Source organism: Tiliqua scincoides, chromosome 1 (genome assembly GCF_035046505.1).
Source record: "Tiliqua scincoides isolate rTilSci1 chromosome 1, rTilSci1.hap2, whole genome shotgun sequence".
Taxonomy (NCBI): Eukaryota; Metazoa; Chordata; class Lepidosauria; order Squamata; family Scincidae; genus Tiliqua; species Tiliqua scincoides.
Window position 1 is genome coordinate 75,661,091 of NC_089821.1, and position 72,089 is coordinate 75,733,179.

A 72,089-nucleotide genomic window follows, 5' to 3' on the forward strand; every position below is an offset into this window, starting at 1 on the left:
AGTGATGATGGTGATGGCAGTTTGCTGAGAGGGCTTTAAAAAAGATTTCAACAAGTTGAGGATAGACCTATTAACAGTGATTCATAATGTGAGCTAAATGGAATCTCCATGCATGACCTAGGGGGGTGGGGAAAGGGGGCCCAGAAGGGGGACCCAGGAGTCAAAGGAGGAGGCCCCGAAACTTCCTGGGATCTTACATTTTCCTATGTCACCCAAACTCACTGCCTGCCATGATGATGGGGGCACAACCACAGACATGCAGTGGTAACTGCAGCTGCAAGCCGTACGCACCGGACCCAGAAATTCATCCATGACCCTCCATAACACAGTGTCAAATCTGGGAGGAAACTGGTCTGCTACCATAGTTCTTTGGCTTGTGGATCTGTTGCAAGGTGCAAAAACCAAGATGTTACAAGGGATCCTAGATGTTACAAGAGATCTCAGATGTTGCACTGTAATCCCAGGTACCAAAGCAAACTCAGTAGACAGTGGTGATCAAATCTAGGCCTTTATTGTAAATCCATCAGCAAAAGGTGGTAAATCCATCCATGTCTCCAAAGGAGACTGCGTGCATCAGAAATGGGAAGAAGAGAAGCGTGTAACGCCCCCTTCAGCTGACTTTTATTACAATCTGGAGTTCCCTCCTTGAGACACATACATTTCTCTTTGGAAACAATTCATTGGTGGGTTCAAAACATCCATTGTTTTATAATAGGCCATCTCATACATCCATCAAATTTGTGCAGGCCGTCGATGGGTACTGCACTTGCAATCCTGCTCAAAATGAACTCACCCCTAACTCGTATGATTTACTGTGGCCTTCGTAAGGCAACATACTTGCTATTGACATCACGGTGTGTGTGTTCATCTAAAAATTGCTGCGAAATGATTTTCTGTGGGAATCTGACCTATGAACCTGGAAGTGATTTTGTGTGGACCGGAACTAGCTTTAAATGCTGTTAGACTACCACTACAACTAACGTAAAATAATATGTTATATTGTTAGTTACACCTGTGTGTGCCAAACTGGTTTTGGTGTATAATACTGTTCCAGCGTGTGTGTGTACAGCCTGTTGCTCTAATAATATTATATAGCTAACTACATATGCCTATATATACAATCTCTGAGCTTAAAGCAATATTAAAACTTCAAGCCGAATTTCAAACCGCATTTTTAAAAGTACCAAGGAAAAAAAAAAATTTCTGTGCTCTGAAAACAAAGGAACATTCACTGTGCTGGCATTCAAAAGTATCAACATTGTTCTAAGAGAACATCTTGTGGCAGGCCCAATCCCAGCCCAATCCCAGCCAAATGCTTGTGAGACTCAAGCTGAACATTCAGAGAGAGAAATCAAAAACCATGCTGTTTACATTTCAGGTAAGCATCCCTGCTAAACTTCTACTGATAACACCTTGTATCAGATCCAATAAACATACAGGAGCTCAGGGACACAGCTGTGGGGCTACAGCTGCTGCAGAAGTAGGTTTTGGTGTACACAGGACACTGTCCATTCTAGTGTGAACCTAAATGCGATGATTCTAATTTTCTGCAATGGATTTTCTATATTTCAAAGATTTTAGAGAGCTGTCAGTGCTGCATGGTTAGGTAGACCTGGGCTCAACATCAAGAAGCCTGGTAGACCTGGGTTCCAAAGACTATTCTGGCTGTCAGCACCCTCCCACCTATTTTGCCCCCTGTTCTGCCTGCCCCATTGCCCCCTCCCCCTTTGGGAAGGGGCCCAAAAGAAACTTTGTGCCCCCTGATAAAATTCCTCTCAGAGGCCCTGCCTCCATGTACAAAGGCAATATATCTCTGAATACCAGATAGTTGGGACGAACAACATCACCTTTTAAAATATTGTGTGTGCAAATGTGTGTGTGTGTATTATTAGTGTGTGCATGTGTGTGTACTTATATGTACATGCGTGCACATACATAGGCTAATAAATACATTTAGAAATGACACGTGATTGGATATTGACTTAAGCTTGCCAATGACATAAGTGCAACAGATCTTTCCCTCCCTTTCCTTCCCACTGCAGCCCCCAAGCCCTCCCTATTTACTCCTCAGAGTTCCTGGGGGGCAGAATGGATGTTGCATGCCTGGGGCGGGAGGGGGTGCAGGGGTTAACAGAATCCTTGGGAGCAAGCACTTCTCCACTCATATATGGTACTTGCACCCAGTTTCTGGGCATTCCTCCCACCTTCTTCAGCAACCCATGCCATTTCCCACACAGCTCCTGAGGGTTCCCTAACCCTAACCCAGTCCCCTAAACTGGCTGTGGGGGTGGAGGCTGCAGTGGAAAAGGAAGAGGCAGGGAAGATCCCTTGTGTTCACACTGTGCTGAACATAGTCCTGGATCTGACCCATTTTAATACGCAACGTACATAAAGGGCAGCTCTGTCTGAAATATCCAATTTTAAACTGTTTTGAAAAGCCGAATCATGTTTGTTTAAAGGGTGGCCTACACTTCCTGTGTGACATTTCCTCTAGGCATAGTTTGATTCCAAAATTGTATTTATACACGAGTCTAATACCTTAAAAAAGTTTCTGCTGTCTGACCTTTTCCTTCTCAAAGATGCTCATTACAGGGAAGTTTGTTCATGAGCATTAGGATCCTTCCTCCCCCCCCCCCATTTCCAAATCACTGCAGTAGTCTCACAGTCATCCATGTTTTTGCCAGCAAGATTTGAACTGCTCATGCTATTCATAAGAACATAAGAACAGCCCCACTGGATCAGGCCATAGGCCCATCTAGTCCAGCTTCCTGTATCTCACAGCGGCCCACCAAATGCCCCAGGGAGCACACCAGATAACAAGAGACCTCATCCTGGAGCCCTCCCTTGCATCTGGCATTCTGACATAACCCATTTCTAAAATCAGGAGGTTGCACATACACATCATGGCTTGTACCCCGTAATGGATTTTTCCTCCAGAAACTTGTCCAATCCCCTTTTAAAGGCGTCCAGGCCAGACGCCATCACCACATCCTGTGGCAAGGAGTTCCACAGACCAACCACACGCTGAGTAAAGAATTATTTTCTTTTGTCTCTTCTAACTCACCCAACACTCAATTTTAGTGGATGTCCCCTGGTTCTGGTGTTATGCGAGAGTGTAAAGAGCATCTCCCTATCCACTTTGTCCATCCCCTGCATAATTTTGTATGTCTCAATCATGTCCCCCCTCAGGCGCCTCTTTTCTAGGCTGAAGAGGCCCAAACGCCGTAGCCTTTCCTCATAAGGAAGGTGCCCTGTATGTATTCATCATACATTTGCCCTGCTTTTCCACCAAGAACGTTCACAAAACAGTTTACACAGAAAAAAGAAATGGAGAGATGGGTCCCTGCCCCAAGGACATAACCATCTTTTGTGAAGAAAAGCCACCAGCAAAGAGCCACTGAAAAAGATGCTATGCTGGGGTGAGGAGGGAAGTTGGTTCCATGGTTCCTTGTGCTACCACCTTTTCCAACCTGCTGAGCTTCCAAGGACTGGCTTGCCCTTAGGAAGAGGCTACTGCACGTGAACTGATCTTTGGTCTGATGTCCTGAAGCGGCTGCATACATTCTTACTGTGTGTATATTTCATGGACTAGAACCAGCCACACGGAAGATGCTTCCAGTGAAAGAGTTACAATTGATCAATCATTTCATACCATAGGGAATTTAAGACTGAAGAAGATGGGTGTGTTACAAGCTACTCCAAGGACTTTTCAGGCAGGGAAATAACAAGGCGCATCAAATAGCTGAAATGTAATGGAGAGCAAGAGTTGTCCCTTGCAAATGAGGCTACATTTGCAAATGAGGCTACAATAAAAGACTTGCAGCACTTCCTGGCTAGAGATAGCCACCACCAAATCATTGACTAGTCTATGCATTGTACAATGCGGGCTTCTATAACTTTCTAGTCAGCATGAGTATAGGTCTGCACTCTAAACCAACAGCTTTACAGAAGAAGTTGATTTCAATGAAGGATTTTAAGGGGAGGATACTGTGTAGGTGTTCTGGAAGGATGTTCCAGGCAAAAAGGAAAGCACACTGATTTATGTGGTGATCTGATACTTAAGAGCACTACATTTAAAGTATATACATTTGTAAATAGAACCAATATACTGTACTAATTGCAGAAGAGAGAGAAAAATACTCAGCTGGAGCAACTGTGCTTTCTGCTTTCTCCATTTATCTCATCGCCTCTCCTCCTTGATGCCCTAGGAAAATTTCACGCATATATTTGTGGGACAATTTATTCCACAAGCTCCATTTATTTACATTCTAACAAATTCTGTCTCATCAGTCTGCTTGCTGCATTCGTTTGCTTTCCCCAAAAGAGGGTTGCATTAACTCATGACAAATGGCATTTAAGCCTCTGACATTCATCACTTCAATTAGTCTTAAGTGGATCTGAGTAAATATGTGATTAAATTAAAGCAAATCCTGGGTAAAAGCTTGTTTCCCTGTTCTATATTTTACTCTGTAATTAGGTAAGATAGCAAGGCATTCATCATGCCTGCACCAACCCTTCCTAAGAGCTGCCATAAGAACTACCGGAGTAGAAGAAGGTAGAAATAGTCTAGAATTAGCCCTCTCATTCAAACAGGTCCATATATTCTATGCTTATATAGATCTAGGAATCAATGCAAAGTACACAGGTAGTAGATGCTATTGAAGCTATGTAGATACATAATGATCTTGTAGTATTCATCCTTAGGACAAGCCGCCTAGCAGATAAGAACATAAGAAGTGCTTTGTTGGATCAAACCAAATGCTTGTCTAGCCCAGCACCTTGCTTCTCAGTGGCCTGACAGCTGCTTCTGGGAAGCCCACAAGCAAGCAAGCAAGCAAGGAACACTTCTCTCTTCCCATTCTCCTCTATGGAGATCTCCTCTATGGAGAACTTGTGCAAGGAAAGCGCCCTACAGGTAGACCACAGCTGCGATACAAGGACATCTGCAAGAGGGATCTGAAGGTCTTAGGAGTGGACCTCAACAAGTGGGAAACCCTGGCCTCTGAGCACCCTGCTTGGAGGCAGGCTGTGCAGCATGGCCTTTCCCAGTTTGAAGAGACACTTGGCCAACAGTCTGAGGCATAGAGGCAAAGAAGGAAGGCCCATAGCCAGGGAGACAGACCAGGAACAGACTGCACTTGCTCCCAGTGTGGAAGGGATTGTCACTCCCAAATTGGCCTTTTCAGCCACACTAGATGCTGTTCCAGAACCACCATTCAGAGCGTGATACCATAGTCTTTCGAGACTGAAGGTTGCCTACTACTCTCTTCCCATTGCTCCCTTTGCAGCTGGTGTTTGGAAGTGTCCTATTGCTGGACCCAGCAGCTGACCTAGTGCTAGGCAACCAGGGCAAATGCCCCAGGCACTGACCCCACAAGCCTCACTGAGGCTCCCAATGGGATCAGAAACTGTACTTCTGATTTTCCAGAAGTACAGTCTGAGACTGCGGGGAAGCCTCAGAAGGCTTCCTCAGTCAGTCTTAACATTGTGCGAGACTCCATCATGCTCGAAAGGTAGGGGGCGGCTTTGCATGGGGGGGGCAGCATTTTGTGGGAGTGGCACCACGGGCCTTTGCCCTGGGAGCAGGGAGGGATAAGTCCGCCACTGGCTGAACTTGGAGGTAACACATAGTTCTCATGACTAGTAGCCACTGATAGATATGTCCTTGGTGAATTATAAGTTCACTCATTGACCATTTTATTTGGTTAATGGTTGGCAACCTTCTGTCTCGAAAGACTATGGTATAAGCCTACAGCACCCAGTATTCCCAGGTGGTCTCCCATCCAAGTCCTAACCAGGCCTGACCCTGCTTAGCTTCTGAGAGCAGATGAGATCAGGCATGTGCAAGGTAACAGTTGCTGCCTATTTTATTTATTTATTTGAAAAATTTATATCCCACTTTCCCATGCTGAAGCAAATGCCCAAGATGGCTTACAAAGCTCCATAATAAATGCATAATGTAACATGACAAGTAAAAAGAAGAACGGCGAACACAGCATTAAAACCTTCTAACATGAAACATTAAAACAAAGTGAAACAAAAGCAAAATTCAACACATATTATTGAGCCACTGGGGCAAAAAAAAAGTAGTCCAGGGAAGCCATCATGCCACAGCAGTAGAGGTGCAAAGGGCAACTATCCACCCATCAAACCAAATGCCAGACAAAACAGATATATTTTGGGCCTCTCTGAAAAGTCATGAGGGAGGGAGTAGTTCTCAATTCCCCTAGAAGAGAATTCCATGCCCACGTGCAAAAGGAGGAAGAGGGCTGGGTGCTGGTGGCTTAAGAGCCCTCTGAGACTGCCCGGCTCCAGCCCTTCTCCACTCCCCCCACAGGGAGGAGACTCTCGTGCTCCAGACTGGGCCAAACAAACCTCGATCCCTCTGCTTACATTGAGTAATCAGCATAGTTGTAGCCCCACTACAGAGAAGGCTTACCCTGAGCTGCCAGCCCTCACTTGGGACAGAAGCGGCACTTGTAGAAGAGCCCCCTCAGATAATACTATGAAGTCTTACCATGAAGGATGTGTATAGTTATGCATATAAGTGAGCAGTGAGCCCACCGCGGAAGCACAGCACTCTCTTTGGGACTCACGTACAACTTCTCTCCAAGATCAACCAAAGTTGAAACATGTTCTCTTGGTTCTCAGCAGGAGCTGGGTTTGCAAAGATTGGTTGGCCCTTGTGTCAATCACAAAACCCACCTCTCCCACCTTTTTGGAGCCATTTTACAACACAATCAAAACAGTGTACAACTTTGTTTTTTTTAAGTGCCAAATGAACATACGAATGGTTAAATCTTGAATGGGCCTGGAAGCAAAGTGAGCAGTCCACCTAAAGCATGGGGAAGGGAGGAACAGGAAGAGGCACTTGGAATGCCATTCAGAGGCTAAGGTAGAGTGGGAAAACCAAAGCCTATTCTGCAGCAGAAAAGCTGGCACCTGCTCCTGTTTCTTCCTTTGTCTGACTGCACTGTAAGGGCCCAATCCTATCCAACTTTCCAGCATGAATGCAGCTACAAGGTAAGGGAACAAGTGATCACCTACCTTGAGGAGGCCTCCGTGACCGTTCCAGGATGCAGCACATGTCCCGTTGCCACAGCTGCATTGGTGCTGGAAAGTTGGCTAGGATTGGGCCCTAAAATGCTGTTAGTCCCTTCAGGCTGGCAGCTGTGCACATGAGGTGGTCTGCAGCTTTTAGCTTGGCCATTGGAATCAGAGGATATTTTCCATCAGGTAAGAACCACTTATCTGCAGCCTAGCAATTCATCTAATGTCTCTTTGTGGGCTGATGACAGTGAGTGAGTAGGAATGCTTTCCCCAAACTTTGTCCCAGCAGGTTGGCTGAAATATTTCAAATCAGATACTCAAGTGTGTGTTTCTTACTGAAAAAAAATGTAGGTTGGCACAGAATTTGCTTTGGTATATGCAGAAATGGGCACCCGGTCCCATGCAAAGGGGTGTATTATTGTCCCTTTGCTGTATACAGAATGCACTTTATATACAGTAAAGTCATCAGCGATGCCATTCAAAGGCAACAAAAAGAAAAAAAAACATTTAGCATTTGGAATGCAACAAGCTACTACAGGAAGATGGCAAAGAGGGTGAAAGTTTGATGGAATGACCTCAACTTTAGTTGTTGGAAACTAAACGGGGAACATGAGTGTTGTCAAAATCTCTCTCTTATCCATGTTGGAAGAGGGCTTAGTAACGATAAAGGCACTTTGACGTTAACATTAGTAAGCTCAGTTCTTCAGCATCGTATCAATGGAAATGCCATTCAGCTTCCTGGAAGTGGAACAAAACCTGGCACAATGATAGCTGCAAAAGTTTTCTCCTCTCTGTGAATTACATTCTTTTCAGGACTTGCTCCGTCTACCGAACAGAACACCAAGCGCTCCGCTGAGGTAACATTTTTAATGACAGGAAGTGATTTTCCTCCCATGTGTCACTAAGTAGCTTTGATAACACGGGGTGCTTTGAGATGTACAAGATATCATAGAGGGTGGATTTAGAAGCTACAGTGTGTTGGTTTCGTAAAATAAAGGATCTCATTAAAACATGGATGAGTTGCTTTCCATACCCAGGCAGTCTCTATTGTCCTCAGGAATGAATTCTCACTGATAAATCTAATGGCTGCAAAGAAAGTCAAGCCTTTTGAAATTATTTGCGTATACCTTCCTGAAATACAATATTCCAGGAACGGCAGATACAGGAGAGCTCAGCTTCACAATCCAAAAGCATGGCTAAACAAGTATGTTCTAAGCATCTTTTAGAAAGCAGAGACAAAAGGGCATTATGCTGCAGTCACAGACACATACGTTTACAGTTCAATTCTATTTGAGCCTCGTGCTGCTGGAACTTCTGTTCTGGTAGTGCTAGGACCTTTGTTGCGGTGTGAAAACGCACTGTCACACACTTCCAGGCTGCTGCTGCAAATGGCCAGAGGTACAGTCCATGTGCCAGTCACTCAGGGATGAGTTCTCAGGCACCACCTTCCGGAAATGGCATTCCAGGTAAGAGGCAATACAGTGTCCCCAATACAGGAAGCTAGATCGGGATCTATCCGTCTAGATTCTAGAAGGATACCTAGTGTGACAATGGCATAGTGCTGAGAAGGAACATGTTCCCTTCTGGGAAATCTGGCACTTCACCCCACCCTGAGCTCATGTCAAAACAGCAAAAACAGCCATGCCCTGGCTGTATCTATGGAGTAGATTCACTGCCACTGGAAACTCAGGATAAAGGTCACATTTCTACACCCAGCTGGGGATCTGTCTGCTAACCAAAAGCACTCATACTGCGTTCCCTGAGGAGGAGGAGGAAGGACTATGTGGAGCATCCTGACTGGCCTCCGTGCTTCAATTCTCACCTCTCTCAGTCACACATTCCCATACAATCACACACGTACTCAAGCCTTCTCTGGATAGTGATGACAGCTGAGCAAGGTGTCAGAGAGAGGAGGCCAATTGCTCTGGGTGTAAGCACTAGGCGGGTGTTTTTGTTTTTTAATCAAATCAAAGAAAAAAAGAAATCAAGAGAAAAGGCAATCAAATTCAAGAGGCAAAATTCCAAAATAAAGTAAAATCAGAGTCTCATTAAGACTTCCCTGGCTTACAGCATCCCCTAACAATGAGGCATTCTCCTGACACCAGTAGCAAAGGTCTTCCTGGAAGTTAACTCTTTCCTAACCAGATAGCATCATGGCTTACATCTTGGGGTAGCTGGCATCTTACAAAGCCCACCTGCTACACATCTTGCTCTCTTTTACCCGATTTTTGGGAGCTTAGCCCCCCTCCCTACATACCTGGCTCAAGTACCTGAATCAAGAAGAGTATATAGTTCCACAACTAAGGCTGTGGAAGTGCCAAATCAGCGCCAAGAACATAAGAACAGCCCCACTGGATCAGGCCATAGGCCCATCTAGTCCAGCTTCCTGTATCTCACAGCGGCCCACCAAATGCCCCAGGGAGCACACCAGATAACAAGAGACCTCATCCTGGTGCCCTCCCTTGCATCTGGCATTCTGACATAACCCATTTCTAAAATCAGGAGGTTGCGCATACACATCATGGCTTGTACCCCATAATGGATTTTTCCTCCATAAACTTGTCCAATCCCATTTTAAAGGCGTCTAGGCTAGACACCAGCACCACATCCTGTGGCAAGGAGTTCCACAGACTGACCACACGCTGAATAAAGAAATATTTTCTTTTGTCTGTCCTAACCCGCCCAACACTCAATTTTAGTGGATGTCCCCTGGTTCTGGTATTATGTGAGAGTGTAAAGAGCATCTCCCTATCCACTCTGACCATCCCCTGCATAATTTTGTATGTCTCAATCATGTCCCCCCTCAAGCGTCTCTTTTCTAGGCTGAAGAGGCCCAATCGCCATAGCCTTTCCTCATAAGGAAGGTGCCCCAGCCCCGTAATCATCTTAGTCGCTCTCTTTTGCACCTTTTCCATTTCCACTATGTCTTTTTTGAGATGCGGTGACCAGAACTGGACACAATACTCCAGGTGTGGCCTTACCATAGATTTGTACAACGGCATTATAATACTAGCCGTTTTGTTCTCAATACCCTTCCTAATGATCCCAAGCATAGAATTGGCCTTCTTCACTGCCGCCGCACATTGGGTCAACACTTTCATCGACCTGTCCACCACCACCCCAAGATCTCTCTCCTGATCTGTCACAGACAGCTCAGAACCCATCAGCCTATATCTAAAGTTTTGATTTTTTGCCCCAATGTGCATGACTTTACACTTACTGACATTGAAGTGCATCTGCCATTTTGCTGCCCATTCTGCCAGTCTGGAGAGATCCTTCTGGAGTTCCTCACAATCACTTCTGGTCTTCACCACTCGGAAAAGTTTGGTGTCGTCTGCAAACTTAGCCACTTCACTGCTCAACCCTGTCTCCAGGTCATTTATGAAGAGGTTGAAAAGCACCGGTCCCAGGACAGATCCTTGGGGCACACCGCTTTTCACCTCTCTCCATTGTGAAAATTGCCCATTGACACCCACTCTCTGCTTCCTGACCTCCAACCAGTTCTCAATCCACGAGAGGACCTGTCCTCTAATTCCCTGACTGTGGAGTTTTTTCAGTAGCCTTTGGTGAGGGACCGTGTCAAACGCCTTCTGAAAGTCCAGATATATAATGTCCACGGGTTCTCCCAAATCCACATGCCTATTGACCTTTTCAAAGAATTCTATAAGGTTTGTAAGGCAAGACTTACCCTTACAGAAGCCATGCTGACTCTCCCTCAGCAAGGCCTGTTCATCTATGTGTTTTGAGATCCTATCTTTGATGAGGCATTCCACCATATTACCCGGTATGGATGTTAGGCTGATCGGCCTATAGTTTCCCGGGTCCCCCCTCTTTCCCTTTTTAAAAATAGGTGTGACATTTGCTATCCGCCAATCTTCTGGCACTGTGGCCATTTTGAGGGACAAGTTGCATACCTTAGTCAAGAGATCAGCAACTTCATTCTTCAATTCCTTAATAACTCTAGGGTGGATGCCATCAGGGCCCGGTGACTTATTGATCTTTAATTTATCAATGAGGTCTGAAACATCTTCTCTTTTAACCTCTATCTGACTTAACTCCTCAGTCAGGAGGGGCCGTTCAGGCAGGGGTATCTGCCCGAGGTCTTCTACTGTGAAGACAGATGCAAAGAACTCATTTAATTTCTCTGCCATCTCTGAGTCTCCTTTTATCTCCCCTTTCCCTCCCTCACCATCCAGAGGGCCAACCGCTTCTCTGGCGGGTTTCCTGCTTCTAACATATTTGAAGAAGCTTTTATTATTCCCCTTAATGTTGCTGGCCATGTGTTCCTCATAGTCTCGCTTGGCCTCCCGTATCACCTTCTTACATTTCTTTTGCCACAGTTTATGTTCCTTTTTATTTTCCTCATTAGGGCAAGACTTCCATTTACAGAAGGAAGCTTCCTTGCCCTTCACAGCCTCTCTAACTTGGCTGGTTAGCCATGCGGGCACTCTCCTGGATTTAGTGGAACCCTTCTTTCTTTGTGGTATACACCTCTGCTGGGCCTCTATTACTGTTGTTTTAAGCAGCCTCCATGCACTCTGGAGAGATTGGACTCTTTTTACCCTTCCTTTCAACCTCCTTCTAACCAGCCTCCTCATTTGGGGGAAGTCTGCCCGTCGGAAGTCAAGCGTTTTTGTTAGAGATCTGCCTGGTATTCTTTCCCCAATGTGCATGTCAAAACAGATGGCAGCATGATCACTGTTCCCCAATGGCTCAGTAACATTTACATCTCTAACCAGGTCCTGCATACCGCACAATATTAAATCCAGAGTCACCTGTCCTCTGGTGGGCTCCGTGACTAGCTGCTCTAAGCCACAGTCATTTAGCACGTCAAGAAATCCGGTTTCCTTATCGTGACCAGAACACAAATTGACCCAGTCAATATGAGGATAATTGAAGTAATTAAGATAATTGAAGATCAGTAATGGAATGAGTGAGAATCAATAAAACGAAGCTCAGTCCAGACATGAGGAGAGGGTGGTTAGTCTGATCTAGGAGATGGTACCTATTGAGTCTGTTCCGGCTGCTGTCGTCCTTTATCTGAGAGATCAAGTTCAAAGTTTGGTAATGCCACTTGATCTAATGCCAAAGTTATTATCTAGCATGGAGGCCCAAGTGGCATCTGTGGCACAGAATGTTTTTTACCAGTTTTCGATGCAGCTGTGCCCCTTCCCAGAAACAGAGAGTCTGCCGCAGTTATCCATGTACCAGTCAGCTCTGGATTAGGTTACCGTATACATGGGGCCGCCTTGGAAGAGGATTTCTTCCAAATCTGAGTTCATTCAGCATGTATCTGCCAATGTGCTAACTGGGCTTGGTTTCAGGGAACATATTTCACCAGTTTAAAGACAGCTGCTGCTACTGCACTTCTGAGCATGGTCCCCTGTCCATGACATGTGTTCTCCACTGCTGTTGTGCAGGAGAAAAGTATTGTGTGTATTGGCTCTTCGGTCTGAAGCAAACTGCTTCAGGGATTGCTCATAAGAGCATCCTACTGAAAACCAGTTAGTGTGGCAATATCTTATTGTCATTACTCACTCAACTAACATTCAAAATATTAGATATAAACTTGTAAAGTCATATCAAACTCATCTTGGCCACAGGTGTTCAAAGCACCAATCAATGTAGGAAGGTGATGGTATATGTGCATACCGACACTGATTCCATAAAGTCGAATTTTTTTTTTCTTTTCTTTTCAAGCTGCAGGAAGATTTAAACAGGGATGCTGTTAATTGGATTATAAACCATCTGGCCTTATGGAAGAAATCAAGTTATTCAATTCTCCAGATACAAGAGAGCAAAAAAAAAAAAAAGCAAGGAAATATAAACTGAATTAGCTGGTAAGGCACCTTGCCATCTGAAGTGCCAGTTGAGTAATATGTGGACCCTTGTAAATTAGTAAGAAGTTGGAGAAGTACCAGAACTCCACTTTTTTCACCACTGACATAACAGCAAATGAGATGTTTAAAAAGGGCATGTGTTGAAATAATCACACAGTTACTATTACTTCAGTGTGTACTATGTGTGTGTCCCCCAGTGTGACCACCTACCTATGCCAGCTCTGTTGTTGGCATAGCATTTTTCTGGCATTGGGGGGTGCCTGTCCTTAGGATCTAGTGTGTATTGAATCCCCCTTATCTCTCCTCTGTCCCTCCCATGTCACACCGTATCTTTTCCCCATTTTGGCCTCTCCACTGACACCCGTAGTATGTCCGTCAGCTTCTATGCCAATGGGGCTATCATTGTGCTTGTGTACAGGGCAGTATGCTGGCATAACTCGAGATAACATCAGACCTTTTGTGTGACTAGAACTATTGGCCCATGAGGAAGGTACCTCATGCCCTCTCAGAATTTTTGAATTACTTTGAGGCATCTTGTATTCAAAGAGCATTCTCTTTTTGCACTCAACTGAAACCATTTTTGAGATATTCCTCTGATCTGATAACCTTGGATGTGCTTTCCTTTTAGGAACGGAATGACAGCAACAAAAATGTAGCAAGTTTTAAGTTTTAAAAGGCCAAATGTTTTTGTTTGTTTCAGGCTTTGCTTCTAAAAGTTGCTGCCCTTGACAAATAGTCAATTCTTCATAGAAGCTTTGAGAATTTATGACATACACTTTTTAAAAAAATTCCATTAAAAAAAATAAAACACACACACACACACACACACACACACACACACACACACGTTTATACATACATACAAGTTTATACAAACTTGATATACAAACTTGTATGTATGTATAATCTTGTATATAAAAATTTTTTAAAATTTATGTATATATAAACTTGTATGGTTCAGGTTCCTATGTCTGCCTTTCCCAGGACTGCAGGTTATAAATATACATAGAAAATCTAGATGGAATATGCTAATAAAAAGTCAGATCATGACTCCTCTACTTAGTACATGAAAGTAGGGAAAAACATCCTAATATATATGGAAATTTCTGTATTAGGCTGGAAAATGTTATTTATTGATTTGTTGATAGAAGCCTTATGATTAGTACAAGAGTGAGGAAACACAAATATAGTATTAAGTCCAAAACGCTCTTTTAAAAAAGAAGTTAAGGATCAGGTAGAATGCAACACAAGTGATGAGTCTGAAAAATGGCCTAAGAGGGAGGAAGGGGGAAAACTCACAGCCCAATCCTACAGCAGACCGTCGCAGGTGTGTCTTATGGCACATTTGCAACAGTGTGAGCAACATTGGATCGGACCCCAAATCTCTAAAATGTTCATCTAGATAAAATTAAAAATCCTATTTCCCATTGAAATCAATACAACATAAGAGTACAGTATGTTCTTGCATCTCATTTATTTCACTGGGACTGACATAATGACTATATTACTGTCAACTTTCTCCTTCATTAATGTGAAATCTAATATTCTTGTTCTGCCTAGTTTTGGTCCTTGTTCTGCCTAGGTTCAGCTTTGTGGTTTCCTCCTTCCTAGGCCCCCCAAGCACAGTCAACTCACATCAGGGACAGAAATGTGGCACTATATGTAGATATCTGGGAAGAGCCATTGAGGCTGTCATGCAGGCTAGTAGGGCATGACTGACCTTTTTGGTCTCAAGTGTTGTAGGCCTGGCTGGATGGCCTGTAACATCCCCAATGCTATAGTATGTGCACACTGGGATCAGGGATGCCATTGCAAATTAGGGAAAGCGTTATGCTGTAAGGAGTCCTCACCTTCCTTTTCATGAGCAGAAAGAGTAGTTTTGCAGTCTAATAACCAGGGATGGGAAATCCAGGCATGGTTTAACTCAAGTTGAGTCTAGAGTTAATGCCCTCCCCCCGCAACTTGACTCCAAAATGAGTCATAATGGGGCCACTTTCCCAGTCCTCAAGTCACCCTTTTGCAACTCTAAAGGACTCGAGTTGAGTCACCCCTTTAAAAAGTCAGCTGTGGAAAAAAAACCCAGGCTGCTGCCAGGGTGTGTATGTGTGGGAGTTCTCTTTAAACACTGCTCTGCTTTCCCACCCATCTGTAAACAGGGCAGGAGGGGATGAGAGGGATTGCATGAGAGCCAGGAGAGACAAGCAAGAGGGAGGAGAGTCACGTGCAGCTGCTGCAAGGTTTACCAGGCCGAACCTTGGCAGCTCTACTCAGAAATAGTCCCATCTGCACTGGTCCTCCTCCCAAGCAACAATGAGTGTTCCTCACCCCAAGCAACCATACAGCTCAGAGCAGCAATGCCATACAGTGGAAAGCGTGATCGCTATGAACTACCTCCCCCCTGCTTCTCTGTCTCCTCCCCCTCCCTGGGCTTCTCCAGTGAATCAAAAGGCAAGAACCCCCTTGGCTCCTCCTTCTGACCTACCTCAGCCAAAGAAAACATCAGAATGCCCATCCTAGGGGGCAGGGCCAGAGGGAACTGAATGACTGTGTTTTTCTGAGTACTTGGGAAAGCATGCTATTTCCTCCCAAAAAAACCGTGGGTCTGAGGAGATCCGAGGATCTGTGATCAGGAGAGATTTGATCCTACAGACGATGAGTTTTGGAGAAGAAGGGTACAACCAGGGGCTGTTTTTCTCCAAGGGAACCCAGCCATCAATGTTGGTGTTAGTGAGGATTCATCCTGAAACTAAGCTGAAGGCCCCAGGCAGGGAAAGACTGGAAGAACTAAGTGAGTGTTATTCTGCTGTGTGTGTCTGGCATTGATTGATTAATTGACTGCCTCATTAAGCTTTTGCCCAAGGGAAGAAGAAGGAGAGGCAGTTTTTCCCCCTCTGGGAAGAAGAAAGAGGGGGAAGGCTTTCTCCATTCACTTGTTTGCTTGTGTGAGAAGAAGCTTTAGAGGAGATTTGCCAAGTTCGTTATGGAAATATGAGAGCATAACTCTAACTTTAAAAATCTAAAACTCGTTGGATTACAAATGAATCATTTTGGAATATAAACTCTGCTTTGGAAAGCTCAGTTTCATTTTCCTTTGGAGATCTTGGAGTGCCTGTGGAGAGGGCTGGAGATTTGCATTTCTTTGTTTTGCAAAAGTGGTTTATTGTTTTGAATTCCTCTCACTATCTCCTGGTATGTGGTTGATATAGCAACAAACGTAAGCAATAGAACCAAGATAACAGAATAAGAAGAATAGAACATTGGGGACATCTAGTGGATTTAAAAAGACATTGCAAGGACAAGAACAGGATTTGTCAAGTGAAGTAAGGAGGTTGATACGCTGAGGACATCTAGTGGTGTTAAAAATATTGCAAGGCAAAGGTTTATTTGACTAAAAATTTCCTTGTGTTGGTTTTTATGGGTGAACAGTTGATTTCTTGATGATGTGATATATGGATAACTGATAGTGATATATGTGATATTTGAGTTTTACAGGAAATAAGACATAAGAAGGAAGAAAAAGGATGACAGGAAAAGGGGCGGAAGTTAGGGACTCTCCCGCCCTGGAGTCAAGCTTGGGAAAACTAATACAAGAGGAACTGAAAGGGAAAGATTGGAAGCAGACAAAAGAAGACAATATAGAAAAATTAGTAGCAATGGGACAGCAGCACACAAATCAATTTCTGCAAGTTCAAGCTAGTCTGGATGTTTTAACTACACAACTAAATGATCTCAGTGTGCAACTGAAAGCTGTTAAAGGCCAAGCAGATGAGAATACACAAAAGATTAGAAAATTAGAAGAAAAGACAACAAAAGATCAATCTAGAATACTGGAGATAGAACAGAAGGCACCTGGAAAAGACAGCATCCCTGCTGAAGTCCTAAAATGCTGCAAAGAGATCATCGTCACTGAGCTGCATGAAATCCTCTGTCTCTGCTGGAGAGAAGGTGGAGTACCTCAAGACATGAGGGATGCAAACATCATCACGCTGTACAAGAACAAAGGTGACAGGGGTGACTGCAACAACTACCGCGGCATCTCTCTCCTTAGCGTTGTAGGAAAGCTGTTTGCCCGAGTTGTACTAAAGAGGCTCCAGGTACTTGCAGAGAGCGTCTATCCAGAATCGCAGTGTGGATTCCGAGCCAACAGGTCCACCACTGATATGGTATTCTCCCTTAGACAACTGCAGGAGAAATGCAGGGAACAACGACAGCCACTCTTTATAGCCTTCATAGATCTCACAAAGGCTTTCGACCTGGTCAGCAGAGACGGCCTCTTCAAGATTCTCCCCAAGATTGGATGTCCACCCAGGCTCCTCAGCATCATCAGATCCTTCCACAAGGACATGAAGGGCACTGTTGTCTTCGATGGCTCCACATCAGACCCTTTTGACATCCGAAGCGGAGTGAAGCAGGGCTGTGTTCTTGCACCAACCTTGTTTGGGATTTTCTTCGCTGTCCTGCTGAAGCAGGCCTTTGGAACTGCAACAGAAGGCATCTATCTCCGGACCAGATCAGACGGAAAGCTCTTCAACCTCTCCAGACTGAGAGCAAAATCCAAAGTCCAGCTGAAATGTCTGCGTGACTTCCTCTTTGCCGACGATGCAGCTGTCACTACCCACTCTGCCAAAGATCTCCAGCAGCTCATGGATCGTTTTAGCAAGGCCTGCCAAGATTTTGGACTGACAATCAGCCTGAAGAAAACACAGGTCATGGTTCAGGATGTGGACTCACCTCCCTGCATTACAATCTCTGAGCATGAACTGGAGGTTGTCCATGACTTTGTGTACCTTGGCTCAACGATCTCCGACACTCATTCTCTCGATGCCGAGCTAAACAGGCGCATCGGTAAAGCAGCTACCACGTTTTCCAGACTCACAAAGAGAGTCTGGTCCAACAAGAAGCTGACGGAACATACCAAGATCCAGGTCTACAGAGCTTGCGTCCTGAGTACACTTCTGTACTGCAGCGAGTCATGGACTCTTCGCCCACAACAGGAGAGGAAACTGAGCGCTTTCCACATGCGCTGCCTCCGACGCATCCTCGGCATCACCTGGCAGGACAAAGTTCCAAACAACACAGTCCTGGAACGTGCTGGAATCCCTAGCATGTATTCACTGCTGAAACAGAGACGCCTGCGTTGGCTTGGTCATGTCGTGAGAATGGATGATGGCCGGATCCCAAAGGATCTCCTCTATGGAGAACTCGTGCAAGGAAAGCGCCCTACAGGTAGACCACAGCTGCGATACAAGGACATCTGCAAGAGGGATCTGAAGGCCTTAGGGATGGACCTCAACAAGTGGGAAACCCTGGCCTCTGAGCGGCCCGCTTGGAGGCAGGCTGTGCAGCATGGCCTTTCCCAGTTTGAAGAGACACTTTGCCAACAGTCTGAGGCTAAGAGGCAAAGAAGGAAGGCCCATAGCCAGGGAGACAGACCAGGGACAGACTGCACTTGCTCCTGGTGTGGAAGGGATTGTCACTCCCGGATTGGCCTTTTCAGCCACACTAGACGCTGTGCCAGAACCACCTTTCAGAGCGCGATACCATAGTCTTTCGAGACTGAAGGTTGCCAATACAATAATTAATTCAATTTTTAATGTTGGTATCCAATAGTGTCTTTTTTTTTTTTCCTGATCAGTTGGAAAAGAAACATCCTTTGTTTTTTGTTTTTTGTTTTTGGGGGGGGGGGGCGGGACTCCAGCTGATATTGAGCATTGCTCTCCAAACTGTGGAAGAATTTATTTTTATTATTATTATTTACAGTCTGCATGGTTGAATTATCTTGGACAGTTCCAAAGCAGAAACATTGATTAACAAAGATACAAATCATCAGAGCTAGAATATGTTTCAAAACGAATTATTTATTTCACTTTCCTTGCCTGGAAGACACCTGAGTAACAAGTAATAAAGACTTCCCACTCCTTCCTTTGCCTCCCTCGCTTCCTCTCCTAATGCCCGCATCCCTTGTGTTTCACCGACAATTAAAGTAACTCACATAGAAACGCTTTTACAACTGGGTTTTATCTTTCAGCTTTGAAACCCACAAAAGAGTTGAAAGAGATATGAAGGTGTTTTAGACTTCCTCGTGCAAATGTATCTCCTTTTGTACAAGACCCTCCTTCCTCATACTGGGTGTTTATGGGAATAAAAATGCATGTGCAAAATAATGGTTTTAAAAAGGCTAAATTAGTCTTTTTTTCCCCTGGCTGCGTCTGAATGAATGACCCACAGAGATTTAAGGAAACTCAAGTGCCTGAGGCTAGGGTAGATAAATGAGCCTAGCATTTTGCCTATCATAATATGTTTGCCTGTGAGACTAATGGCAGAATGTATTTTCAGACGGATTACGCCTGAGCAACTCCATGCGGGAACTCTACCGCCTGCGCATCGTGTAACAGAACTATGTGGAGATGCTCATGAACTATAGGGGAAAACAGTATGCTGTGCACAAGACTGCGGCTGCCACCACCCTTCATTAACATAAAACACAGACATGAATGGAGAGGTAGGGTCTTTATTTGTGCTCCGGCTCTGGTACTGCAAGTCAGCTCTCCTCAAGCTGCAGCGAGGGACTGCTCAGACTGCCTGTCCTAAAGCTTCTGATTGCTTTCCCAGTTGCATTGCCTCTCTCGATCCCAAGGCTCTCCACATAGTTTTGTTACTCATGATACAGCCTGAGCTATGTGCAGCAAATCAAGTGATAAAATCCAGAGCTAGAGTGGACTGCACCGTTTCTGATTGGAAGAGGAGACATGTCCTGCCATGTTTTAAAAAATAAAATAAAAGATTATGTTGGTTTCTAACTGCAGGGATGCGTATTTTATGTAGGAACCACTGAAAAACATGGTCTCCACCAGTGGTCTGAAGTGGTATTGTCTATTCTGTCTCTTGGGTTGCAAACCTATACACTTACTTGAGAGTAAATCCTATAAACTCAATGTGGCTTATTTCTGAGTAGATATGCATAGGATTGCATTAAAATAACTTTGGCTATGCCACTTGGACTGAATCTCAACATTCAGTTAAATCCATGTTAAATCTCCTCATTTTGCTGCATGTTGAGATTCAGTCCAAGTGGCATAACTGAAGTTATTCTTTACTGATGAAGAAAAGAAAAGTGGTACCTGTGGATGTAATGGTAAGAACATAAGAAGCCCTGCTGGACCAGGTCAAGGACCTATCTTATTCAGCTTCCTGTATCCCACCAGGTGCCTCAAGGAACTCACAAGACAAGCTACCTGCATCTTACTGGCACTCCCTTGCACCTCACATTCTAAGGTAGCCTACCTCTAAACAAGGAGGTTTGTTTGCTTGTTTATATCCCACTTTTCCCTTGCCAGAGTAAATGCCCAAGGTGGCTTACAAAGATTGCACATACCCATTATGGCTTGTAATCCGTGATGGACTTTGCTTCTAGAAGTCTGCCCAATCCCCATTTAAAGGCATATAGGCCAGACACCATCACTACATCCTGTGGCAAACTGTCCTGGGGTAAATGATCCTCTTTGTTTGAAGGTGAGAGGAAGCAGTGTGATCCAAACCCAGATGCAGTCAGAGACACAACAGTACAGGTTGAATCTTGTTATTCACAAGGGTTCCATTCCCAGAACTCACATGGATGGCAAAAATCACATGAAAGCAAATCCATTTAAAAAAACAATGTCCCTTTGTTGGCAATTTAAAAACAGCCTTGCTGACCTTTGTGATGTAAGACAGAGGCATCAGGTAGACAATCCATTAATCGGTGTCTCTCCAGGTGCTTAGAAAGGCTTCATTCCAAGCCACTGACCTCTCCGTTCACCCAGAGCACTGGCTGCCCTCTCTCAACAAGGCTATTGTTAAATGACTTTTTTCCTTTAATTTAAAGGGCTATTATCATCATCTCATCTGTTGCGATAAAATTGCAGGTGAAAAATCAGTGGATAATTAGGTTATACCTATAATTCAGTAGTCACACACAACAGAGTTGTCACTGGACAGTCTTGACTGCCCCCTTGCGTGTGGACCTTAGACATCCACAATAGTGGTGTTGGGAGAACAGAACCCTTTGCCTGAAATGTAACTGAAAAGTCAAACTACGTGTTGCAAAGTCAAACTTGGCACATGGTTTCGATATACTGATTGTGGCGTTTTTCCCCCTCAAATGATCCTTTAGGGTCATGGAGAACGTTGATGAGTACTGGAATTTCCATCATGTTCACGTGTGAGGAATGTATAGGAAATTTAAAAGGCAGGTGGAGATGATTTTAACAATATCTAATATTAGTTGGTGTTCTTCACTGCTGTATATCACACTTATCATGAGATTCCACTCTTTAATTGGTTTTAAAATGGCATGCAATTTTTTTTAGCATACTGTTGACAGTGCATTTCATTCACACTAAATATTGAAATAGATCTTCCACACACTGCAACGACCTTATAAGGGGTGATTAAACATAGCATGTACATCGCTAAGGTTGTGATCCTATGCACACTTATCTGGAAGTAAGCCCCAATGAACTTACTAGGGCTTATTTCTAAGTAGATATGCCTAGGCTTGCACTGTAAAGCCTCCTTTAATTGCTGATAGTCCATAGAAGAACAATCTCTTGTTGAATGCTTCACGCAGCTTTTTACACTGTAAAAAAACTGCGTTTCAAAGCCAAAGTTTTCTTTTAAATTCTCAAAGGAATTCCTATCCAATTTCATGCATGTTATCACTCCCAGCTACAAAGCATTATATAAACTCAGATTCATATATTAAACTAACAATGAAAGAGAATGGCAAGAGATTTTTGCTTTTGAAACCATTATCAGTAGATGCACATATTTACCCCTAAACTTTATCTCTTACAAGCTAATGGAGTATCACAGTGTGCCTTTATAAATGCACATTTTAAATACTGGCATTTGCCAGAAAAAATGAGAACCACTTTGCTATGGATATAATACTATACAAGCATTAGACCTGATTAGGCAATTAAGTAGAAAGCTTAGGCCACAAGCATGGTGACAATATCCTACACTTCTACAGAATGTTGACACCAGGCACAAAACTGCCTCATGAAGCTGCCTCATCAAACCACTGATTCATCAAGCTCAGTACTAACTGGTAGCAGCTATCTAATAAGAAGAGCCCCTTAAGGTCAAAGGTTCATCTAGTTTGGCTTCCTGTATCTCACTGTGACCCACCAGATGCCTCAAGGAGCACACAAGACAAAATAAATGTATCATGTTACCACTCCCTTGCATTTGGCTTTCAGAGATAGCCTACTTCTATAGTCAGGAGGATGAATGTACCCATCTTGGCTTGTAACCTGTGATTGTCTGTTTCAGGTGGGTCCTGGATTTTCTTCCCAGCCCCACTTGGAGATGTCAAGGATTGAATCTGGAACTTTCTGCAAGCAAAGTGCATGGTCTACAACCAAGTGTTGCCCCTTCATAGCTGCTTGCTGCGCTGGCACAAGCAAGGTGGTGGCTGGGATAGGTTGTGGGCAGCTGCAGGGAGAACTGAGGAAGGTTCGGAGGTGTGAGAGAGAGGATCTCAGAGGCAGCAGTGCTTGTTGAATCTTATCCCCCTTTCCTGGCCAGTCCTGCCCCCTGATTCTCCTTGCACTTATGCTAGCAAAAGAGGTGGCAAAATGTTGGATGAAGTGAGCTGAGGTAAGACAATGGAAGACTAGAGGGAAGAAGCTTGCAGTGGTTAAGATCTCTACAAATCAAATATTTTTTAAATTAAAAGTTATTTCATGCAAGAGAGCATGTTTGCATTAAGACAGGATGAGAGAATATTCCTTTAATACAAGAACAGCATGAGGTCAGGGCTTACTTTTTGTACGCATTTTGTTGTTTTAAACATGGGGTCCTGTGATATGATTGGAGATGCCGGAGACTGAAGCCCAGATTTTCTATGGACTCTGCAGCTCAGCTATTGCCTCTCTTATATGAGAAGTGCATTGAATCTCTGCTTTAATATGTCCAGCTCTGAGTAATCATGGATGGGTCATTATAATTCAATTGGAAATGGTGATTGAAAATGGAAGGTCAGCACTCAGCTTGGAGGCACAGGTGAATATGGGTGAAACGCTCCCATACATCACTAGGGTTAATCTCTTTTTCAAATAGACTCACTGGAGTTTATCAATCACAAACAAAGCCCTTCAAATTACATAGGAATTAAATGAAACTATTGGCACCCAGACATACATCAATATGGCTTTTCCCAAATTATTTCATTGGCTCATCAATCCCCCCCCCCCAAAAAAAAACACCCTATTGATCTCTTGAGGTTATTTACTGTTTTATACCAGGATGGAATTTTTGTTGCTGCTGCAATGCCTAGAATGTTATGGTAAATACTCCAAACACTGGTGGAATAATGGTGAAATCTGTATTCTGAGTCCCCAAAAGTAGAGTGATTGTGGCTCAGTCAACCTGCATTAAATTATGTGAATATATATCAGGGGTTTCCATACTTGCTGTTGTTGAACTCTTGTGATTGTTGTTCAGAGTAAATGCTGAGAAATGATAGGGAGGTCTCTCTAATCCGCAACTCTCCTTACATTTTAGCATTGCATGATTATTTTGTTATGCTTGGATCCTGCTCTATGATTCAAATGTGGACATTTCCAACTAGGAAGAGATTCAAAGCTATGCTCAGAAGTTTGATCTTGGATGTATTCAGGATTAAATTTTTAAAAGTCTTTTAAATAATATATTTTGGTGTTATTTTCTTTTTTGTACTTCATAATAACTGTAGCACTGTCTTCAGTATGACTCAAATACTGATCAAATAGGTTCCCTTTGGGGGAAAGCAAAGTAATCCACATATTTAATATATGCCCACAACCTAATTTCATGGATCTCCTCACCATAGCATGCAGTGGTGCCAAATGAGCTGTGCTGCATGCTGTGATGGTGGTGGTGGTGGGGGGGGGGGGCAATCAGAAGCATGGGAAAATATTTTCCCTTTCCTCCTCATAAGCCACTTGACTGCCAACAGATCTTTCAGATCTCTACTGGCTCTTTAGCTGGCACAAAGAGTCAAAGGGGAGACATGAGGAGACAAAGGGAGCATGTCAGTTCACTCTGAACAGGATAGCACCTGGTCCAAGTCACCTGCGCCAGGTGCCACCATCTCCTGCCACCAAGATGCCCCACATCTTCCCCTATTATGCCCACTTCCACTCCTTTACATCTACTCCGCCAACTTGCTGAAGTCAGCAAGCCTTCTTTGCCCCTGTGGGGCCTGTACAGCATCTTTTCTGGCAGTCCAGAAGCACACAGTTCTGCACACTTCTAGAACACATTTTATGACACCGTAAAGCATGTCCACCACTGGAACGCTAGTTCCAGCAGCAAATTGCAGGGATGCAATTGGGCCACTAGTGTACTGTTCACTTTGAGTGCCATTGTTCAGAGTCTGGAATGACCTTAGAAACTTGGTATCTCCTGCGAGCATTCATCCCCTTGCTCCAGGCACATCACCTACTCTTTTAGCTCTGAAAGTGGCATCAAAAAGTGGGTGGGAGGGAGTTGACCGATACCTGTTTCATCTTCTGCCTGTGACTACTGAGCTGGCTTGCTTGGGTAGGGAATCCCTCTAATGTATACTGGGCCAAGCGCCCCATGAAATCATTCATTGTGCCAAATGAATGGTTATTTTCACAATACATTAGAGGTCTCCAAACTCCAGCCTGGGGGCCAGATGCAACCTGTGGTGAGCCTCTATTCAGCCCGCGGCCAGCCTCTAGTCTGGCCCACTTGGCCAAACACAATCAGAGCTGTGCTCCAGTCATGTCCTGAGGGTGTTCCGAGGGCTGGGGAGTCAGTAAATATACTCCTGTACATTTAAGTAAGCTGTTTGTGGGATAGGGGAATGGGAGTCCATTTAAGTGTGTGCTTTAATTCTGTTGTGTGTGTTAGTGCTTGGAGTAATCCTGGAAATTTGAGCCCATTCATTCATTTATTCACCCATCTAAGTTACATCTCCAATGTATTTATTTAAATTTTATATTTCAAATTTTTTTTTTTCTGGCCCTCAGCACCATACCAGATACTTGATGCGGCCCTCTGGCCAAAACATTTTGAGTCCCCTGCAATGCATGATAATGTAAACTGTAGTATTGTGTACAAAAACATTCATAGTGTGGAATGTTTGACCACAAATGTAGACACTTCTGAGAAAGAAAGAAAAAATCACACATCACCTGATGAGGGCTGCTTTCCTTAAAAAAGGAGACTTTTTTTAAAGACACTTTCTCCGAGAAGGACAGCATTCCATACATATAGATCAACCAGCCCCCTGTCACTTTGCAACAGAATGTTTGATGATTCATCAAACCAGCCAGTATGAACTGTCTCCATTGCAGAGTATTGTGGGGTTGCATAAAATTATCTCCTTGGTGATTCATCAGTGATAGCAGCTTGACTGCCAGTCACACTCATCAAGAGATGGACATGTATGTGTGAGACAGCTCTTAGACAGTGGCTTCCCAGCCACGTGTTGACAGCATCAGATGCTATTATCTGGAGCAGAGTCTGAGATTTTAAAAAAGAAAACAAATTGTGAAATGGCACATCGAAGCTGAAGCGCTCCCACCTGACCAATCCATGTCTCAAATCTGTATCGTACACACCTGTGATTCAAAAATGCTTTCTGAATTGCTGTGCTGTCTCCCAGATTAATTTTGCTTTCTCTGAGTGTTTGAAAGTAGATCACTTTCATAACAGAAAGGATATAACATTTTTATGAGAAAACCATGACTGGATCTTGCAAATTTTTCTTTTTCTAATCAAATTTTTGCCACAGGAACTGCCAATTTAATTGGAACAGTGGAGCTGAGGTTGACCCCATGCCGTTTATCCAATCAACACTTCCCTCCCAGGTTATTGTTTGCCCTCTGAGAGAAAAATAGACATTTGCCTTTTTCTTCTCATGGGACAAATGTAATCATCCAGTATGATGCACATAATATATTGTTGATCCCTAGAAGCTTGTTCTTGCTATGTGTGGACTTGCTTTAGCACTAAACCCATTTAATGACATTCTTCTGTGTCTGTGATTGGGTGGACAGATAGAGAGAGAAAGATTTTCATTTCATGTTTCATTGTTGTCTTTGAACCATTTGTTAGTGTTGAATTTTATTCTAGTTGAGCTCATGCTCATCATGAATCTGTTTCATTCATTTTTATGACAGGGAGCTGGGGGGGGGGGCTGAGCCTGTAGAATGGAAGGGTGAGGGCATCTCTCTTTGCTTTAATCTTCTGTATAACCAAAAAAAAAAAAAGGAGCATCAAAGCTCCTACCAGGGACTGCGCCTTCCATCTTTTTTTCTGTATAACACCTGGACAGGATGTTATATGCAGGACAGGACACCTGCATACTGGTAACATGATGCAGATATTTTGTTGTCTTGTGTGTTCCCAAAGTCATCTGGTGGACCACTGTGTGATACAAGAAACTGGATAAGATGGGTCTTTGACCTGATCCAGCAGAGCTCTTCTTATGTTCTTAAGAAGAACATAACAGCCCCACTGGATCAGGCCATAGGCCCATCTAGTCCAGCTTCCTGTATCTCACAGCGGTCCACCAAATGCCCCAGGGAGCACACTAGATAACAAGAGCCCTGAATCCTAGTGCCCAACCTTGCACCTTCTTGTGTACTGACCCAGGGCATTGTGGGAAACGTCGTCACCACCACCATTGGTAGTACCAATGGTTTTTGCCTGCAGCACCTTGGTCTGATGTAATACCTGCCATATTACAAAGCAAACCACTCTCCCATTGCCATGAGAACAGCTTAGGCACAAATGACCCATATGCCTGTGGTCCATTTAGACTCTGTGGGCATTTGTTTTGCGGTTCATGAAAACACAACCAAATGAGCCAAATTTGGTTAATTTCTCATATGTCACAAAACAAACGCACAATCCTAGTTTGTGGTAACCTTGATGACAATAATAGCTCACATAATATTAAATAGTAACTGTAGTAGTTTTTAAGTACAACTGGACGTATAAGAGATCATTATTGCTATCATGAAGAAAGTGGAAAGGAGAGGTTGATTATCAATTATCTGAGGGTGTGTGGCTTCAGCTCTTCTTCTGGGGTATTTGCATTTTCTTTGCTAAGGAAAAGAATTAATTCTTTTAACAACTTTGGTAAGCTCTCTTGCTATTCAACCCATTCCTTGGATTTTAAGAAGAGATTAATCATATCAAGGAAAATGCGACACAAAGGCGCAATTTACCTCTAATTGCTTTGGTTCAGAACAATGTGCTCTTGCCAGAAAAATTAAATGAACCACATTTGCAAAGCTGTTTATGCCATGTGTAAATTATTTAGGATAGGTTTCATTATAGCTGTTAATATGCATGGCGCTGCCTCATGGTACAAAACCCATCACATTTGGAATGGGGAATCTCTGCTTGTTTTTGGGGGGACGACGATGTTGCATTGCTTTAAAAAAAAAAGAATATATACCCTTAATCAAATTCCCATGTTTTTTTTCATGAACTAAAGGCCCAATTCTATCCTCGAGATACAACAGCATATCTCCATGTACACCAGACACAATGATAGGCCTGCAGCATAGGTCTACCCACCAATGCATGTGCCAACAGACACTGGCGCAATACCAGAAAAATGTCACATCAGCATAGGGTCGTCATTTGGATGCCAGTGCAACTCCACCAGCAGAGGCCAAAACAGGGAGGAGGTTGGAGTAGGATGTGGGAGGGACGAGTCAACATACACTATATCCTCTCTTCAGAAAACAGACAGGCTTCCAATGTCACAAAAACACTACAGCAACTATGCCGATCCCGCAAAGTATGACACGGGATTGGAGCATTGTTTGGCCAGCCAGGAACACAAGAGTCTCCTCCCCTGAAAAGGGATTGGACAGGGACTGGGAGCTGGGTGGGCCCAGAGGGTTCTTAGGGCACCAGTACCTGGCCCTCTTCCGCTTTTGCACGTGGGCATGGCGCACAGAACAATGGGGAAGGAAAAACAGCAGAAGACCGCACCTCTTGCAAGCCCTCTATCCTACCTACTACAGTGAAGCATAGCAGGTATGCCCAAACCCCAGCCTGGGGGCCACTTGCGGCTCTCGGGGACCCCCAATTTGGCCCACAGAGAGTCCCTAGTCTCCAATGAGCCTATGGCTCTCCAAAGAATTACTAGAGCATGCACTGACCCAACACAACTGCTCTCAGCGCGAGGACGACTGTTCGACTCTTGCGTGAGCTGCAGGCCGAGGGTGCCCTCCACTGCTTGCTGTTTCACGTCTATGAAGCAGCAGTGGCAGTGAAGGAAAGCCGGCCTTGCTTTGTGCGAGGTCTTTTACAGGCCTTGAGCTATAAGAACTCATATAAGTTCCATACTAATATATTAATTTATGTTAATTAACGTAAATGTATTCAAATTTTAAGTGTAAATTAATTATTTTTTTCCCAGCTCCTGACACAGCATCTGAGAGATGATGTGGCCCTCCTGCCAAAACGTTTGGACACCCCTGGAGGAGGAGATTGTTCTTGTTATTGTTAACAGAATTTATATACCACTTTTCAACAAAAAAGTTCACAAAGCGGTTTACAGAGAAAAATCAAATACTAATGTCTCCCTGTTATAAAAGGGCTCACAAACTAAAAAAGTTACAAAAGAACACCAGTAGACAGCCACTAGAAAAGACACTGCTGGTGTGAGAAGGGCCAGTTACTCTCCCCTTGCTAAATAAAAGAGAAGCATCCACTGCCTCTTACCCAGTGAGTAGGGTTATCCTAGCAGAGTATAGGATATATTTGGCAGCACACCAACTCTAGTACTAAAGCCCCTGCTGAGGAGACTATATCTCAGATGGTCAGATGTCTGGCATGTGGCTATGCTTCTCTCGTCTCTCAAAGGAAAGCTTGATAATGGCAACCATAGTGAAAGGGCACTTGCCGCACGTATGTCCATGGCAGGATCCCACCTTCCCCCGTCTACTTGGTGGTCTGGGGTCAATTTGCTATACGCTCCACTTACCCCGCTTCAGCAGTAACCACAGGGATTGATGACTGTCTTGACAAAGCCTGTTTATTCTGGTCAAATGCTTGACATTCATTAGGTCCCAGTTCTTTCACAGGGACATGCACATTGCTCACAGGCAAGGTACAAACTCAACAGGTAGGGAATACTTGCCACTGGCTATAGGCAAGTCCACAACCTACAGTTAAGTCCATAGTCCATAGGTAAGTCCCAGGATCAAGGCTAGACCAAGGAGCCTGAACCACAGTGCAAGCAGAGCTAGGTAAGAAGTTAGGGTTTTAGCAAGACCTTCGGTGTTACCGCCCAGGGTTTACAGGGCAACTCTGAGGCTGCTTGGGGGTCAGCCTTCCCGATGGGTGCCGAGCTGCAGTGATGGTACCTCAGCCCAGGTTGTCTGTTTGCTGGACTCATCGTCCTGGCTGCCCCCACTGCACAGGGGTGGTGAGGTCTCCCAGGGCCCCCACTTGGTTCCACTCTCCCTTGGTCCTCTGGGCAGCCCCTTCCTTGAGGATCCTTCCACAGGCCTTGGCAAGGGCTTGAGTCAACTCTCAAAATGGAGGGGGAACTCCTGCCCCTCCAAGACAAGTGTCCAGTATAGGGAAGGTAATGGGTTCACCTGAGTGCTTCCTGGCCACCCTCATGGAGCTCAAACCCCAGGAAGAGAAAACTCTCCTTCTGCCTGCTGGGCTCCTTATGAACCCAGCAGCCAACCCAGCTGGTTTCAACCCTTCTGGCCATATGATCTCAGGCCCTATTCCCAAGAAGACCCTCTGCCTGAGGGCTGGATGCAGGTAGTACTCACTCAGCTTCCCTCCTCCTGAGGAGCCCCTTACTCCTAAGGAACCCTTTACTCCTGAGGGGCCCCTTGCTCTCAAGTAGGCCTACGTGGCCGGGAAGCCCGGCCCTGGTGACGGCGCACAAAGGGAGCACTTTGCAAAAGCAACCTCTTGTGCATCACAATATGTATGGCAAGACATTCTGTAAACTCTTGTCTTCTCAGCATTCTTGTTGCAGGTACTCTGTTCCAAGGTGACTTCACAGTCAGACATCCAAGTGGAATCTCTCCTTCACCACCGCAACAAGGGAAATGGAGGTGCACTCATTTACCTGTGCACTCACACACATAAATGGAGGTAGGTGGGAGGGAAGCCAAACCTACCATGTATTGATACTTCCTCCCTGAGACTTTAATGCATACCTTTTTTTTACTGCCCGCTACATGGTGCGTCACGCAAGAAATATCTAGGCCCATTGTTAGCTAGGATGCAGGGCTGGGAGGATTCAACCATGCTTCAGTCTCTCCTTTCCACACCTGATTCTGAGACTCTGGATAATGTCGCTTCCTTTTTATCTAGGGTAATAACCAGGCAGAGCCCTGGGACTCTGGGCAGCGACTGATGTTTATGCTTATGTTGTGTTGTCTTTGTATATTCCTGTTTTGTTTTGTTCTTTCTCTGTATTTTATGCCAATAAAGGTCTTACTGAACTGAACTGATACTTCCTCCCTCTCACATCTCTACTCTTCCCCCATTCTGACCCTCCAGGATGATCAAATGTGTCTTCCCTATCACATGTGTTGACTAACTATCCCTTCTTCTTTTGCAACAGCTAAACACTGTCTGATACCTTGGGGAATGCCAAGAATTCCAACCATTGCTACTGCTGGCCAAACATCCTTGAGAACGCCTTTGTTTTGGGGGACTGTACCATTGCCTGCAGAGTTCCACTGTAGCCCTCCCAGGGCAGGGGAGGGCAAGGTTCCAAAACACTATTATATCGCCACCTACAGGGCACAACTGCATGTATGCTCTGGTGGCACCACTCTGCTTTATGAACACTGAGTATGCATCTCAAACCAAAGAACAAATGTGATGCTTGTTTCTTGTTTCCTTTTGCTCCTGACAGGCAGCTACCTCACAGGTGAAGACATCATGCAGCCCCAAGGGACACCTATACCCTGCATACCTGCACTGACAAGGGGGGGCCCCAACTGCTGCTTGGTGAGGTTGCTGACCTACTCCTTCTAGCAAGGCCCCACTATAGCTTTGCAAACTCCATGGCAGACAGTGAACCAACTGGTGCAGCCAGACCTCATTAGCACCTGTCACTTGGCTGCCCATTGGATAATTTGCAATTGCACAACAGCCTTTCTGGAAGGAGATGGTGGGCAACCCCACTTGTGGGTTTCTCTTTCAGATGCTGCTGTATCATAGATACCATTCAATAAAATCCTTGACTGGATCACACTGGTTATTACTTTTTTAGCAGACTTGGATTCCTTCTTCCCATCCTAGTTTCTTATCTTAGCTGGCCTCAGGTGGGACTCTGCAGTGGGAGGGCCTTCTCCCAGATTCCTCAGCATCCTCCCTCTGTGACTTCTTGGGGTCTGAAAGGGGAACACTCATCAGTGATCTGGGCAGTGGCAGGGAGACAGGAAGGGCGGCATAGTGACAGCCATGCTGGCAGGTGCCAGTAAGGAAGCAAAGAGTATGGGATATGTGGGTGTGACTAGCTGGATGGAGGTGCTCTGTGTCACATGCCAGCCCAACGACTGACCTATACAGGGCCCCCTCTAATCGGTTCATGTGCTACATATGCCTGTTTGCAGTGATACAAGGTGTCAAAGCCCAGATGAGGTCCAGTTGGGGAGAGGGTGGAGAGGAGAGGGTGCAAAGGAAAAAACAGTTGCAAGGAAAGGAGGAGTGATTCAGCACAAGGAGAAAACAACGATGGAAGAGGAAGCAACGAAAGAGAAGGAAGATAGCAAGAAGGGGGGAAACAAGAGGCTGACAAGAAGGAAGGAAAGAAGGAAGAAGGCATCAAGGCCTTGGGGTAGGTCAGAAGGGCTAGACTAGCAGCAGACCACTCAAAGAGAAGGCAGCCAGCCAGTTGGTACTGCAGGGACAAGTCACACCTGGAAAGATCCTGGGTTGGCCTTGAACCCTGGAGCCACCAGAGAGAAGAGCAGGCCAAGGCACATGGTCTCAAAAGTTGGTGGGGTGCAAGGACAGGCCTCTGTCACCCAATTGGGAGGATCTAGTCTTGAGAGATCCTGGTCTCCTGCTCTGTCATCAGCTGGGGTGGGTATTATGATACCCCCACTGGCCTTTCTCCATGGTAGGCTGTTGTGTCTCCACAGTAAAGAGCATCCATCCAGGGAACCAGAGGGACCCACACACAAATGGGGGCCCTGACGGTAAGGAAAACCAATAGGATGCATCAGAACAGGACCAGCCCCAGGGGCGGTGGGACTGAGCATTCCCACAGGGCCCCCATTCTTCCAGCAGGGCTCCCCACTCACCATATAGCTGCAGCGACTACAGTTGCAGCAAGACAAGCACTGGTGGTGCTGTGCATGAAGCGCAGCACCCAAAAATAGTTGGTGGTGACATGATGATGTCACCACCAACTGCTTCCAGGAGGCCCCATCTGACACAGGGCAGCCGGGAGGGCTTAAAGTGCAGACACTCCACTTGCCCCACCAACCTTCAACACATAGAGATCCCTGCCATGGCAGCTGGCGATCCACGCACTGTGCCAGTATGGGCCCCCTCAAGGTACAGGACCCAATTTTGTGAAATCGGGCAAATTGGCTTAAGGCCAGTCCTGCGTTAGAGCACCCCATTCTTCTGTTGTGTGCACCCCATCACCTTCTCCCTTCTGTAAGTCCAACAGGCAAGCTACTTGACCTCATGCCTGATCTCTGGTTCCTACTTACACTGGGCATGTTCTTCACCAACCTGTTTGACATATAGCTGCTCCCATGGAGGGATGAGGAGGACACTGTCATGATCAGAGGGAGCAATCATCAAATCACTTTTTTTCTTGAACATGGCTGTGCTTATGGGAATGACAAAAAATATTTTTTTTTCTTTGACGAAAGAAAATCATGGTTTGCACACAGCTTGCCTTTGCTACCTTACAAATCAGATAGAATGCTTGTGTGTTTGTGACTTACTGAAAGTATCTGGGGACAAATCTTGTAAATTAGAGTAACCCTGAACGTAATCAGTGCTAATAAACAGCCATTAACCACCCATCACCAAGCGTTTACCGATATCCAAATGTCTGTAGTCATTGAGCTGCTAGATGCCTGATGACAAGATCACATTAATAAATCCCGAGGCTTCTCCTTCCTTGAGTTCATGAATAACAATTTGACTTGGGCATAATGTGATTACTCTGAAAACGGGAACTACAGTTGAGCCTAAACATTGGTTATGAGGTTAAGGTAAATGGAAGACAACCCTACTCCATCACAAAGAATTTACGCTCCCATGAAATCCACTGCCTGTCAAAGTGATAAATGGGTTTTCTTGTTATCTTCCCGTCTGTATTGTTTTCTAGTCAGATTCCTATCAAATACCAAGACTTTCCTATCAAATGCACATGCTAACGCTGTGAAAAGTGAAGGTACAATTGTCTTTCATTTACTCCTCTTTCCAAGGAATGGGGGGGGGGCCTAGAGAGGAAAGGTCACATGGTACTTGCAAAAAATTATTTGGTTATTGTTCTTTAGTGAGGCAGTTCTACAGCTACTGCACAGATGTGTTCAGCTGCCGATGTAAAGTTGATAGCCTTGTTTTCATTATGGCGTGGGGATGATCTGTGATCTCCCCAGTGGTTAATATAGGAGTGTCAAACAAAAGACCCGGGGGCCAAATGTGGCCCGCAGAAGCTTTTTACCCAGCCCTCAGGCTCTCATCTGCCGAGCAGTGCTGTGGTGTTACTGCTGAAAGGGCAGTCCACATGAAAATTGGGCTGTCCTATACCTTGAAATATGATCAAGATTTGCGTATTTTCTGTCATTTGCAGTGAATGAGTTCCTAAGTGAGAAAAAGTGCTTATTTTTGGTTATGACCTGTTTAATGACATCAATTCCTGCCTAATGACATCACTTCCATCCCTCAGCAGGCATCATGAATGCTATTCGGCCCTCGGTATGAAACTAGTTTGACACCCCTGGGTTAATAGGTGAATGACGAGGTGCTTAATTCCAGAAGCTCGCCCTTCCATGGAGTTTCAGCTGGTCTTCCTACTGGAGGTGCCAGGGATGGAAACTGGCACCTTCTTTGTGCAAAACATATCTTCTACCACTGAGCAATGCTGCTGCCTATGATCTCTTATGATGCTTGGGTACATACATCAAATTATCAGTAATACAGTGGCATATCTATGTATTACATTGTTTATCCTGCCCTTCTTCCAATCATCTCAGAGTGGCTCTTGTCACGTAGTCCTCCATTTTATCCATGTGGGATAGCTCTATGCTCCCATGCGCTCCATGCGTATCCTCTGCACCTGAAGAGAACGTTATTGTGCGCTTGCTGACCCTCCTCCCCCATACAACAGGGCCAAGTGTGTGCAATGTAGGTGTGTAGACCAATCTGTGAAATCAGGAAATTGGATCAGAGTTCCCAGTTGTAAATACAAGTCTACATTCATGCGTATGACTACACAGCTGCACCTATGTTTTCACCTTTGCTGCAAACTGTTAAAGTCAGGATAGAGTTACATGTAGGGCAGGGCACAGGGCTAGCATAACTGGCACAATTATGCTCCCCCTCCCATAGCTTGTATCAGATTGCTAGGTGCCCTGGACTATAATGTCCCCCATGGAGCCTCCCTGCTTCTATCCATGGAGCTTCTCATCTGTCCCCACCACTAACACTGCAGCTCCTAAAGTTCCAGGAGTTGACTCACAGCCCAATCCTATCCACACTTTCCTGAGAGTAAGCCCCATTGACTCTAATGGAATTTACTTCTAAGTAGACATGCCTAGGATTGGGCTGTCAGCCAGGTAGGCCAGTGATGGACATGGAACTTCAGCCAATGCCCAATGAGGTCAACTCCTCTCACCACTCCTGTCTCCTTCACATCATGGATATGTCTGCAGAGGCAACAGGCTATTGTGCATTCAAGTGTGCTCTTGACATTTTAATTTGTTCTATTTCAATCTCTTTAATTTTCATTGTACTGTACTCTGAACCATTACTGATGCCCCTCAATACATCCCATGCCTCTTATGATGGGGGACTCTAAGATCGCTCACTATAAGATCGCTTTTTACCCCAGAGTCCATAGACTGTCACTTGATCAAGCCAATCTCACTGCTCGTCATATCAGCAACTAGGCAGGATGTGGCCTGCAAATTCCAAGGAACAGTGTCCCGTCAGCTGAATATCATTGATCTGCCGCAGAAAGAAGCAGGAAATTGAATTATGCATTCTATTGACATTTGGGTTAGCAAAGCATAAAAATATGTGTGAAGTGTGAACTATTAATATTAATAATAATAATACCCAGAAAACCCTTGCAAGGCTTTGTGTTAATCTTACATTATTCGCCTCCTAGCAGCATAATGAAGATCCTGCATATTTAATAAGGGAACCAAAGGAAGCAAAATTGAACAAACAATAAAGGGGAGAGGGGTAAAGAAAAGCCTTATCATTTGAAGAGGTTGAAATGGCTCGATCTCCTGGCAGTACAACTGACATTTTTACATTAGCTCAAATGCCACTGTGAATTGAAAGTATGAGAAGGGAGAAGCCACATTCTATAGAACGGGGAAGATGTAAATCCTTCTTCCCCGCCGTGAAATTATATTAAAAAGGTCATCCCTCTAAGTACAAAAAAAAAGCCCCCTGCACTGGTGGCGCTTATGCGCTTCCCATTTGGAATAAGCGCTTGAATACCACGAGGCAGGAAGAGCACGATTCTGTAATTAAATGAAGACAGTGATTTACCAGGCCAAGCACAAAGCCTGCTCACCACGCAAATGCAGTTTATTCAGGAAGAAGAGAAGATCTACAGAAGACAGTGATGGGAAGATTGCATTATTAAAATGTCCCTGTCTCTGTGTGAAGATATTATATGAAAGGATTGGGATGATGCTTTTCATCCCCCATTCATGTTTTCTCATGTAACTCCTTCGGGTAAAGTTGGTTCGGTGGTGGGAGATAAAAACATTATGAGGTGCAAAGTTTGGCTCAAGAAAATGAGATTTTTCCCCCGTCTCTGCTCATCCCTTGAAATGAAATTAAAACTCGATGTGAGAATAGCAGGTATTACTGGAGGTGTTATTGGATGAGTTTTGAATATTATGGTAGAAACTTTGGGGGAGAAAAGAAAAGGGGAACATTTTTTTTTTTCTGTTGCCTGTAAAGGCAGAGGTTATATATATAAAGAACTAACAGTGGCGTGAGCTGACCTTCCCTTGTCTTCCTCCAATTTTACCTGCCCTGTCTTCCTCCGTGACTCATTAGTTTTCAAGTCTGCAACTTCTTGTCTTGTCTTCTTAACCTCCTCTGTTATTAGCAAATCTTCTTCTTCTGACAGAGCTTATTAAACGAACATCAAGATTCACTATACTGTTCTTACGTATTGGTACACTCTCCCTCCTGCCCTCCATCAGATTAGAATGTTAGACTTTTAGAAACAAAATGAAAGGAAAAAAAAAGATTTTGTACTTTTTGTATCCATTAATATTTTCCAGTTTGTTTATTTTTAATTTTTTTTTACTTTAAATAGTGGGTCTCAGTGTCCTGGATAGGTTTTTTTTCCCTTCCTATGAGTAGCAGAAGTAGAATATATCCTTTATTTGCACAAATATATAGGCCGTAGAATTTAACTTTTCTTAGAATTTGGTTTACTTTCAGTGCAATCCTGTGCATGTATACTCAGAAGTAAGTCCCATTGAATTAAATGGGGGGCTCACTCCCAAGTAAGTGTGTATTACACACTTAGTGTTTCTCAAACTGTGGGTTGGGACCCACTAGGTGGGTCGTGAGCCAATTGCAAGTGGGTCCCCATCAATATTTTATTTTTAATACATTAGACTTGATGCTACCATGGGATGTGACTGCATTTGGGAAATGCTACAGACCTGTACTTTTAATAAGCTACTATGTATATGTTTTTGACAATGATAGTAAATGGGGCTTTCTCCTGGGTAAGTGTGGGTAGGGTTGCAGCCTAGGATAGTAAAAATTTTCCTGCTTGATGATGTCACTTCTGATCATGACATCACTTCTGGTGGACCCTGATAGACTTGCATTCTAAAAAGTGGGTCCCGGTGCTAAATGTGTGAGAACCACTGGCATATAGGATTTGTGTGTGTGCATTTTCTTTTTTGTGTATTTTCAGTTGACGTAGGTTGACAAAAAACTGTACATGATTCTGTGAACACTGAACTAAATACAATAAAATGCAGAATTATAATATTAAGGCAATAAAAGCCAGGTGGTCAGTAAATTCAAGCAAAACAATCAAATGACAATTAAAGCCCACTATACAACATGCTGGAAAACCTGGGGACATGTTGGTTTTTTTAAAGCCCGCACCTGGCACTTTTTCACTACAAAGTATACACAGCTCTGTCCACAGAGACAATCCTTAAATGATAATTAGGTGAAGGGATTGTCAATGAAGATAATGTGCGGTTTCAGTGCCACGTCTGGACCAAAAGACAGCTTGACCAGGGTCAAGGAAAGAGGTGTGTCTGATGCTGATACTGGCCAAACACCCACTTGACAACCTTCTTCAAAGGAAGAGACAAAAGACATGTTTTTGCATCTCAGGAACAAGAGAGTGGCAATAAGTGCAGCTGGGTTATTGCAGCGATTTCCAACCACAGTGCAGTGGCACATTGGTGTACTATGACTGGTTTGCAGGCGTGCTGCGGGTGTTTGGGGGAGGATCAGTTATTAGTAGAGGCATTGAGAGATGGTAGCCCCCACGAGCAGCTCAGTGTAACTTGAAACAATTCACATAGCTAAATAAATAAATGGTTCTTGGATCCAAAAAGGCCTATAGGGTTTTAAAAGATGGAGAAGAAAGACCAGTGAAGACGATGTTTTGGCTGAGTGAAAGCATGCTCTTTTTTCCAGTTACTATTTCTTGGGGAACAGATCTTTTCCATTTTCCCAAAGCAACCCAGGGAGGATCCAGAAACAGTTCTAGCTCAGGAAATTCCACCTTTATTTTTTTGCGGGGTATTTTTTTCTTTTTTTCAGTTTAATTTTCTCAGCAGAGGCACAAATTCAAACAAGACAACTGATTTTCTAGAATTGTTTTCTACTGAACAAAATCAATGCATTTGATTTGATTTGCATCAGGGACATATATTCCTTTGAAGCAGTGCAAACCAGACTGCAACCCACAAATCTCCAAAAGTTTTATTAATGTACTTCCCTCAAAAAAAAAAAAATAAACAAAAATCAGCAAGCACATTATTCAATGTTGTCTCTTATTCCCTTTATGTAATTTTAGCCATCTGATCTGAGGAAAAGAAAATAATTGTGCTGAAATGCAGATATTGTTCAATATTTGTGGTTATTATCCTTGCAAACCTCACAGAAGCTTATCATACAAACATCTAAATGTAATAAAAAAATGTAATAAACATCTGAATGCAGACAATAGAGTAATGCACAGTTAAGTTTACTTAACAGAAAAACAAGGGGGTGAAAAGAAGTTTCATCGAAATAGTAACTCCGCAAGAGCTTTCCCACCCAACCCTTTATCCAGTGCTACCCACAAATGAACAAACACAATTTACATTTAACAAGGAATTATATTTGGCTATCATTATTAAGTGAGGAAGACGACAGCCCAGGATCTAGCTTGTCTTTCCCTAAAGAAAGAACCCAAAGCTTCATTTGAAAACTATTAACAGCCAAATCCTATGTTGGCTGCTCACCCCACGGTATAGCAGTTAAGGGAACATTTCTAGGACCTCTGGAGGCCTTTCTGAGGCCTGTGGATGCTGTGCGCAAAAGTTGTGGAGGCCACTTCTCTAGAGACCACTTCTCGCCTCTGGAGGCTTCAGGTTGGGCCAAATGTGGCTTGCTGGGGGTTTGGGAGGACCCCCCTCGAGCCAAATCTGTGGATAAGTCGGCTCAGAGTCCATTTTTGGGCACTGAGGCCCAGTGCCATGGGCTCAGTGCTGGCATCAGTTGGGCTTAGCCTGGGTCAGCAGTGTCAGCAGAGTGCCAGCGCCATGGCCCAGAGGATTGGGTCTTGAGTAGTTTCAGCTGAGCGTCAGATATGCATGCATGTCATGGGAATTAATCTTTGCAATGAACTAGTTTCACTCCCCCCCCCCCCCAATAAGGAAGTATTTGTCATATATCCTTCAAGGTTGTTCAGCACTAGTGACTTCACCAGAAATGGTTCATGTCTTGTGACGCAGTATAGCTTCATGGGCACAGCTGACCTTAGCCATTTTTCTGCCTGGAACGAAAAGTCAAAATGATGCTCCCTTGCTTTGAACTAGGAACTCGTTTTGTTTTTGTCTTTTTAAAGGGATGATAAGACAGGGATCAGAGATAGAAATAACGGCACCTCCTTCAAATATTTTGTCTGAAGCTGACTGGGCCAGCTCCAGTGCTGGACTTGCATTCTGCCACCAGGTGATCACCTGGGCCACTGGGCGGCAGAGATGTGAATGAGGGCATGGGGGGGAGGAAGCATTTTGGGGTGGGAGAGGCAAGGGGAAGGCGGGTGGTGGACGATGAAGAGGCATGGTGAGGGTGAAAGTGGGGCAGGACCGGCAGAGCTCGGCATCACTGAGCCCCGTGTCAGATTACGCGGTCTGACACAGGACCCTCTGATTCTGCACCAGCTAAAGAACTGCCACAGAATCAAGTAACCCCATTGCAGGGCTACTTCCCTTACTCAGGGGAAGGGACCAGAGTCCCCCTTCTCCCGAGAGGCAGCCATAGGCTGCCTGGTTGCGCGCTGAATTCTGCAGCAGCCATTTTGGCACTGCAGCAGCCCTGTGCTCTGGCCAGCTCAGGATTGGGCTGCCCAACCCTATTTTCATGACTTATCCAAGATAATTGAATGCATTTACAGGAAGGATCATGGTGACAGAACCTAATGTCTATGTGCATTCATGGCCCAATCCTACCTCCTCCCTGCTGGTGTAATTAGCATTGCACCAGTGAGGGTTGGGCTTTATGGCTGTTGTAATGCAGACTCCACCAACAAGCACAGTGGGCTTCCTGCACACCAGTGGACTGACTCCCACCAGAGCAGGAAAACACATGCAGGGGGTTGGGGGGAATCAGGGAGTGGGGTGGGTGGAAGGGGAGAGGAAGAGGTCCAGGAGGGGGCAAGTCTGGGAGAGGGCAGAATTATTGGCGGTAGTGCAAGCCAAATTCCAAGTCCCTTCCTAGACCTGAGCCGCCTACATGGAGCAACATGAACTTGTGCCAGTGACTGAACTGTCCAAAGTTGCCCCATAGCAGCTGCAGGGGCTTACCCTGGGAAAAGAGGACAAATATTCCCTTACCCCAAGGAGACATCCAACAGCCAAAAATTCCCTGCAGAGTGCAGAGGAAGCCACACTGGTACCACTGCATTTGCTCACAGGGATTTGGTAGGATTGGGCTGCCAGCTCACACATTGGGCACTCCACTGGGGTCCCAACTGCAAAGACCGAGTCCTATAGGCACACAGTTGTATGTGCATAGCACACAGTTATATATCTGAATGCACAAACAATGCAGCATACATGTGTATTTTTTCTTTTTAAGAAGGTATTCAAATTTGGGGGAACATAGGAAAAGAAATTTAAATTCTGGCAGATCCCTAATCAGGTGACCTCTAAAGCCATGTCTTTAAAATGCAAAACACATAGATTCATTGTGTTATCTAATTCAGCAGGATACTGTAGCAGGATCTGTGGTAATTGCATTGTCCTTGATAGATTTTTTATTCACCCTTGCCTTTAAAAATACATGAGAAGTTTGCACAAGCTTCAACAAAAGTATTCGTAATGTTTGGAAGGTCTCCTTTAAATGCACCTTGCTGTGTTCAAAAGCAATCAGTCTGATCTATAAAAAGATGAAGACCTCTTGAATCTCTGGATTGTTTTACAATCCATTCCGTGCACCCTTCCAAAGGAAGGCTCTTGCAGCTGCCACTTGGCTTCACAGAGCGGATGGAATTTCCAATCTCTTTTGAATATTCTTTCCATGTTCATGGTGAGTTTTTAAAGAAATACTCTGGGTTTGCTGACAGCCCGATCCAACATTGCCTGAGTGCCAATGCTGTGTCTGCAGCGCTGGCACTGGGTGTCACAAATGAGCCCTAAAACAGGTTTGCAGCACCCAGGGAGTAGGCAGTGCCGGTGGGGAGGTCTACACTACCCTGTTGATACTGCAGTTGGATCCCCAGCTGCTGAAGAAGACAAGGAAAGCCCTAAGTGGCACAGGGGTGCAGGGAGGGTGTCAGGAAGGCAGCGGGAAGCATTCCTGAGAGGGGGAGGGCAGAATGGGAGTGGAACAGGGACATAAGGGGCGTGAGAACAGCAGAGGCCTCCTCTGCCAAATCCTACCCCCCCCCAACATATGGGGCTTTTTGAGTCTGTGCCAACTAGAGCTGGCACAGCTCTGAGAAACCCCATTGAGCGAACTGGGCCTTTGCTTGGGGTGCTCCAAGAAGACCTCCAGCCTGCTCAAATCCAGCACAGGATCAGCAAACCTAGAGTATTGGGACACGTGGGGCACAGTTTGTTGCTGGTGCTCCTGTGCTGAATAGGATTGGGCCCTGATATAGGATGTTAAACCATTGACCATTCTGTGCCTGTCCTCCAAACTGAGGTCATGAAGTTTTATAGCAGAGGAGTCATGGATGCAAGCCTCCTACACTCAAGAGCAGAATGGCTACAGTGTAGAATTTCATGATAGAAGGCTTTCTGCCCGTTTGTGTACAGGGTGGCCACTGTATCCATGGATCAGGTCCATGGGCTCCCCCTGCATGCGCTCCTGGCACGTGCCCCCTCTGGAGAAGATGGGAGCTCTGAGGCCACCAGAGATCTCCTTGGGGGAAGGGGACTTTTACCCAAAACCCACAATGGGGTTTCTCAAGTCTGCATTGGCTATTTTGCTGGCACAGACTTGAGAGATTCCAGGTCAGACCTTCTGGTCTGACATGGAGTTCAGGATGTGGTGCAGCAGTGCTCCACTGGTCCCACCCCCCCCTCTTACCCTGGTTCCTCTCCCTGCCCTTTCCCCACCCCAGAATGCCACCCCCCACCCCTCTCACCACGGCCTGGAGCTCTTATGTGGCTCTGGGCAGCATCCAGCTGGCAATGAACTCAGTGCCAACTCCTTGCAGTGTGTTGTGGATGTGCTTTATAACATATTTGTGACACACAGTACTGGAGCTCAGTGCCAGCGCTGGCCCTGTTTAGGATTGGGCCCTTAGACAGCAGAATTGAAACCTAGTGTCCCATTAATAAGGTCTGCTGTACAAACCCTGTCAACGGTTATTATGCCAAGTTTCTCTGTATCTGTAGTTCTCTGTTAACACCACAATGCAAGGCCAATGTTGCAGAGAAAAAGTAGGTTTGGTAGAGTTCTCGTCAGAGGCAACCACTTCTTGGAACTTGTTTCTATACATTGCTTGCCAAGTACAGACTAATGTGTTCTTATTTCTGACATGGAAAACTTCATAGTTCTCCGTTAAATAGGTGAACCCAGGCCCAGCTCTTTCCTCTGGTTTGTCTTTCAAAGTCAGCACCTGCAGGAGAGGGCCTCTCACCCCTTTGCTAATCCCTGGAAACCTGCTGGTGGAAGTACAATACATGTGATCTATGAGACTGTGTGCAATAAAATGTCAAGAAGCTCTGTGGTTCTCAGCAGTTATTGACCTGGGTGAAATGGAAGGTTTTCTGCTTCTTTCGTTAACTCTGTTTTTTGTTACTTTTGGAGATCAATTACTGAATACCAACCAAGGATATTACACCATCACTATATCTGGTCAGATGAACGTTGCTCAGGAATAACCAATGCCCCTTTGCTCACAAATGACATAAATGGAATTCATTGGAATTATTTGGTTAATTTGGTTTCCACTCTTCTCTCTGCCATTTCTTCAGAGGCAACATAATGTAGTTTGCATCCTTGCAGATGTAATACGCTGCCAATCAGTTGTCTTCATACCTTTAGAGGTGTGAAACCTCCTTGTGCAATCTTGCAAATCTAATCAGAATCCACTTGGCTTCCCTCAAAATTCCTTCAGATGTTTCACCTGAGCTGAATCTTTCATGTGGTGACTCAAAAGTATAGGTTGCAAATCAGAAGAATCTATTTGTGAATAAGAATCCGGAGTGGACTCCTGGACTCCCTAAATAGCTTAATCACATTTAAGACATAAATTCAGTCTGACAACTTCAGAGCAAGCAATTAGTTTCAAGAAGGAATGTTATTTTCCCCCAATGAAACTATGGCTGGTTTTTGGTGTTGTCCTCTACAGAAATGTTCCTGTCTCTCATAGTTGGATGTAACCTATTTAATACTTATTCAGAAACATTTTGCTTGGCAACGGCTCCCATCTTACAAAGAGGTGAGACGCATCATGCCCAGATGAGAAAAGAAGAGAGAAAAACCAAAAATAGACAGACAACTTACACTGCCTCATGTTCCCTTGTACTGAGTTAATCAAAAGCACAGCTTGCTGTCTATAGATCCCCCTCCTTTTCACTCACCAGTCATTTTAGGCAGGGAGAGACAAAGCAAGAAACAGGGACACAAATACTTGTGTCGCATAGGGTTGAAACAAAAGGTGGTGTCCTTGCAGCATTGGTAGTGCTGGTGGCTGCCTAGCAAGCCTTTATGAAGAGCAGGTGTCTTCATCATGTTTTCATTTCCATCTCAAAGGAATGGCCAGCAAATCTAGGTACTGACTATTGTTCTTAGAGTCTTCTGCCCTACATCTTGCTTGGTTCCCAAACTAACCAGTATGAATGCAGCAACCTACTGTATCTCCAATTAACCCCACCACTTTGAGGCTACTGGTGGTTTAGGATCTCACTCCATCCTGGGAGCAGTCTAGGTGGCCTGACAAAAAAAATGTACGGTCATACAAGCAGCTCCTGTAGCTTAAAATCTGGAACCTCTGCGCCATTTTCTTTCCCAAATGACTTTTGTTGCAAACTGAAGATCATGTTCATTGTAATCTTTCTAGGATCAGTCCCCTTCAGTGCTCGCAAAAGCCCCAGCTGATGCTCATGTATAGTTACAAGAGGCCAGAGATTGGCTGTGTGATACATCTTGCTTACTCGGGAATCTGAGTGTTGGAGATCTCATTGAGTAATCCCTTCGAGTTCTTCAGCTCCTTATGTTATTGAAATATTGCAAACTCTAGTACTTTGGATTTTTGGCATTTGGTTCTCAGCAGGAGAGGGACAGCAGGTTGCTGGGTCCTTTTTTATTATTTGTTGTTGCTGTTTCCCTCTAAGAAATGGCTTTTCTGCAAGTGATGATTCAGTGTTTGCAGTTCCTGCTAAATTCTTTAGGAGCATCATAGAAGGACTTCAGCCAAAGGTGGGGGGGATGCAAACTAGGATTCAGCAAAATAAGTCATATTCTCTCATCCAGAGAATCAAAGTTGTGTCTTCTTTGTTACCTGCTGCTGCTACCTCCCTCCACCATCAAGGCCTTGAAATCTCAATTCCTGAGTTTGGAAGGGTGTTGCATTGATTTTTCTTCCTTGCTCATTTGCTGGTATTGTAGTTGTTGTACTAATGTTTGTGAGAGTAGAGAAGGAAAGGCACTCTTAACTTAGGAGGTGGGCTTATAACAAAGCTTTCTGATCAATGAGAGGTATCCCCACTTGGACGCATATCAAGTTACCTTATACTGTAGTGGGTCAGACCATTGGTCCATGTATCTTGGTATGGACTACACTAAGAACATAAGAACATAAGAACATAAGAACAGCCCCACTGGATCAGGCCATAGGCCCATCTAGTCCAGCTTCCTGTATCTCACAGCGGCCCACCAAATGCCCCAGGGAGCACACCAGATAACAAGAGACCTCATCCTGGTGCTCTCCCCTACATCTGGCATTCTGACTTAACCCATTCCTAAAATCAGGAGGTTGCGCATACACATCATGGCTTGTACCCCATAATGGATTTTTCCTCCAGAAACTCGTCCAATCCCCTTTTAAAGGCGTCTAGGCTAGACGCCAGCACCACATCCTGTGGCAAGGAGTTCCACAGACCGACCACGCGCTGAGTAAAGAAATATTTTCTTTTGTCTGTCCTAACCCGCCCAACACTCAATTTTAGTGGATGTCCCCTGGTTCTGGTCCCCTGGTTCTGGTACACTGACTGGCAGCAGCCCTCCAAGCAGGCATCATTTCCAGCTCAACCTGGAGATTCCAGGGACCGAACCTGGAAATTTCCACATGCAAAGTATGTGCTTTACCACTCAGCAACGCCTTATTTGGTGAGTGGAGCTCATCTCCTCCTCTCGGTTGAGAACATCCCTCCTAAAAGTGCACTTGAATGCCAGGTGCTCCAATGTTTGCTTTGTGTCCTCTACACAGACATCGAGGTCACATGCACACATATGCAGTCAGTGTTGCATAGTGCACAATGCCATGCATGGCTATCAATGTAAAATGCAAATGGGCAGGGAATTTGAGAGTTCCAGCATTCTAAGTAAGCAGAGGAAAGTCTACAGACCTTGAAGAGGCAGTCGGCTTGGATGGAAAGCTGAGACTTTGGTGTTGTCATGGCTACTAGTCACAATAGCTACCTTGTACCTCCTGGTTCAGAGGCAATATGTTGCTGAATGAATCTCATTTGCTGAAAAAAAAAAATAGCATCAGAGGGCTATTCATGTCCTGTTTAAAGGCTTCCTAGAGGCATATGTGTGGCCATTGTAGGAAACAAGATACTGGACTTGATGGACCTTTGGAGTGATCCAGCAGGGCTCTTCTATAAGTTCTTATATTTTTACACCACAGGGATTCACATGAGGACGCATTCAAACCACGCAGTGTGCACAGGGCTGCTTTCACTGTTCAGGCCAGTCTTCCCATCCCTGTGGCACATTGGTGATCTGACTGGTTCATGATGGGGTCATACCACCAACTTGCTCCCGCAAACCTTTATAGTGTGCGTTGAGCAGCTGGCACGCTCCAGGGCAGCTTGTGCTCGCAATCCGTTCTTCGGATGATGCATTTGTCACGCGCATGATGCACTTTGAGCATTGTTTTTTTTTTTAATGGCCAGCCACGAGCAGAGTAGTCCCCATGCGACTGTGAGAGATTTGTGGGAGATGGAGCAGAAAGCTGGGAAATCACTGCTATACTGCACAGAGCATATTCAGAAGTCAGATAGAGAATTAGATTAAGCCAACAACCGAACTCCTCTGGCAGCCTTGTCATCTTGTGTATGCTTCTTCTGGTTCCCAAGTCCTGTTGCAGTCTTGAAAAAGAAGGCTGGACTAAAAACATTGAAAAGAACATGGGATTAAAAGAAGGTTGATTTCAGTTCACATTTAAGTTTTTGGAAGGAAGGTTGTACATGTGGGTGTCTTGCTTTAAGTGAACCAGCTCACCTGTCACTATGAATTCCTGGCTCTCATGAATCTTAGGAAGTGAGGGTACAATGCCACTTTCTGAGCAATAAGGACTCATCTGCGTATTCGCACATGACAAACTGCATTGGGCTCTTCTGCCTTTCCTGTCAGAGCTGTAAATGTAACCATTCCTGTGTAAGGTTAGCACTCCCCGGCAGGCACGGAATACAGAAATCATATGTCCACTCAAATCTCTGTTTGGGGCGTGCTTGGTGAAAATGGGAAAAGAGACAGTACAAAACAAGAGCAAAACTATCCCCAGCCATTCATCATGCACAAAAGCACCACGGAGAAGGAAACATGCTGGGAAAATGGTAAAGCCACAAGAAAATTCAGACCCACACATTGGTTCACACTGATGCTCCAAATTTTGCTCATTTTCTTAAAGGTCTACTCCCTAAGGAATATTCTGCATGTTTGAAAGTGTAAATGTATTTTTTTTAAAAAAATGTGTTTTGGAGGACACAAAATTTCAGACTGTGAAACTCCAATGTAGGAAGTCAAGAAAAACATAAATGACAGAATCCAACCAAAATACGTCATGCATCACTTAGCGACAGGGAAGCGGACGTGTAAGCCCATCGTCAAGTAAGACTTGACATTATGCAAAGCCTCTGAAGGTGAGACTTTTCTGACCCTTGCAGAGGCAGTGCACATCTGTGCTCTGCCTCTGCGAGACTCAGAATGCCCATTTCGGGCAAAAAAATGCGACGTGGTTTTCCAGGAAACCAGAAATCACATGTTTTTGACCAAAACAGCCAGTCTGAGCCTCACAGAGGCATGGCTCCCCTTGGCTTTGGAGGCTGGGGAAGTGGACCAGCGGTGGCTGTCGCATATGCAGGCTGTCACTGGTTGGAGCGTCGCTAAGCAATGCTCACCTGTAATTATAGCCCAGCATTGGCACAGAGTCATGGCTAAGACCTATTCCTTTGTGTTCAGTGTCACTTGTGCCAGACCACTGGAGACCTGCCCAATTGGCACAGTTTCTGACATCACTGCAGCAATTACAAACAGTATCAGACTATACTAGACAGTACCAGTGGGGCCCTCCAGGTACAGTGTGAAAACTCTGGAGACTTTGCTGTAGGGAATCTGAAAATGGACAACTTGCTGTTAGATTTTTCTTTTTCAGCACATTTTTAGTTGATTGTGTATTATTGTGTTGTATATTATATTTGCAAGTGAAAAGCACCCAAAAATAATAAATTAAAATGAAATATATAACACCTTGCATCACAGCTGATAGAATTCCAGGGATGTGCTGGAGTCATTGCACCCGAGTTGTGAGTTGAATCACTGATCCCCTGATTTGACTCTACTCATGAGTCACAGCAGGCAGTCATTGCTACTCGGTCTGAACCGTTTGTAGAGTCATTTGGACTTGAGTCCAAGTCTTATTTCCAACTCATGACTTATTTCCAACTCATTGTCACGAGTTGCGAATCACATTCGAGTCAGTGATGTCCATGACTCAAGGTGACATGAGTCATCGAAAAACCATGCGTTTTCAGGACTTGAGTCAAGTTGTCAGGATTTGAGTTCCCAACCCTGTAGAATTCTTTTCACTCCATTCAACTAGGAATCAAGTGTTGACAAATGAAATAGTGAAGAATCAAGTAGCCATGACTGTCCTTGTCTGTGTCAACTGACCTTACGGGAACGAGCGACATACTCTCTTGGCAACAAAACACTTCAAAGCTCTTGCACTCATGGTCTACCACAAAGTAGGCTTTGTTTCAATGAGGAATTCATAGTCTATATACAGATCAGAAATGTAATGCAAATTCCGGGATAGGTTTGTCAGAAGAGTATGGCCTGCATTTGATGAACTACAACAAATGATTTCCTAATGGAAATATTAAAAGAGGTGACCTTGCATAGTGCACTCCCACTACTTTCTATGTGTCTGAAGGAACAGATGCCAAAGCAGGAACCTTCCATACAATTATTATGCTCACCTTCGGAGCAAACCTCTCACAGGAGACTGTATTGGAATCGAAGAAGATCTGGCGAGGAGGTAGAATGTGGTGTCTGCAGTGGCCCCTTTAAGAGTTAAGGCCTGGCCTTTCAGCAAAGGGTGTGCTGCACAGCTGCAGCCACTAGAGGCAATGAGATCCCTTAGGATATAAGGAGTACCTGAGGCAGGAAGTGGGTGTGGGTTGTAGAAGGAGTGCAGGTTGGAGAGGAGGCTGACTGGGCTTATTGACTCTGGACTTTGGCTTGGATACTCTGACTGATTTGACTGACTTACTTTGGAATCTGATCTCAAACTGTGACTTCGGCTTATTGACTTTGTGGCTAACGGACCTACTGGACTGTTGACTTACGGCTCTGCCTTGTGGACTGACCTTCTGGCTAATTGATTATTTGGCTCACTAACTAACGGACTACTCGAACAGGAGAGCTGAGGTGTGCTGCTATACCTGGAAGGACTGCTGCCTTAGGAACTAGGAGGAGGGCCCCCTGCAGTTTAAACAGGCAAGCTGCCCTGGTGGTGGAGTCTAGCAGTACTGCCGTAGAGAACTGGGGCCATTGTTGGGGAACGAAAGGGGAGCTAATTAGTGTAGAGTGGGCATAAGTTCCCTAAGTGAGGCTTGGATTGGGAATCTGGCAGAACAGAGACCGACAACGAATGTGCCATTTTTATTCAGAGTTCAGCAGTTGATACCATTCTCGTTATGCAAAATTATAAATAATACGTGGATAACATCCTGAAAAACCTAACCCAGGCCTTGACAAACTCTCTGACGTGAGGTCGCATTTGAAAACGAGAAAGAGGACCAAGCAAAAGGGGAGGAAAAGAAAGCCCTCCCCCCCACACACACACATATACCAACACACATATCAGACTGCATTGGTGTGTCAACAATGGACGGCTTTGCCTTTCTAGACAGGTGGTCTCTAGCGAGGGCAATGAAAGGAGCCCAGAGTTTTCAAAAAGAGCAGGAAGATTGCAATCGTTCGCTCACACTCTTTCCCTTCTAGAGTGTCACTGTAAGCAAGAAAGAACAAATGAGAAAATGAAAGAAATGGAGCTAGGAGCCGGAGCACTCATCTTATCTTTCAGGTACTGCTTGCATTTATCTCTCCTGACACACCTGCTCAGTATACAAGCCTCTTCTCACCCTAGCTTTCGCTTCCTGCCTGTCTTCATTATGTGGAGAAATATCATCCTTCCTCTGCTCCCAGCCCAAGTTGCCATTGTCGGGGATGTTTCGGGGCTAAATTAGCCCTGTTGTTTGTACAACTGTCCTGAGGCTGACCCAGCCTCTCAAACGAGTAAGACATATTTCTTTTGCCAACTCTTTGCACTTGAAGCATGCTGGAGAACAATTTATATGTCTAAATTGCAGTGATTTTTTTTTTCGGAGGGATAATAATACCGAGGCTAAATTAATTCCCATTTGGAGTTTTCCTTTTGGCTGCAATTGGGCAAGGCAAGATGAAGAGGTTTCTCAGCTCGCATTTTCAGTGGTGGCAGTGGTTTAAATCTCAAATTGTTCTATAATGCTTTGCTTTTCTTCCCCCCCCCCCCCAACTGTTTCACCAAAGTAATTTCATTGCTGTGCTCAATTTGATTTTGATACATAGGGATTTGTAGGTTTTGATCTTTGTAAAAAAGGGAAGTTAACTGGGGTAAAAAAAATAATTTACAAGATGCAGTCGAGATGCTGATGCAAGAGTCAGAATCAAAAGTTTGCTAATGACACTGCAGGTTACGGATGCCACAGAAGGGCTGCACAACTTGTGACCTACCAGGCTGAATGCAGCTGATGAACCACATATCCCTACCAGGTTGACTCTAGCTAGACTTTACCACTGTTGTCAGTCCCAGGCAGCCAATAAAAAAACAGATGTTTTTCAAGAACCCAGCAGGTCACAAATCAAGATAGGTGGGCTCAAAGCTGGCCTGCCCATGAGGCAGAGTGAACCCACATCAAGAGGTAGGTTTGGAGGGGAAGTCTCCTTCATGTTGCTCCCGCCACCCGGAATGGCTCCAGTGGTGAAAGGGAAGGGCAGCTTTCATGGTATGTTGAGGTGCCCTGAAAAACTTTGTGCTGTGCTTCCCCTCTGGGAATGCCACTGATTAGGGCCAAACCAATCCTAGTTTTCCAGCATTGCAGGGTCTTTTCCAGTGGTGTGAAAACTGGGCTGCTGTTGCATGCTGTCGGCCTACTGCTGTAAGTGGCAAGAGACATGGCACGTGCAGCAGGAGGCCCCCCCAGGTGCTGATAAGTTGGAGGGAAGGTGGGCTGTGTGTGGAGAGAGGGAATAACTGGGCATGTCGGAGGAGGAATCGAGGGCATGTCAGGGGAGGAAAGAGTAGATGTGGTAGTGGCAACTTGCATCCAGATCCTATCCCTAAAATTCCTGACCAAAATGCCCCTGGCTGTCCTTGAATTTATGGTATCAAAGTGGTTGGCATAGGTGGGCCGCTGTGAGATACAGGAAGCTGGACTAGATGGGCCTATGACCTGATCCAGTGGGGCTGTTCTTATGTTCTTATGTCCAAGGAGACCCATAAGCAACTGGACAGTCTAACCAGGAGGAGAGGGTAAGTAAAAAATATCTCCTGTTTTTCAATAAACCTTCCTTTAAAAAGTTCAGAACAGCTTAAATGGGATACCAGGGTCAGTCCTCTGAGAATTTATTCAGTCCACACGCCCTTAGCTCCATCAATCCTGCAGTATTGGGCAACCTCATCTCCAACGTTGCCAAATAAGTTTGAGACCCAGGTAAACAGTGCATGGCCTCTTTACTCCAGGGTAGTGATAGCGGTTGCTGCTTATGGCATCTTTACTATTTGTTTTTTCTTCTGAACCTTCTGGAACTTCCCTGTTGTACTTCTTCAGTTTTTCCTCTCCCAGTGGAGAAGAATGACTGAATAAGGCTCCTGTGTGTTGCCTGACATGTATACGTATACATACATGTATATGGCATTGGGTACCTGCCAAGAGATGGCTTCAGATCCCAAAGACCTAGAACAGGGGTCAGCAACTTACAAACTGGCCACACAAGTTCATCCGACCTGCGTACACGGAGTCATTGTGGAGCAGGAGACTAATGGATGGGTAAAGGGTTGGACAGCCCAATCCTGTGCTTCCCAGCGGTGGCCGCTGCATCCCATGGGGCTGGGAAGCAGCACCAGGTCTACTCAACTTACGCTACCTTACCCTGTGGAATACCCAGGCTGACCTGACGGGTCTCCTTGGATCTAAGTCCACAATTGAGCTGGCGCAGATTTGAGAAGACCTATGTCAGGTCTCCCAGGGCCGGAGAAGGGTTAGGATATGGTAGCAGGGCCTGCCATCATCACTGCCCCCTACTACCTCACTCACTCCCCCTGCTCTTCCTTCCCTCATCCTCCCCCGCCCTGGAACACCTCCCCCTGCTCCCGCTCACCTTTCTGCTGCCTGAAGCAAAGAACAAGCTCCAGGTGGCAGGCGAGGGGCCTTTGGCTAGTACTGGCCCAGCATGAAGAGGTGCTGGGCTGGTGCCAGTGCTGGAGTGGAAATAAGCATCGCTGATGTGCTTTATGGCACAGGATCTGCACAGGATCAGGACCTAATCCACTTTCTCATGTGAAGCCTCCTAATCCACCTCCAGGGTCACCTTCCCCTCACCTGTCATTTTTGGTGAGGATGCACCAGCAATGGTGCTGTTATTTCACATCCTGACAAAATTCTTCAGAGGTCTCCTTCTGTGACATGCCCCCTGTGTCATAGTCTCCTTCCACTCTTGGTCAGTGGTGTGCTTTGGTTAGCAAAATCAGGACAACAAATGATTTCCCATGCATGCGCCACACATCATGATGGAGGAACAAAGTCATCATTTTAACCTGCACTTAAACAATGGATTTGTGGAGGCAAAAGAATGAGTTGCATTCCTTCAAATGTCAAAAGCATTAATACAGATTCATCTGAGACCAAATCCTAATTTATATTTATTGCTGAGGCACATGCCGTAACAGGAACAAGTGGCAAGAGCTGCGTGGAGAATATGCAGCAAATCATCTCTTACCGTTCAAAATCAAGTAGAAATATGATATGCTGCTTTCTCACTTGTGTGTGTTGGACTCAGTGTGGTGTGAATTGCCTTAATTTCAACAATCTTGCTATTTTTACTATGTTCTGCTGGTTTTTAAGGCTGCTGTGCTGAGTATTTCTTATTTGATTTTTTCATTTTTATTTATTAGTATTTGGACGCAATCTTAACCCCTTATGTCAGTGCTTTCCAGGACTGGCATAGCAGTGCCAATGGAACATGTGCTGCATCCTGCAGTTGGGTGTCACTCATGGAGGCTGGTTGGCCCATGAGAGAAGTGGTTGGCCCTCTGGATGGTGAGGGAGAGAAAGGGGAGATAAAAGGAGACTTAGAGATGGCAGAGAAATTAAATGAGTTCTTTGCATCTGTCTTCACGGCAGAAGACCTCGGGCAGATACCGCTGCCCGAACGGCCCCTCCTGACCGAGAAGTCAAGTCAGATAGAGGTTAAAAGAGAAGATGTTTCAGACCTCATTGATAAATTAAAGATCAATAAGTCACCAGGCCCTGATGGCATCCACCCAAGAGTTATTATGGAATTGAAGAATGAAGTTGCAGATCTCTTGACTAAGGTATGCAACTTGTCCCTCAAAACGGCCACGGTGCCAGAAGATTGGAGGATAGCAAATGTCACACCTATTTTTAAAAAGGGAAAGAGGGGGGACCCGGGAAACTATAGGCCGGTCAGCCTAACATCCATACCGGGTAAGATGGTGGAATGCTTCATCAAAGATAGGATCTCAAAACACATAGACGAACAGGCCTTGCTGAGGGAGAGTCAGCATGGCTTCTGTAAGGGTAAGTCTTGCCTCACAAACCTTATAGAATTCTTTGAAAAGGTCAATAGGCATGTGGATGTGGGAGAACCCGTGGACATTATATATCTGGACTTTCAGAAGGTGTTTGACACGGTCCCTCACCAAAGGCTACTGAAAAAACTCCACAGTCAGGGAATTCCACAAACAGGTCCTCTCGTGAATTGAGAACTGGTTGGAGGCCAGGAAGCAGAGAGTGGGTGTCAATGGGCAATTTTCACATGGAGAGAGGTGAAAAGCGGTGTGCCCCAAGGATCTGTCCTGGGACCGGTGCTTTTCAACCTCTTCATAAATGACCTGGAGACAGGGTTGAGCAGTGAAGTGGCTAAGTTTGCAGACGACACCAAACTTTTCCAAGTGGTGAAGACCAGAAGTGATTGTGAGGAGCTCCAGAAGGATCTCTCCAGACTGGCAGAATGGCAACAAAATGGCAGATGCGCTTCAATGTCAGTAAGTGTAAAGTCATGCACATTGGGGCAAAAAATCAAAACTTTAGATATAGGCTGATGGGTTCTGAGCTGTCTGTGACAGATCAGGAGAGAGATCTTGGGGTGGTGGTGGACAGGTCGATGAAAGTATCGACCCAATGTGCGGCAGCAGTGAAGAAGGCCAATTCTATGCTTGGGATCATTAGGAAGGGTATTGAGAACAAAACAGCTAGTATTATAATGCCGTTGTACAAATCTATGGTAAGGCCACACCTGGAGTATTGTGTCCAGTTCTGGTCGCCGCATCTCAAAAAAGACATAGTGGAAATGGAAAAGGTGCAAAAGAGAGCGACTAAGATGATTACGGGGCTGGGGCACCTTCCTTATGAGGAAAGGCTACGGCATTTGGGCCTCTTCAGCCTAGAAAAGAGACGCCTGAGGGGGGACATGATTGAGACATACAAAATTATGCAGGGGATGGACAGAGTGGATAGGGAGATGCTCTTTACACTCTCACATAACACCAGAACCAGGGAACATCCACTCAAATTGAGTATTGGGAGAGTTAGAACAGACAAAAGAAAATATTTCTTTATTCAGCGTGTGGTTGGTCTGTGGAACTCCTTGCCACAGGATATGGTGATGGCATCTAGCCTGGACGCCTTTAAAAGGGGATTGGTCAAGTTTCTAGAGGAAAAATCCATTACGGGGTACAAGCCATGATGTGTATGCGCAACCTCCTGATTTTAGAAATGGGTTATGTCAGAATGCCAGATGCAAGGGAGGGCACCAGGATGAGGTCTCTTGTTATCTGGTGTGCTCCCTGGGGCATTTGGTGGGCCGCTGTGAGATACAGGAAGCTGGACTAGATGGGCCTATGGCCTGATCCAGTGGGGCTGTTCTTATGTTGTTATGGAGTGTGGCAAGACTACACACAAGAAAGGATTCTGACGGTATCTCCAGTTTGCCTGAAATCATTCCTTCTCTTCAGTTCCATTGCTTAAAAGTTTACTAGGCAAAAGAGAATTGGCAAAAAAAAAAAATCCATCTCATCATTCTTTTTCTTATCCTTGCTGCCCTCAAATGGTCCCCCTCCCCACTCCAAATAAGAACTGCATTTCAGGTTTCTGACAGATATAAATTAGACATCACTTTATTTTAGCATCGTCCTCATAAAGATTCTTCCAGAGTGTTTAAATTGCCATTCTCTGTATATTAAATCCCCCTCCCTCAATAAAGTGAAATACAACTTTGCTCATTCTTTTTATTGCAGATTTGTTTATCTCTATGAGGAATGGGGGACTATTTTGCCACGATCATTAATTTTACAAAGCTTGTGTTTCCAAAGAAGTGCAGCAGCTATTTAGGTTGTTGCATTAATGCCTAGCTCTGCCCAAGCCATAAAGCTTAAACTTTAAGTGTGTTTACTGTTCTCCTCCAAATATAATTCATGACTCAGAACAGATCTTTATGTCAGGTATTCATATATTCTCCTGTGGTTGAATTTGATAGATATTTTTCCCAGTGAATCTGCATACCTCTTTAGATATGATACTTTGCTTATTGTTATGCAAAAGTGCTACCAAACTCGGCAAACAAAACACACATCCCAGGCAGGTATGGGACTTTTAAGGCATGATAAGGCAACCATTTCCAGGGCTTTTGACCAACTGACTAATATCAGTTTGAAAACTTCTTGCAGGCATTTGTTAAAGATGAGCTAGCATAACCTTAAGGAGTCTGCAACACCACACCCTGGTAATGGAAACATGGGGAATAATTCAGGCCTAGCAATGAGTGAGCTGGTTCAGGTTCACTGCTAAATGATTTGGAAATGATCCTGTAGATAATGATCCCCCCCGCCCCACACATAAAAAAAAAATCAGGAAAACAACTGGATAATTTGAGCATTTTTAGTCTTGGTAAACTGCCAGCTCTCCTATCCCTCAAGCACACCCTTTGCCTGCCTGCCATCCTCCAAAGCATTTGTCTACTCCAGGGATGTCCAAACTTTTTGTCAGGAGGGCCACATCATCTCTCAGACACTGTGTCAGGGACCAGGAAAAAAAAAAGAGTTAATTTACATTTCAAATTTGAATAAATTTACATAAATGAATATATTAGAGATAGAACTTACATGAATGAATGAAGGTCTTGTAATAGCTCATGTCCTATAAAAGCCCTTCCACAAAGCAAGGTCAGCCTTTCCTTTGCTGCCATTGCTGCATCACAGATGTGAAACAGCAAGCAGTGGAGGGAGGACTTGTCCCACAAGTCACACGAGAGGTCAAACAGTTGGCTGTCATGCTGAGAGCAGTTGCGTCAGGCCAGTGCAGGCTCCAAAAAGTCTCCAGAGGGCCAGAGCTCATTGGAGACTGGGGTCTCCCAGAGGGCCGGAATGGGAGTCGGCGAGGGCCACAGGTGGCCCCAGGGCCAGGGTTTGGGCACCCCTGGTCAGCTCCATTGATCACAATGGAACCTATTCCCAAGTAAATGTATCTAGCAGTGTTTTTTAAACTGGGAGTTCAGACCCACTAGGTGGGTCGTGAGCCAATCTCAGGTGGGTTCCCATTCATTGCAATATTTTATTTTTTAATATATTAGACTTGATGCTACCATGGCATGTAACTGCATTTGTGGAAACGTTACACATCTGTACTTTTAACAGGCTACTCTGTATATGCTTTTTAACAATGATAGTCAATGGGACTTACTCCCGGGTAAATGTGGGTAGAATTGCAACTAGGATTGTTAAAAACTTCCCTGCTTAATGATGTCACTTCTGGTCATGACATCATTTATGGTGGGTTCTGACAGATTCTCATTCTAAAAAGTGGGTCCAGGTGAGGCAAGGCCATGACAGCCACTAATGTTATAGAACAAACCAAATGTTTATACTATGCTATGGGTGTTTATGTTTAGCATGCTCACAAACATATTAGTTTATATGTTTAAGAAATAGGGGAAATGTTATATTCATATGCTCAGCATGCTTATATGTTCAGTACCAAAAAGCATTTTTCTGGTCTTTGTCTGAAACTGCAAATTGCAAGCAGGCTATAAATTAGTCTCAAGGAATGTTTCTGGGCAAACTGCCAAAACATCAGATAAGGAAAACGATGAAAAAGGAAAAAAGGAAGTATTTCATGAAAAAAGGAAGTATGAAGCGGAATTTCAAGAGAGTTGAGAGAGTTATTTACACCAGAGCATCACAGAAGTGTCAAATAAATTACTAAGTTAGCATGCACACCAAATATTCTCCAATATTTAATAGTTAATAGTTATAGAGTGCAACTAACACACACATATAAGGATGTAATAGTTTAGGAATAAGTTTTACTGTTTGAAAGTTAATAATAGCATAAAATTACACAGAAAGGTGAAAAGCTATTAAAAGGCTTAAAGCCACAAGTCTGAAAATGTAATTCAAATGTGACCTTGAAGAGGCAGATGTCTGGCAAAAGTTAATTAGGAGAGTCTGACAAGGAGACATAAGACTCTTATCTTAGGCAAAAACATTCCTAACTCTGTAGACTCAAGGTCCTGCCTGACACTTCTAATTGGCACTAAAGAGTTACAACTCAAAGAGAGACAGATTTAGATACTTTTAATTAGAACTAAGGCATAGCCAAGATGCACTTGCACTTGAGATATAATAAACTATATCTCTTGGCACCAAGAGGCAAAACCTAAAGGTTATAAATAGGTTAGAGACATTTTAATGAGGAGATCTAAGCGGACAGTTTATCTTGTTTGGCAGATGAAAATAACAGAGATACAGACACCTGAAAACAATCAGCTAGACAGAAGATAACAGATAAGCAATAACATTCCAAAGAAAGTCCCCTAATTAAGCCAAAACATCATGAGAGCCTCTAAGCTGACAGAAAGAGCTGGATTTAGTTAAAATGAATGAGAAAAGTCTCTTAAAATCCTTTTTACAATAAGAAGTTAGTTTGTCTTGTATTAAATATATGTTTATACCACTATACAATAACAGGTTACATATAGAGAATCACACAAACAGAGGTTGGCAGAAAGCCCACAGTGATTGATGAGACCAGACAGAAAGGAATGTGAGAAAGATTACACTGGTGGCTCTGTCAGGGTCAGAAATAAGCACAAGACATACCAAAGCCAGTAAATGAGTAAACAGTGCCATCTAGTGGTTGTTGGAAACAATGTTTTCTATATGTCTTAATATACGTTTTCTCCTTTTTTGGAGTCTGTAACTTGAAACCAACCAATCAAATGTTTGTAAAGTTATCTGTGGCCAACCCTGAGAAAGCCCCCATTTCTGATGTCACACACCAGCCAATGAGAAGTGTAAGACTCCTCAAACAAAGGAGCCAGAATCAAATATAAGTGAGAGGCTCACACTAGAAAAGCACTTTCTCTGAGGGCTTTGAGAGTTCCCACATAGCTCTCATTGCTCTCTTCGCTTTGGACAGGAGTCCCTGAGAAGCCCGTTGCTGGCAACAAAATAAAGCTTGCAGATGGTCACCATCCTTGCTTACTGAGTTTGCTTTTGAACTTTGCTCTTGACCTTGCAACACGGGTGCTAAAAGTTTGAGAACCACTGGATAGGCTTGCATCCTGAAGCTGCAATCCTGTTCACACTTATCTGAGAGTAAGGCCCCCACTGAATACAGTGGGACTTACTCCCAAGTAAATATGTGTAGGATTGTGCTGTACATAACAGCAAACACACATGGAAGGGGTAATTTCCAAGGCCTAACTTGTGGGCTCAGAGTAGCTTAAACTATATAAAACACCAATCATCAGCTAGTTTTACTCTTATCAAATTACGCAATGAAGTTATGGCATAATTAAGGTTCTTCTTCCCTCCCACCATCTTTTTTAATTTGTGAAGTCATACCTGTCAGCAAAACTATAATCTTGTTTATCTCTTTTCCTCTTCGCTACCTGTGCATGTTATTGTCTTTCAGAATTGGTTTGTCAGGATCTACTTGAGACTTTGATCCTAGAAGAAAGGAAGGAAGGAAAGAGAGCATATTCAAAAACTGTTTCTATTAAGTCATTAAACAAAAAACAGTGATTAAATAGGACTTTTTAAGCAGGAAATTAATAGGGAGAAAAATATACAAAACAGGTATTTATTCATTTCAGATATTTATATTCTGCCATTTCATTAAAAATGTTCACAGAATGTTACTCATAAAAACACAAAATACAACAAAAACAACACACTGTTTTAAAGCCAGGATATAGATTAAAAACTCCCTATTTGGAACAACTGAATATTTGTCAGAGCCTTGATTGTCAAGACATGAAAGTTAGAATACACTCCAGTTGGTAAAGAAAAAGAAAATGCAGCCATGATAGCAGTACATATAACAGTGTGATATATTTGGATGTGTTGCTCAGTGTGAAACAGTCACACAACCAAATTATCAAACCCACCAAAATAGCATAGCTTTAGAAGAGAGTAGACCCAGGGTCATAACAATTAATGTTTTCACAATGACAAGCTACTACATTGGGTACTTCTTGCATCCCAGATGGAATAAATCATATTAAATTGTCCATGTTCTACATCTCTGGGCCTTGTTCTTGCATGCTTTCCTTGAAAGGTTAATTGTCAAGCTTCTCTTGGGTCTGCATAATGCTGTTCTAAAATTCCCAAACTCAGCTTAACTACTAGCATAAAAGAGGTGAGTGATAAAAAGACTGTTTTTCATTTGCTTTTGAAAGGGCAAGTCCGTATAATTATTTATGACTGAATAAATACTATTTTATTGCACGTGACCAGAACCATAAATAAGAGTTATTTGTCCTTTAAAACTCTGGTTCAGAACTTAATGGCTGTGATCTATGTCAAGTGAGTTATGTCTAAATTGCATTCAATGCTATGGGATTTAAATTGGATGAGAATAACTGGTTTCATTTCAATGGGACTTATGGCCCAATCCTATCTGGGCCTTGCACTTCCAGAGCTCTCATTCTGGCAGCACAAATCCTTTGCAGTGACATGAAAGCTGGGCCTCTGTCACATTTTCAGTCCACTGCACAAATGAGCAGAGGTGTGGTGCACATTGCCGGCGATTCCTGGAGGTCCCACTGCTCTTGGTAAGTTGATTCTGGGGAAGGGGAGGCCAAGGAGAGTTTTGGGGCAGGGAGGGGTTGACAGTATACTATCCCTCTTTTTATACTCACCCCATTTCTTTCCTTGGACTTACACTGCTATACGGGGACAGTGACGGTCCATAGGCCACCAGGATGCCTATGCAGAGGTAAGTAGAAAATATTTTTACTAACCTACAGCATGTCTCCTGATCATCCCACCACCACCATTGACATGTACTCTGTCAGCACGACTGCTTTGGTCATTAATGGTGGGAGTTAGAATTAGGGTTTTAGGACCCAATCCTATCTAACTTTCTAGCGCTGATGCAGCTGTGCCAGCAGGACATAAGCTGAATCTGTGGTGGTGGGGCAGTCACAGATGCCTCCTCAAGGTAAGGGAACATTTGTTCCCCTACCTCGAGGCTGTTTTGTGGCTGCATCAGCACTGGAACATTGGATAGGATTGGGCCCTTAATCATGACTAACTTTTCTGGATTGGGGGCCATAGGAAATGTTAGATCTTATTAAGTCCCATGGGCTTCAAACCACTCTAGTTGTGTGCAAGTGGTTGCATGCTAATGGCTCTAGATGGAGATGCCATTTCTATCCACATCAAAAGGCACATTCAGCCACTTCAGTAGGGTGACCCTTGAATGAGCATTACAGGGTAGATGAGCATACAGTTGTGTTCACATTAGCTATGCGATCACAAGTTGATTCCACACTTAGATCACTCATGTTGTATTGGAGAGACAATGTCCCAAAAGGTTTTTGCTATGAGAAAAGAAAATCAAGCTATCTTGTGGACATTTTCATTACTTATATGCTTTGATATAGAATCTACATTGATATACTATCAATGGGTTGCACATCAGTGGTGCCATATTGATAGTAAAGTATCAATATTCATACTTTTCAGTAATCAGAAGAACCTCTCCAGAGATTTTCCTGAGATCAGGAGTTTTGTGTTGACCTCTGTTCCCTGAATAAATAATCAAGTAAACGGAAGTAAGGTTCTTACCTTTCATAGGTAGAGACTCGGTTCCATAAAGTAAAGATGCAACGGCCTGTGAATGACCCAAAGTACGGCCTGTAGTTGTTGTAGTTTTCTAATTTGTCTAGAAAAGAGAGGGTTTGTAAGCTGGGAACAATAATGCTGGGCTAACAGCCTGGAGATAACAGGGCTGCCTCTCTCATGCGGATTAGACAGTTACAAAAAGGAGAAAGCAATACAAATGGACAAATTCAGTGACTGCTTTGTAGGCAGAGTGACAATTGTGCCAAGATGTAGCGTGAGCTATGAACAAAACCATAATAATAACACACAAACTGTGCGAAAAAGATGAACACAGAGCCTTCGCTTTCTTCTTGGGAAGTATGTCTGTGTTTGGGCAGTGCAAGAGTGCGCTCCTTGGCCAAAGCCCCTTTATGATATAAAATAAAAAATAAAAAAAACCTCTTATCATTCTCCCTGTGGAAGATGCTTTCATGCTGTCTGTGCTCTAAGTACATTGATGGTAAAATAGAGGCTGCTGGAAATATCTGCAGCACAGTTATTTCTGTAAAGGCGCTTTTGCTATCTCACTGCAGTGCGTGGTGAGGGTCTGTTTTTCAGTGAACCAGGCAGGCTAAAAGAGCCTTTTTTCAAAAGAGTGCTCCAATGATCATTCTGGAGAGACTTATAACCTGCATAAAGCTGGAGAAGGACAAACCCTGTTGCTTGAGAAACCCCCTTTAGGAACTGATGATTTTTTATTTGCCAGGCCCACCCCAGGTGGTTATAGTAAATGCCCTCTCCTTCGTAAAATTCTCCAATAAACCTTCCCTCTGTAAGTGAGACAGATAGGTGTGTGGATAATAGATAGGCAAATAGATACATATATATAGAGAAACATACTGGATTTATAGATAAGAGCGCCTCAAAATTAAATGGACACTTTGCCATTTTGCTATGTTCCGATTGCTCCAAGGTCTGGATCTCAGAAGATGTATTTCCCCACATGCAGTATGGCCAACTCATCTCTACAATGTTCATTTGGGTGGCTGCATAAGTGAATTCTCATCTTAGCGATACTGACTGCTCATTTGTTTGCTGCCATAAGTAATTTGGCTGTGTGTAGAACCTCAGTCTTTTGGGCTGGTACATTTGACATTTATTCTAGCTAGTTAATTTATTTATTCCGGAGTTAGTTCTTGAGTCCACCTTTCGAGTTGTAGAAAGCACAAAGTGACATGCAAAAACATAAAATGAAACAAAATATCAAACTACAACAAAATTTTTAAAACCCCAAATTAATATGAAGAGCAGCAATTATGCAGAACAACACAAAACAAAGCCCACAATGAATGTCAGCTAATACAAAAACATCAGTAGATAACTAGAGGCATGATGAAAACAGCCAAGTCTTTTATAACCATTGAAAAGTATGCAAAGTGTCAAACTACATTGTGTTCCTGGAACACTGTGATACTGTACAAGTAACATGTTACCAGGGATGGGAACTCGAGTCAGGTGACTTGAGTCCAGGTTGCAAAAACATGTACTTTTTGCTGACTCATGTACACTTGAGTCACCTGCATCAATGACTCCGGCACTGACTCAAGTCTGAGGGCATTGACTTGTCACTATCCCCATGCATGCAAACCCAAGCCTGTCTGTGTCTGGGTGTGCTTGATTACTTTTTTATGGTATGAAAGACCTCATGGGGCCATCATTCAGACTGGGTGAGCGGCAGGGAAGTTCCAGCCAGGAGGCAGGGAAGGGTTAATGTTTTATTTTTCCATTGAGCAGGAGGGGGGGAGGCAAGAGCAGTCTCTCTTGTCCGTCTCTGAAGGAACTGATGATCATTGGACGAAGGATGCTCAGTCTGATTTATTTCTTTGGATGAGGGAGGGCAGGAGGAGGAGCCCAAGGGGGTTCTTGCCTTAGGATTGGCTGGAGGGGAAAAAATAGAAGCAGGGGGGGAGGCAGTTTCACGCTTTCCAAACTCCTGACTCTTGTGGTGTCCATTGTTACTTGGGAGGAGGAAGCTTCATTGAATGGCTAGCTGCAGTGAAATTATTTCTGAGTAGAGCTGCAAAAGATTGGGTTGTCCTGGTAAGCCTCCCAGCTGCTGCATGTGACCCTCTTCCTTCTTGCCTCTTCTGTCCCCGCTCTCACACAGTCTTTCCCATCCTATCCGCCTTGTTTACAGATGGGATGAGGACAGCAGGGGTGTTTAAAGAGAACTCCGACACTCCCCCACCCACCCCCCGCCCCGCAGCAGCTCTGTTTTTTTCCATGGAACCATGGCTGGCTTTTTCAAGGGAAAGATTCATGACTTGGGCCTTTTCAAGATGCCAAAATGCTCTGGGCAACTCAGAAAGTCTGCTCTTTAGGACTCATTTTTGAGTGGACTCTGTCCCAGTGGACTCACCCATCCCTGCACGTTACTGTGGCAATGATAAAGCAGACTGAAATTAACCCACCCAGTGTTTCATAAAGCACAATGGCCTATACAATCTTACGGTCCTTCGTACAGATATAGATGTCCTAATCCTTTTCATTAAGGATGAATGAATTGACAAGGCGCCCAGAGCAACTCAGTAGTATAACAACTTTGTAGTGCTTCTGCAATATAAGGACAATCAGAACTGGCATGCTATGTACCTCCAGGAGGACCCATCACTCCAGTAATCTTCCCAATTTTAAAGTCATACCTTGTGGAAAGTAAAATAAACAGCTGTGCTAGTTATCTCCAAAATGAATGTGAAACAGCAGCTGTTTGTGAAAATGAGAGATTTCTTCATCCTTAACCAAAAGCAAACAGCAAGAAATCTCACCAAATACCTGTTTTTAGACCCAGGGTCACTCTTAACCACTTGGCCTGTGGACATGAAAATCTGCCATTGTGCAAAGGCTCCTGCTCAGAATGAATGCCTGTGCAGAAGGCATCCATTTGCCCTGCTGCTGTATCAATAGCCCCGATAGGCTGCGCCATTTGTTGCCATGTAGCCCTTGAATCAAAAGGGAGCTTTCAGGTGTGTCAGGAAATGTCTCATTAGAGATGAATCCCTTTCATCAGCACGTCTGCTAGTGCTGTGCACAGATGCTGAGGCAAAATGCTGGCTTCTCTGAAGACAGCAGCAAATTGAAAGGCATCAGGCAACTTACAGTTCTGTTGGATTTCTGTGGTTTATGAACCACAGTCTATGCTCCCAATGGCCTTTGGGACTCAAGCAGGTGGGAGGGGGGTAACATAACAGAAAAACTTGCAGTGGGTGGGTGGTCAGGGGTTGAAGCTTCAGGAAGGCAGGGTGGAGTACATGGAGTCAGGGCAAAGGAGCAAGGATTGGGCTGAGTGCCCACATGTTTCTCACTAGAGCCAGAAGATCCTGTTGAAAGCACCCAAGGCTAGGACATACATGCACAACACTGAGGTCAGGGAACCTGGCAAGCAGTGGCATAGCTAAGCCATCTGACACCCAGGAGCACAAAACCTTTTATACCCCGGGTGTCAAATTTAACACCCTCCCCCCAACATCTAGGAAGTGGTCTGTGATGCAAGGAGGCTGCACAAAACCTCCCAGTGCCTCAGAAGGCCACTTTTTTTCACCTCAGGTCCACCATCAGGGGGGGAAAGGTGGCACCCCCTCAAGGTGTGGTATATGGGCAATGTACCCTTCCTGCACCTCCTTAGCTTATTCATACTGAGGCACTGGCTATTTCATTATTTGCTTTTCCAGCTGGAACGTATTTTCTCATCCTGACCAAAAGACCAGAGACCTGAATGGATCCATGATTCAGAAGCTCTCAAAAGCTCCCCACGCGGAACCATTGTTCACAGGGCAGGATGGTTTTCTGTTGCTCAGCCAAAGAAAGTGGTCCTGAACCATTCAAGCCTGCTTTTGTGCTTGATTATCTGGCATACAAAGGTTTTCTTTTTAATTAGTGAGAGCTAATTAAAAAAGGCAACATTTGTGGACTGTTGTGAAAGTGATAATGGTCCAGGGATAAGGGGAAATAAAAGGGAAGTTCATTAAGGCTTAAGAGAGTTAATGAGAGTGGGAATGAAACTAGTCACCAGAACTGTGTAGGAGTTTCCCTCCATCCCACAATGTAAAGATAACCAAGAACAAACTCTTTTCTGCCAGTGCACTCAGAAGACCTATATTATTTCATGATTCTGCCCTTCATCATATGTATGGTCCTTTTTCTAGCTCTACATTACTCTCTTTTAAAGGGCCTCGTTCCTTTCCTGCAGCACCTGATCCAGGTGAGAGCAGTGGTCCTCAAGCTTCTCCGCACCAGAATCCACTTTTTAAAATGACACCCTTATGAAATCCATCCAGCTTTACGAGACTAAAAAAAAAGTAATCTAGAAAAAAATATTTTGATTTATTTATTTACAAGTAATATTTTATTTTTTGCGAAGCACTCAATTCATTTCTCATAACAAGGCAGCCCTAATGAATAGTCTCAAGGTTTGAGGGACTTAGTTTTGTGACCCAGCCTTCACCTGCCCCCACTACCAGTCACTGACCGACTTGGGGGGGAAAAAAACACACCGTATAAAATGTACTCAGACATTTATCTCCCTATATTTATACAAGCTTGAAAATGCAGGAGCTCAGCTCCTTGCCGGCCAGTTAGCAGCTAAGTGAATGTTTAATACTTGAGGTTATCTGATCTTTCCATCACCCATTATTTCATTGGAGACTTTGTGGGACCCACCAGAAATCTAGTCCCGACCCACAGTTTGAGGAAACTCTGGGTTACAGCAAACTACAACTCAGCTGTGGTCTCTCACTGAGGTCCGAACCATGGGATCCTTCTTTCTTCCTCCGTCCTGGTCCCCCCTCCTCCCCTACTACTGCAAAACTTCCAGGTCTCCATTCTCAGCTTTTGAGATGTATTTTGCCTTGATCCTTGCAAAATGCTTTCTCTTCCATTTTTCTTGCATTGTGGCTCTACAGCCTTTTTAATAAACCTCCATCTATTTTGTAATGATAGCCTGCCTGCCTTAGCTTACGTCATGACAAAGTAGATTGGCCTGCTTACCCAACCACTCCAGTTTTGCTCATGTTTCAGGGGCTTCCCAGTGAACCTGGCAGAGGGCTTCTCCAGGGTGGCATCTCGTGCACCTCAAGCTAAAGACTTCAGCAGCATCTGCTTTCTAGTACTTACTCTAGCCATTGAATGACAGCAGAAGCCCCAGCAAAACTGCACCATTTCAGGGGCTGAGTGGAACTCCAGTAGTTGCCCTTTTGGATATACTCTCCTGGGGAAAACAAGAGGTGTTGTGATGGTGGGAGAATGTGCACAGAATTGTGAGATGTAGAAAGGCAATGGATGATATTTGATGGCAATTACTGGCTTGTCTCTTGCCTCTAAACCTCGGGGTGGAAACAGTTCATCCATTAGCCCAGGCCTGTGTTTCTCAAAGTTTGTCCTCTCCTGTACCGCTTCACATGGTTCACTTATTTGAAGTAACACTGGAAATAACTGGTGATGACATCATTGCCAGTTACTTTTGGATTGGGAGGCCAGATGTGATGTGACAAACACCAATAAGAAGCTCAAGGTGGACAGGAGGGCTTTTTCATGTGTGGAAAAACATGCTTTGGAGCCTCCTACTGCTCTTTGTTGTGTCCTGGTCTCACTGCTGGATGGCAGGTCCAGGGGTCCTGCAAGTACCACCAGACACCACTTCAAGTACCACTGGTGCTACCTGTACCACTGATTGAGAAGCACTGGCATAGGAAACATAACTCTGGAATTCTTCAGAAATGTGAATGACTTGGAGAAACTCACAAGTTTCTCCTCCAAGTTCAAGTGACTGGTGGCTTTTGTAAGCATAATGTTGGAATCATCTCCAAACCAATGGCAACCCTACACACAAACAGAAAAACCCCATAGAATAGGTTCTTCTTTACTCCTGTATCACCATATCAGTAGTCTTGTGTTTAAAATACAGAAATAATTCTGATTCTGTATAAAAGGGAGTGTTGCCTGATGCTGGCTGATTACCCATTATATTGGTGGCTTGCAAGGCCTGCTTCATTGTGTTTGTAAAATACTTATGGACTGTAGCTGGGTCCACTGATGGCTGGAGATTCGTTAACTTATTCGGAAGATGGAGGAGAGGCTGGGTGGAGGAGATACAAATCCTTTGATCTCCGTTTTCCTCTTTGTACTTAATTTTTTAAATTCTCTTCCCCTTCATTCAGCAATCTTTGTTTAGAATCTCAGCAGACACAAAGGTAGTTTATATATTTACATTATTAACTTGTTTTCTTTGACTTAATTTTATTTCAATGTTTCATCTGGCAGCAAAGTGATTGATTCTCTTGTAGCCTCTCCGAACTCTTTCTTTAAAAATTTGTCTCTTCCCTAATTTCACCCAGGAAGACAATAAAAGACACATACATAAAAATAATGAGACTCCTAAGCAGGACTCCTTTCTGCTCAACTCCAACATCTAGCACAAGATGCCTGTTTACTGGCAACAACTTCAAACCATTTGATCCACTGATGGGAAGAACTAGGTCTGTCCTATTGATCAATAAAATAGGACATAGTGTTCAGCCAATATGCATGTTTACACCAAGTCCTCCTAAATTAAATGAGACCCACTGGCCCTGTTAAAAATGAATAAGATTGCAGCCTGAGTAGCAAATAAATTCGCATTGTTTTTGGATTGTTTTCTACTCCATTAAAGATCACAAGATCTTTTTTAGATAAAATATGCATCTTCCCAGATACTTACCAGAGTGACAATCTGTATCGGTGATAGAGATATAGTGAAGCTCTACATCCTGGCTCCATTGCCACAGCTGGTGCAGTAATACAACAATAAATGGTCAGACAAATGTTTAAAAAATGAACCTGCAAAAGAAACAAACAGATCCAAGAGTTGTGTGGTGGTTCTAGTACATCTCCTGCTGCTTCCCCTGGGGAAAATCCAATTTGGCACTGCTCTCTTGAAAGGCTCAGAATGGGAGAACTTTGTCCCAGTGCGTCAGTGATAATGAAAATGAGTTTTTAATGCTGTAAGCCAGTATGGGCTCTCAACTGCCTTTCCTTCTCAGCAGTGGTCAGCAGGATGCACCTCAGAGCAATAAATGCTGGTTCATTTACTCCCCTGGCTCTCCGGTGATTAATCTGGACATCCCGAGAATTGGAAGGTAGAGAGAACACAGCATCGAGCTCTCCAGCGTGATGGAGAGCTCTGGGGGTGCCATTTGATAAGCTTCCCCAGGAGGAAGTGCAACACAAAAAGTATTATTGTGGCTAGGACATAATGGCAAAAGGCCAAGTGTACAAAGTAGGTCAGAAAAGGTTTATCTTCCAGTAAGCCACTGCTCCAGTCCTTTCTTTGCAAAAGCAAGAGTCTCCAGGCCTAGAGGCTTGCATGCACACACATTCGATTTGATTTTAGCCATTGATTGCCATATCAAGCTTGTTTACTTCTAAGCAGCTGTAATCCAACTTCTGAGCCACAGCTTAAGGCAATTCACTAAGAATGTATCCAAGGTAACAATCCACAGTAGGGTAATGCTGTAATAGGCCAGACCAAAAAGTAACAAGGCATCCAACAGTATTTCCCAGGCCCTACCAAATAATTAATCAGGCTAGATGCTAAGCAAAACAACTGGGGGAGAGAAGAGGAAGCTACCTGTGTGTTTCCCATTCTCTCAGAGTGAAGTGCAGCGGTACAAGTGTAGGAAATGTCTTGGAGAAAGGAAGATCCTTGTCTTCCTGTTCAGTTATCCATGACATACCAGCTATGAATGTTCAAAACATGACCATTCCTTTTTTCTGATCTTCCTGAGTGGTGCCACTGCATGGTCAGGGCACTGCAAAATGGCTCTGGAAACTTCTTATCTCATTATATAAGTTATGCTGGGTGCAGTGGCAGAGCAGTGGGGGGTGGGAGTGATCCACCTTGCCATAAGAGGGTGCTAAGGGGGTGCCAGTGTCGCTCCTGCCCCAGCCACAGCAGCCTCAGACATGCTGTAGCCAGCTGGCAAGAGGCTCGGTTGTTGCTGAAGACCAGTGGATAGGGGAGCCAGCAGTGCTCACCACAGCCGGCACTGATGCGCACCTAAATGTACACCTGGCATGCCATGGCTGTCTTTTCTTCATGATGCCAGTGAAAACTTGGCAACCCAGAAATGACGGGTGATGCGGTGATGTGATGACATCATCATATCACCCGTCATTTCTAATGTCATCACATCACCCATCAAACTTCTGCATTGCTGAGCTCTACAATGGGTGATGCCAAGCCCCAGCAATGCCACTGGTTTGTTGTGCTTTTCAGACCACATGTAACATGTGGTTACATGATATACCAGATTACATGCTGTAATCTATTGCATGTGCAGGGACCTAGCGCAGTGGCCAATGGCACAGCTGAATGGTTCAGTATATAAGGAAGAGGGAGGCAAAGGTGAAGGTGCTACAATCAGAATTTTATTGTGGAGAAAATACAACTTCAGGGGAGGGGAAATAAAAATGGAAAGCGATGCAATCCTTGATACAGCCAGCCCCGTGAATGTAAGCAATAAATCCCTAGCAGATAGTTGACAGAGCAGGTCTGTCTACTCATAGACAGACAGATGCATGTTTACTCATAAGTAAATCCTACTGAATTAAATGAGGCTTACTCCCAGGTAAGTGTATATAGAATTTCAACCCAAGTATACTTCATATCCACCCTGTTCTGTGCAGGTGGAGTTGGGGGAGGGGCGCCTCCTGAATTCATTCAGTGAGTGAACATCACTGAGCATCACAGAAGCCCCCACGGAGGGGAAGGGTCAAAACACAGGGAAATCAAGGCTTTTTACACCTCCCACGAATCATTAGCAGTGCTCAGTTCAGTAATGCAGGATGAAAATAAGAGAAGCTGTGGGAAAGAGTCAATTTATTATTCTGAAACTCCCTGATAAATCTTCAGAAAACAACTAGGTTTCTATCAAGATCCCCAGAAAGAATAGAGTTATTAGCAAGAGAGACTTGTTCCAGAGTGAACACCCTAATTGGCATGGTAACCCGCATTGCTATTTATTATTTGGTTGAGATAAATATAAGCAGCTAATTAATGCTTTGGGGATTTGATCAGATATGTGGGGGAAGTGGTAGGCTACTCCGTATAGCAGGAAAGTCACACCATTCAAGAAAAAGCATTTTTATTTCATCTGAAAAATTTGACATATGAAGCACAGTTTGTCTTGGAACATATCAAAATAAACAGATGCCATTCTTTTTATTCATATCTGTATGACTCAAAGAGCAAAAGTGGCCAATGAGACCCTCTAACATCCTGATTCAAAGAGATGCCTACTGATTGGCAGTCCCTGTTGTTCACACTGAGATCAAACTGAGCAATTGGTACATCATCAGATTCACCTAAGGGCCTTGATGAAGGGAGAAGCTGGGAGCACCTGGGCAAAGAACATTTTCCCAAATGGCTGTAATCTCAAAGTGACCCAGATGTTATGTCTAAATATATGGAGAGCTGGTAATCTGTTGGTGATGTGATGTGATAAAGTGATGGGACTATTAAGACTCTCAAGGTACAGAGAAGAATGGTAGTAAGACTCAGCTCAGAGGAATGCTGCAGGCTGCAGAAGAGCAACTGTATCTAAATATCCCAGTATTTAGAGCAACCACATGGGATATTTTAAAATGCACACAGTGGTCATCTGATTGAACTAAGTGACTGCTATCTGTAAAGAATGGCTATGAGTCTCCAGTGATCACCCTGAAGAGCTGAGTGTGGAGTGATCAGTTTTGTCTTTAAAAAATACAAGTGAAGAGTCTTCTAGCTTCATGGATTCCGGAGAAAATTACTTGTCCACTTTCAGAGTGCGATACCATAGTCTTTCGAGACTGAAGGTTGCCAACAAGTATTGACAAGTAAGTTGAAAACTTGTCAATTTTATTTGTTTGAAGGACTTCTAAGTCACTCTTCAGGAAAACCATCCAGGGTGACATGCAAAATCAAAGCAATAAATACAATAGCAAGTACAGGCATCTCCCTAGTCTTTTTTTTGTTTGTTTACCTTGCAACCCTCTCACCAGGGTTGGTCCCACATTTGCAGGCTGGTGAAGGCACAGCTGGCATGGCCAGCTGGGTTCTCCCAGCAGGCTCAACAGCTTCTGCATGTTCTCCCCAGGTGTCCTGAGACCTGCTCTCCTGTGCTGGGAAGCGTCCACCTGAACATATACAAAAATATGAACTTAAAGAGAGAAATAGGCTATAGGAAACAGGAAACAGAAATAGCAGACAATGCTTCAAATGTATGGGTTCTTGTTATAACTGAAAAGAATCGAAAGAGCAGATCATTGAAAAGCGAGGGATACATGTAGTAGCAGAACAGTACACTACAGCAGAGACAGTCACAAAACAGTAGAGTTTGAAGGCAGTTTTAGATGGCATCCTGATATATCTGGGCATATTTTTGCCCAGTGCCAAAAAGACAAAATGGTTGGTACTGGGTAAACATCCCTTGGGGAGCAGTTCAAGTTGGGGTGCCACAACTGAAAACCTCCTCACCCACCTAACCTCAAGTGGTGAGAGAACACAAAGGAGGGCCTCAGAGGAGAAACAGAATAGCCAATCATATGGGAGAAGGTCATCTCTGCAACAGGATCACGATGATATGAAGGATACTGTCCCCAAATACTGTCCCCATGTGCTTATAGAAGCTTGCTGCAACTTCAGTACAAAGTGTTTTGTGTTTCTCCTAAGATCAAATACTACTGTGAGGGAGCTAAACTGAAGGGTATTTTGTTCAAGGCTGTCCTAATTAGTATTGTGACTAGGTGGGAATTTAAATCTGTGCCTCTTGTCGGACCAGAGGGTACCAGACATTCTGGTGCTTGAGGCAGAAAAAGTAGAGTGGTGGACAAAATGATTGACAATTCATTGCCTGTTAATGGTACCACATCATGACTGCTCCTGCCTCCTTTTAGTCCCGAGTGGAAAGTTCCACATCCTACTGGTAGGTGTATCACCAGGACTCTCCAAGGTATAGCTCAGTTCAGGTTCATTGGGGATTAAAAAGGTCCATCTCTGATAGGACCAGCACTGAACTTTCACTAAATATTACAAAAATCCAATGTTCTTGTCACATTCTTACTCCCTTTTCCCTTCTTTAGATGGGACTTCACTAGATGGAAGTTTATGGTTGGCAACCTTCAGTCTCGAAAGACTATGGTATAAGCCTACAGCACTCGGTATTCCCAGGCAGTCTCCTAACCAGTTCTAACCAGGCCTGACCCTGCTTAGCTTCCGAGATCAGACATGTGCAGGGTAATATGTCCCCACAGGTAGGAGGCTTAACAAAATAACATGTCAATGACCATCCCCCCCCCCCCAAGATTAGCCTGAAAGCATACTGTGGTGTTCTGTCTTTGTGGCTAAAGAGGCCTAACAGCCCAGT